Source organism: Microplitis demolitor, chromosome 1 (genome assembly GCF_026212275.2).
Source record: "Microplitis demolitor isolate Queensland-Clemson2020A chromosome 1, iyMicDemo2.1a, whole genome shotgun sequence".
Taxonomy (NCBI): Eukaryota; Metazoa; Arthropoda; class Insecta; order Hymenoptera; family Braconidae; genus Microplitis; species Microplitis demolitor.
The window spans coordinates 15339630-15400577 of NC_068545.1; the positions used below are offsets into that span (position 1 = coordinate 15339630).

The window sequence follows — 60948 nt, forward strand, 5'->3', positions numbered from 1 at the left end:
TTGAACAACAAAAAATATGTTTGTTCGACATTAAATTTTATAAACCGTAAAAATGCATTTTTCTCCGATTAATTCGATAATGTAAGAAGTTAAATTATAAATCTAACAATTAATAATAGAATATAACCTGAGTATTAAGAGCTATTCAAAAAGGTTAAGACTGACGGCAACTTATAACATTGAATATATAAAACCATAGACTATGTTTTTATAGATTGCGGAAAAATAAGCAGGCCAGTAATAGAACAAAGTTACTGTAATAGGCAGATTTAGTTGTTATGGCTCCGCCTGTGAGGACGATTGCAGAATGTTACCAAGCGAACTTACCAACCGCTAGTAGATTCGCCCGGCAATGTTTAAATTTCCATCAATTAAATCATCCGTAATTCCATATTTGACATCTATTCCATCGCTATGCTAAAACAATAAATAGAAATTTTGGCAATGGGTTCAAATCGGCAGGGCCATAGGAAGCTATCCTGACTATTTTCAAGATGTTGCTCGAATGTATGTATCTGTGTATGTACGTATACATTTTCAATCTGGGCTGCACCTAACAAAATCTCGAATTTAAGATTTCTAATTTTTGATTAAATAATTATTATAGCGATTTTTTTAGCTTCCGAAAGAAAGCAGAAGACGAACTTCCTCAGAAAGTTTTCGTCATTCAAGTCCCATGAATATTCAAAACGTAATTAGAAATCTTAAATTCGAGATTTCGTTAGGTAAGGCCCAGCCTTAACGGGAAACTTAAAATAGAGTAGTTGATTTCGATAAGACTTTGTAGTCGTGCCTAAATGATGATAATTTCCTAATATAATAGTAATTTTTGGGTCGGACTGCAAATTTTGTTTTCTGAAAGTATTTTTTCATGATACCAGCATCAAAACTTGATGTTTCAGTGTCTCTACAACCAGTCAAAACAAGGTAATTTCGAGCTGATGCTGCAAACAACTGCTAGCGAAATCGTAATTCACAAATACCTTCATACATCGGGCAGAAACATGTGTATTTCTTCCCTTGAGAAAAGACACAATTGTTTCTGCGGTATTAATTATATCTAATGTTTATTTGCAGTCTTATTACTCTCACTTGTTTGCTTGTGACTAAAAATCATTTATTTGTCTTATTTACTATTTAGTAAGTGACTGTAAATAACAGATGTTTCATTGTTTGACAGTTTTCCCCATCATCGGCTTGAAATTAACTTGTTTCTTACTGGCTGCTAAAACTGAATCTTGAAATTCCGATGCAGGCAATCATAAAAAATATAGTGTGCGACTCAGGATGGAACACGATTTCATACTGCGGGTGATGTCAGCCCTCTCTTACGGCTTGGGCAGTCACTCTCGTCTAAAATTGTCTACTTTGATCCCTTGTCATACAAAATACCATTTTTTTCGTAATTGAAATTATTAATTAATTTTGAGCTGCGTTTTCTTCTATGTGTAACTGTTATTTCAATGTGTTTTATCTAGAATTTTTTTAAAAAGTATTTTGTTCCGTATATCTGTATTGTTACATACTTTTGGTTTATTCATTAATTTATTTTTCGACAAAATCAGGAGACACCCCTGATAGCCACCCTAACCATAAGTTAACTACAAGCTACTGCTGCATATTAAAGGTAACTTACAGGAAAGTGTTGGAGAGCAAGCAGTTACCTTTAAGTTGACAGTAAATTGTCTACAACTTTCTATTCAATTTGACGACAAGTATTAACGTCAGACAATGACGTTAAGTTGATTGAAAGTTTCACTTCAAATTGACGACAAATTTTTCTGGCAAGTTACATTCAAGCTACTGCCGTATTCTGAAGTCAAAGGAAAGTATTATCCAGCCAAGTTTTGCCAGAAACTTTCTCGTTAAGTTAGCCGTAAATGTTGCACTGCAACACTTGCAGAGCAATGTCTGGTTATCAGGGACGGTAGTATCTCGCGCCAAGTACACGTTCAAATCAAAACATGTATAAGTGTGAAGTGTCATGGCGCGAGCCTACCATGTCTCTATACCGTAGATCGAACGGTATTTAGCTCCAATTTTTAAAAACTTTTTTAAAAGAAAAATTTCTAGAAAATTCCTCTTTCAGTCGAAACTTTACCCATTTTAGTTATGAGAACTAATTTAAATAATTAAATAAGGCCAGCATATACTATAGCACCCCTATTTTAATCCTTTTACAAATTTTTTCATGCGCTAGGGGCACTGCCAGAGAATAAAAATTTATAAGAAATGCAACGTTTTCAGTAAATATTGAAATTTTTCTATAGCAATGATTAATTTTTTCGCCACCAGCGGTGCTTCAGTCTATATTTTTTACTATAGTTTCATATGCAAATCTTTTATGAGCATAAATAAATCTGTTTCATAATCCCTGATAGCCAGAGTTGCTCGTCAATAAGTTGGTATTCATTAGTTGCAACCAACTTGACAAACAAGTTGTCGACAACTTTAGCTTTTGTAACTTGTGGCTACAGGTTACCGCCAACTTTCTGAAAAAGTTGGCGCCAGTATGGAGCCGCAACTGGAATGCAGGTTTCTGAGAAAATTGCCCTTTAAGTTGATTTCAGAATACGGCAGTAGCTTGAATGTAACTTGCCAGAAAAACTTGCCGTCAATTTGAAGTGAAACTTTCAATCAATTTAACATCATTGTCTGACGTTAATACTTGTCGTCAAATTGAATAGAAAGTTGCCGACAATTTACTGATAACTTAAATGTAACTGCTTGCTCTCCAACACTTTCCTTTAAGTTACCTTTAAAATACGGCAGTAGCTTGTAGTTAACTTATGGTTAGGGTGGCTATCAGGGTGAAGGCAACTTTCCGTCAACTTATGATTGCCAACTTTTGCCACCAACTTTCTCAGAAAGTGACCGTCAACTTGTTGGATTTACAACTTGTGCGGCTAACTTGGCGTCTAGTTTCGGCTGTAAGTTTGACGCCAGTTTTTCGCCAACTTGGCTATCAGGGATCATAAATAAAACCGTGTTGATATCTAAGATGAATTTTATTTATTTGACGTCAGAGTTCATTATTATAATTTCAATCAATTTTCCGCGATTTTGCATAATTACTACAGAAAAAACCGTAAAACCTACTTTATTTTTACTTGGAATTGCCCTGATTAAAAACTCCGATTGAATCTGATTGAAACTCAATCAGAATTCTATCAGTTTCAATCGGAAACGAATTTTCAATCAGAAATGTTCGGGAGCGTTTGAGGCCTCCGATTGAATTTCAATCAGATTCAATCGGAAAAAAATATTTTTTATTTTCCGATTGAATCTGATTAAATCCGATTGAAATATATCAATCAGATTGAATCGGAAAATAATAATTTTTTTAAAATTATTTTCCGATTGAAACCGATTAAAACTGATTGAGAAAAATTCAATCAGTTTCAATCAGATTCAATCAGAAAATAATATTTTTAATTTTCGATTATTTTCCGATTGAATTTGATTAAATCCGATTGAAATATCTCAATCAGTTTCAATCAGATTCAATCGGAAAATAATAATTTTTTTAAAATTATTTTCCGATTGAAACCGATTAAAACTGATTGAAAAAAATTCAATCGGAAAAAAATAATTTATTTCTAGATTTTATCCCGATTGATCAATTTTTTATTTCTCTGTGTAGAATGTTCTAATTGATTTTAAACTATCTTCCTGATGAGCTAGATATATAGCTAAAGTCCTTAGTAAAAATGAAACGAGGCACTGGCTAGCGTCTCGCTAGCGTCGCTAGAATCAATGCTAACGGTAGATGACAAACAAGGCGGCCCTCGTTTATTTTTAATAGGGGTGTGCGTATTATCTATGAGATTCGAGTAGTTTAACATTAGACAGTATAAAAATTGTAAGCTTAATATAGTATAAATCCTTTTAACTGCAGAATGTTCTACTGATTGTATCTTATAAACAGTGCACTTTAGCAATATCACCCTGTTTACAAAATCTCATAGATTCTCATACATTCCCATAGAGATTTTATGAGAATGAATGAGTTCTATGAAAAGTGATACATGGCTAAGTATAAGACCTTATACATACAGCTATAAAAATCTCTCGGATTTTTTTAGCAGGGAAGTATAATAACCAATTCCGTAGAGGACGAAATTTTCTAAAAGATGGGTGATATGCATCTTTTTCGTACAATGAGCCGTTTTTTTTTTTTCACTATTAACAAAATTATATGAAACAAGTGAAAAATAGACTTTATTAAAAAATAATAATTCATTTATCGAATATTTTCTGATTGAATTCGACAGACAATTTTCAATCAGTTTCAATCGGATTCAATCGGAAAATAATAATTCAGATAGTATTGATAATTATTCAAATTTGGACAGATATGAATTTCATTTATCATTAATTCGGCAATTTTTAAAATATCCGAGTATAGAATTTTATCTGTCTTTCCAATTTAATCAATTTTATAAAAAGTTAAAACAAGCATTTTTCAGGATTATATAAAAACTTTTTTTAAAAAACTGTATTGATTGAGTTTAAAACTGTCACGAAAATGAAAGGAAACATCAATAAAAAATTATATATATATATATATATATATATATATATATATATATATATTAAGTTGGTTAAAAAAAAATTTTTTTTTTTTTTTTTTTGGTATCCAAAAATTGAAAGTCTACGTAAAAATAAAAATTCCGGTACCAATCCAAGCACTCAATAATAATACTACGGTTTGCGTCAATCAATTTTTCTATTTTCTATTTAAATAACACGGGAAAAAAACTTTTTATTTTTTAGAATTTTCGAACTTCCAAGCCAATTAACGAATTACTATGTACGATAGATATTTTTGTAGGATATTGAATGCTCTACAACAAAAGTCTCATCATTTCTCGATAAATCTAACTGTTCAAAAAGTAGTTTAGCTTAAAGTCAAATTTATAGAAAATTTTGAGATTTTCTTACTTTTCCGGCGAAACTATCAGTTTTATCAGAAAATCTCATAGAAAGTTTTTTGTAGGTAATTTCATTCCTCAAAAATTATTATAAATAAAGTTTTTTAAAATTTCGCTTTTTTTTCCAAGTTATTTTCATTTCAATGTCAAGCTCTTAAAAAAATAGTTTTCTGATTGATTTTTTATAAATCCTAAAATATTTTTTTTGTATTTTCACTTATATTTTTTAAATAAATTTTTTTCATGGGGGTGTTTAACGCAAAGATTTTCGTATGCTCCAACTAATAGAAAAAAAAGTTGTTTGAACCAAGAAAAAAATTTCTTAGGAGAAAAGGTATATGTAGAGGAGAGGAAATTCACCAGTCCTGGGCAATAGCAGTGGGAGTAGTTCGGTGCTCGCCACTAGATAGCGCCTACCACTTGTGAAGTGTCCCTGGTAAGAAACGTAGTTCAGACGTATTATATTCCAGCCTTGGAAGCAATTCTGACACGATCACTCCTCTGTTCATTGACAGAGTGACAAGTGCCATTTTCGGTGGTAATATAGTATATCCTATATTACTTTATGACATGAAATCTAATTATTAATATAGATTCAACGTAGATTTTAATATATTTGATTTTTTAATTTTTTACCATTTAATAATATATAAAATTATTTTTTCCCGGGAATCGGTAATTTTTGATTAATTTACAATCGAAACCTTCCGGAACTATCTGATTAAATCCGATTGCAACTGATTGAATGTCAATCAGAAATTTCCGATTAAATCTGATAGGACGTTTTCAATCAGTCTCAATTGGATTTTTTAATCAGGGTGTTGCGAGTTGCATGCAAATTGTCATAAGTAGAACAAAAAACTTGACAACTATTTCAATTAAACTAATTTCAATTTTTTACCAATTAGCTTAAATGAAATTAAGTTAAAGAACCCCTAATAGCTACTTTAGATTAAAATTGACAGTAATTCGACACTGAAATCACTGAAAATTTGCGATACGAAATTCCCGATGAAAAAAGATTTTGTCTAGTCATATATGATCATGCATAATTGTCTATATATGATAAGATCTAAAAATTGGCCAGGTCTGATCATACATAACTCGATCTGTTTATATATGAACAGATATGTTCATAAATGATCATGTATAATCACTCATATATGATCAGATCCAAAAATTGTATATAATTATATAGAACTATCTGAAATTGAATTCTTATACAATGTATTAAATACATTGTAAATTTTTGTTCATATAGTAGAAACTTTATACTTTTTTTTTGTAAGTCCAAGTTTAATTTCTAACAAAAATTAATCATGGAAGCATTGATAATAAATATTTTTATCATTATGTAATATAGAATATACTATATTACCACTAAAAAAGAAACTTATTACTCTGTCAAATATCAGAGAAGTACTCGTGCCAAAATTGCTTCCGACATTTGAATATAACACTTTTGAAATAAGTTTCTTACCAGGGACACTACAACTGGTGGGCGCAATCTCGTGGCGAGCATCAAACTACTTTCGCTGCTGCTTGTAGCACCGGTGACTTCTCTCTCCTACATATGTACATATATAACTTTACTCCCAAGTTATTTTTTTCTTAGTTTAAGCATTTTTTTTTGTTGGAGCATACAAAAATTTTTGCCTTTAAAAAATAGCACTTATTCCGAGAAAATTTGTTGTCTTCAAACAAAAAATATAATATTGCTTTAAAAAACTAACACATCTTTCTTAAAAAAAAATATATTTAGAAAACAAAACTTAAAACAAGTAAAAATTTTGTTGTTTAAGCATAAAAATATGTTGGCTTGCGGATAAAAAAATTTTGATTCAAGATATTTATTTACTAGGTGCAAGAAAATTTCAATTTTCTGAATCGTTAAAAAACATTTCTTGTATCAGGATTAATTTTTTTGGATCAAATGAACTGTATTACTTTGTGAAAAATAAAATGTAGGAAGGGAAATAATTTACATAGAAGACTATCACATTTTAAGATAAGTCTGATAGTTTCGCTGAAAGTCAAATAATCCTAAAATTTACTATGAATCCAACTGTGACCTTGAATAACTTTCAAACAACAATAATAGACGTTTTTTGTAGAGCGTTCAATTTTCAACACAAGTATTAATTGATTTTTCTGATACACTAATTCCCTGGTGAGTGATAAAATTCTAAACTGTAAAAAAAATTTTTCCTATGTTATTTAAATCGGAAATCGAAAAATGCGACGGGCTACCTCTAAAACTTAAATTTAAGAGCTGATCTTCTAACAGAACTTTTATTTCGACATATTTCATCAATTTCTGGTGGTGCAAAATAAAATGTTTTTCTGCACACTCTAATTTTTGTACTATAAAATAATTCCAACTTTTAGTATTGATTATTAATACATTTTACAATTATCTGATGTTCTTGTATATTATAACTACGTAGAAAAAACAGTTAACTCGAATCCGGAAAAATCTGGAAATTCAAAATTATCTCGGACCAAATAATTAATTATCTTGAGTCGGAATTTTTTTTTCAAATCGACATATTTTTATGCTTAAATTATGTATTAAGTCTAGTAATATTACATTGCAAGTGTTGTAATTTTATTAAGCAATGTATATTGGAAATTATTTGTAATTTAATATACTGTATTAATTATATATAGACTCATATATAATCAGATCTGATCAGATCTGATTATGTATGGAGTCATATATAATTATATATAATCATGCTTGATTATATATAACTTCATATATGATTATATACAATCATATATGATCATATATATGAGCATATATAATCACATATAATTAGACAAAACTTTTTTTCATCGGATTGCCGCCAATTCAACAGCAAAAGTTGGAAAGAAAAATTTGCGGTTAATTTTTGCTCAATTTAGAGGTAACTTTTTACTACAAATAAAAATCGGTAACGTTCGTTCTTACCTTTTTAGGGACTAATTAAATTTATACTTTAAAATGTTTACAATTAGACTGTAAAAAAAAGTTTACAATTTTTCAAGTGAAATTAACAATGAATTGAGGTGAAAATTTGCCTTAAAATTGACGAAAATTTTTCTAGTAAACTGTTCAAGTGAATTTGCATTCTAATTCGGGTAGTAAATTTACGTTAAATTGTATAGCAAGTTGTATATAAATTGTCCTCAGAAACGGTATAGTCCGAAGTTGACGGACATTTAATGAAAATTTCAAGGAAACTTTTGCTAAGCAAACTGTGCTATTAGGGTGTCTATTGAAAATATTTAAACTTCTTTATGTTGCAGTTTTACCCGCTAAGACGTAGCAAAATCCCGTCCCACGACTCCCATATGAATGTTTTTAATAGGGTTGTATTTATATTGGGTAAAGATTTGAATAAAATAATCAAAAAATTTTTTAATGTGAAGCCTACAAACCGAAATCATTAATGGTAATAATTAATTATGAAAAATAAAAAAAATTGATAATATTGAAAAAAAATCTTACTGTAATTATCAGTTTTTTAATATTGTGCACATCATGAATTTTAAAACTCAAGAGTCATTTGACTTATAGTTCACTGTTTCAAAAATTTTTCTTATCGTTAATATATAAAAAATAAATCAATGGCCATTGAAGTAACATGATCATTTGTAAGTAATTTCAATTACTTGGTTTTAATTAACTACTTTAAAAAAACGTAAATTGTGATTAAAAGTAAAAAAATAAACGAAATAATAAATTTATTTGTAATAAAAATTGAATTAAAAAACTAGCATGGCTATTATTAGGGTCTTTGATAGAAATAAATTTTGTTTTTATAATAATGATACTGAATTTTTGGATTAAAAATTAAATTAAAAAATAATTATTTGTTTCGATTGATTAAAAACCCGATGTCTAAATTACTGTCAATTAATCTAAGGTATTGACAGGTAGCGCCACAATGTTGTTAGATGTACTAAATAATACCTTTATAATTAGCATCGATTTTTTATAATAAAATTAATCAATTAATATTATTGTATCGATAATTTGAATGAACCGGCAATCACCGACAAACGATTTTCTAACATTTAAAATTAAAAAGTTGAAAAAATATCGAAGTAAAGGCGTTAAATGGAAAAAATACAGAGAGGATTTTATTATTTTTTTTTTTTTTTAAATAAACAATTACCCGAAAAACAACTTCAATAGACCAACATTGACTGACAAACGACCAACAAAAGATTGCAATTAAAATAAATCGGATCGGTTCATAATAAGGGACTAAGTCAGTAGAGCTCAGTTTGCTTTAGCAAAAGTTTACTTTGCAAAAGTTGGATCCGTGACGATTTGCACAAAACTAGATTTAATGTCCCTAGATCGAGGTTGCTATAGTAATGTTTCCAACCTACGAAATAGTAAAATAGTAAGAGAGACTACATTACAAGAAAAATAATGCTGAGTGTTTTCATGAAGTGTCAAAAAGTTAGAAATCTGAAATAATTGTTATCATATGTTGAGATAAAATAGAGTTCTTATAACAATGTTACATTTTTTTTATAGATGGCGAGTAAATCTGTAAAATTGAATAAATAACAAAATACAAATATTTTCGTGGTTAAGTCTGATAATTATATGTATATTCAATATACGTGAATTAAGTATATTGTACATTGATATAGTGGTAAATAAAGAAAAAAAATATTTACTGAATGTTTAATTCAATTGCTATTCATTTATAATATAATTTAAGTGGGTAATTTCAATAATATTAAATAATGAAATAACATAATTATTTTGTAGTTGTTAAAGTGAAAAGTTTTTTATTAAAAAAATGACAAATAACTTCTAAACTAATACAATAAAAAATGTATTATAAATAAATAATGTCAAAGTCAGTTGATGAGAAATTTGTTACGAGTTAATTTTTTGTTGTAGTTGTATTGACGAGTAATTTTAATTGATACATACATTTTGTAGTTATCCTTATAAATAAAACATTATATATATAAATTGTTTATATGCCATAAAAGTGAACATAACTGTTTAAATAACTAATAATAGTATTATTATTTTTTTTTTAAATTTATTCAAAAGAAGTATCAATTGATACTTAATGTAGTAGTATTTATAGTGGAAATTATAATCAAAGTAAATAACTTCAATGTTGGTAAAAAATAACATTATCGATAAATTATGTATTTTAACGTCTTTGGAATAAAAAATGAAATCTTTATTGACATATAAATTTCTTTAAATCGTATAATATGTACATATATATGTATATATAAATTATAACTAAATAATTGTATTATTTATACAGTCGTAAATATATTTTACTTTAATATATACATTAAGTTTGTGACTAATATTATGCATTTCTCAAAAATAAACAATTTGGTGATAGTTATAACGTGATATTTAATGCAACGAGCAAAATATATCAATTTATTAATTGTAGTTTTACCTCTTAGATTACTTTAATGGCATTTGAAAATTTTGTAAACACCAATGGGGCAATTAAAATTTTCATATTTATTAAAAAATGTAAAAAATTATGAAATCCATAAAAAAACGATTGTTTATTAAAATAAAAAAAAATGATACATCATTTATTTTATCAACCATTTTTATTTTAAATTTTAAGTAAATATTTACAAATATTGTAATATTTTAATCGAATTTTCGTACATGTTTCACTCAAATGTTTTGTTAACTTCTTAAATTTGATTGAATTTCAAATTTTTATCTTACGGTAAATAATAATTTAAGCTAATAATATTTTCAATTCTTTTAATTTAAATTTTTGTTTCTTTAATTATTCAAAGATATTTTTTCTTTACTTCTTAAACGAGTTCAACACCAAGTGTACTGTTTAATTTAAAACGGGTATTGAAATTTTTTTTTTTTTTTTTTTTTTTTAATATGTATTCAAAAACATCTTTTCGAGCTCCAAAACCGTATGAAATTTTTAAGTTGGTTTGTACGGTTAACGGTTCATCGATTTTTTTCTTTTTTTTTTTTCAAGATGAATAAGTGTATTTTTATTCAGAAAATTTTGTTCTTTCAAATGTAAATTGAAAATAAACCTACAAAAAAATAGGTCATACAGTTGTGTAATTTTGGTCGGTTTTTGAAAGTTGTCCGAGATTGAAATTTTCTTTAAAATTTCAATTTTTAGTTTAAAATAAATATTGATATGAGTTTTTTTTCTAAGGTACGAAATTGATTTAAAAAAATAAGATTTAATCGTTGTTTTTTAACTTACCGCTATGAAAATTGATAATTAAAAAAAAAAAAAGAATTATTATTGGTTTCGGTCCAATTTTCAAAAATAAAGTTTTCATCAGAGCCACGCGAGAAATGCATGTTTTTGACGGTCTAATAGTTTTTTGAGTTCGAAGAGCCGAAAAATTTTCAAGTAATTATGTTTTCGAGCTCAAGGAGCTCAAAAACAGTGGGAAGTTTTGGGGCTGGTCTGCAGGGTTTACCGGTACACAGATTTTTTTTTCTCTTTTCTTCACATTTACTGAGTAACCGACGTAAAAATATAAGAAAAGTCCAAAACAAATAATTTTTTTATTTTGATGATGATTACTTTTTTTAAGAAACAAAACTCGTTTCTTCAATTCTTTTGCAAAACTTTATTTAATCACCCCGAAAAAAACGGTTCGATACATCAATTGAAAAATTTACAGGGTTATTGGGGGTACATCAAGCTAAAAAAAGAAATTAGAAACATTAGTCTTTTCATTGATATTTACAAAATAACGTTTGATTTACGGAAAAACTCAAAAAAAGGTATTTTTTTTTGTATTTACTTCTAATGAGTGTAAAAAATAAATAAAAAAATTTTTTTTTTAAAAATGATGAAAGGCTCTTGTAAGAAATTTATTCTAGTTTTTAACGCCGATCTTCAATTTACTGTGCGATCATTAGTACCTGAAATATTGACTGTCGAAACAAAAAGGATCATTTTTCGTTTGACGGCTGATATCTTAGCGACAAGTTGTTGTACGAATCTCTAAAAAAATACAGATTGCAGCAAAATAAATTTGCTAACTGGCTCATGAATTGTTTTATCTGGAAATATTTTTCCACGGCCCATAGACTCTTTGCAAAATAAAATTTTAAAAACTTTTGTTTCGCGATATTTCTTATGTTTGCGCAATAGCTATAGCTCTGAAAAATTATTTATAAAAATGCACCAAAATAAGAGATTTTAAGCTACAAAATGTTATTTTTTTCAATTTTAATACGATCATTTTTCACGGAGTTACAGCTTTGCAAAAATGATTAAAAAATTTTAAGAATTTTTTGGTTTCTTTAATTTTTGGCAAGAGTATATTTAAAAGGGAAAATGTATTTTAGGTCCTGGTAAAATAAAGATATTTGTTTACATTTTTCAATATCAATGAATTTCTCGAATTAATTGAAGTATTCATTAGAGTATTGTTTTATTTTGTGGAAATATTTTAGGTCGTGTATGACGGTTACAGGATAAGTTTATCTTATTAAATTCTCATTTTTTTTTTTTTTTTTTTTTTTTTTTCCTCCCAAATTATCAATCACTTAGTGATGATAGATTGTACTTTGGCTGACAGGGGCCAATTTAGTATAAGGAGAATCTATAATAGAAAAAAATTTATAAAATATTTTTATTTTGATATTGAATTGTTATTTTGTCAACTATCAATCAAACTTAAATCCCCATTATTTAAAAAATGTTCAAAAAATTTCATACATGCATATATATCTTGTGATATACATTAGTGTATAGTAATGATATAAAATTAGGCTCGTTTTCGAAGAGTGAGAGTAAAAAAAGAGAACGACTAATTTTTTATAGAGAACTTCAGATAGTTGATTTGACTAAACATTATATAGGTAATGTACCAAACTAACTTTCACATAAGCAAAGTATAGAAAATTTAATTAGTATGAGATTATAATTGTAATTACTATTACGATGACAAGATCAGATATAATTATCAGACGTACAGGTACGTACGAACCATTAAAAGTAATAAAATAAATACTTTTTAAATACATAATAGTTGTGAAATTTACAGGTTATTTTATGCACAATAAAATACAACTGACGAAACTAAATTATAATGGGACATGTATAAGTTATGTGAAATGAAAACCATATTTTCAACATTTTTTGATTTCATTAGAATTTTCAAGGCTATTAAATTATTGAAAGAAATGGTCAAAACATAAAGCTAAAGGTCATAAATTGAAGCATATCAAACAAGCTTTAAGATAATTTTTACTGGAATCGTTTATCAGTTTTAGTTTTAATGTTATATGAACTTAAATAGTGAATAACAATTGATTTTTCCAAACAACCATAATTTCAAAACTAATCAATCGATTCAGCCCATCTTCGAATCTGATCAAGATAATCGCTTATAGAATAATTGTAGAAAATTTCATTAAGCTCCGATAAGAACTGTAGGTGCTATCGTAATGATAAGAGCAGTGATAATCATCGGGATTAGAGGTACGTGACTGTTCATAACGATTGAGGTGTGCAAAAATTAGTTGAAAATAAAAAAACATTAACTATGGTGATAAAGTAACAGTTTATAATGCTCATGAAATATGATAATAAACATATCGCATGGCACCCAAGAAACCAGAGTATAAGCTCATAAATTATAATATTCTTTGCACTAATGCACAGAAAAAAATAATCGGTAGCAGCTACGCATTATTCCGGTAACAGTGACCGAAACAATCCGTAGCCGCTACCAATGCTTTCGATAGCAGTTACCAATTTTTTTAACGTCCCGCGATAGAGATCAATAAATATGAAATTTTTCGCTGGAATGAACAAGAAATCCTGATATTTTGGAAAATGTTCATGTTTGGAATAAATAGTATGCATTTATAGACGATTCCTACCACGGACAAACCGTGCAAATATAAAACTCCAGCAAATTTCATTTTTGACCGCCAAATAAACTAGTAGATTACTGAAGTCAATTTGGTAATTTTTTCTTGGAATCTGTTCGGATTCTATTAAATTGTGAAATTTACGTCAATACGTGTGTTGTTCGTCAATTTGCTGTTGTTATTTGTCGATAGAGATCAATAAACATGAAATTTTTCGCTGGAATGAACAAAAAATCCTGATATTTTGAAAAATGTTCATGTTTGGAATAAAAAGTATGCATTTATAGACGATTCCTACCACGAACAAACTGTGCAAATATAAAACTCCAACAAATTATATTTTTGACCGCCAAAAAAATTGTTAGACTACTGACGTCAATTTGATAGTTTTTTGTTAGAGTATCTGCGGGTTCCATCATTTGTAAATTTCAGTTCAATATATGTGTTGTTTATAAATTTGCCGTTGTTATTTTTTAATATACATTAATAACCACGGAATGGTCAACTTGAATGACTGAGAAATCCTATTATTTTGATACATATTCAAATATAATAAATAAATTATATACACTGATAGAAGGATTTGTTTAGGAGTAATAAATTGATTTATTAAATTTTTCTCAACTGACTTTTTTGGATTTAACAAATATTTAGTAATTATTAACAATATTTATTATAATGAAATAAGTAACTTCTTTATTATTAAGAAATATTTTTAATGCTAACAAAGCCTTATTAACATAAAAGAAATATTTGTTAGCACCAAACAAGGCTTGTTAATATTTAATAAATATTTCTTAGACGAATTTGTCGGTAGAGGGCTACACACGAGCCTGTAGTGGTGTACAAGTATTAAAAAAGCTATATGTGTGTGTCGTTGCGACGTCATATTGTTTACTCCGTTCTAGCTTGCATTGTTGGTTAAACGTAACCTACAACTGAAGCTCTCATATACTTAAATAATATTTATATCAGAAGTATTTTGTAAATTGTCATCCATATTATAACTATGAAAATATGGAAGCCTTGTTAATTTTATTCAGTTCAATTTTAATCAAATATAAAACCATTAAAAACACATGTACTATCGAACGGATTTTATGTTATTTCTCAGCGTAGTTTAATATAAGAAATTTTAATTTGTTTATTCTAGTTATAGTGTTAATTACTATGAAATTGTATTTTGAAATTAAAAGAACAGAAAATTTTATACGATGGTTGTTTTAGTTATTTTTGTTTATAAATACAAATATTAATGAATGTGTGTAGCTGCATGCAAAAACATATATAGATATATATTCTTGAACTGTGTGATTTTATGAATTAAATTTTAATAAATAAGTTAATAGATAATTTCTTAAATATGAAAAAAAAATTTGTTCAAATAATAAAAAATATATTAAATATAAAATATTCATTTATTAATTATTAAAAAGTGATTCATTAAATGTTAAAAAGTGATTTATTAAATACTAATAAATCATTTTTTAAATGGAAAGAAATCGTTTATTAAATATTAACAAATCGTTTATTAGATGCTAAGAAATATTTATTAAATACAAAAAAATGATGTTTAAGAAATGATTTGTTAAATATTAATAAATATTTCTTAAATAAAGCTCCGTTAAAAAATAATTTGTTAAATATTAACAAATCTTTTTTAATACTAAGAAATCCTTCTATCAGTGTAGTTTTACAGGATTTGCATGACGGACAATCTCTGCAAAGCTTTATTTCTGTCGTTGATCATTTTTGAATGCTAAGTGGTGTACGAATTGTTTACAGCTAATTTGAAAGTGTTAGAACGGACTTTGGTTTGTTTTAGCCTGAATGAGGATTTATAGTCTATTGATATTCTATTAACGCATTTACAGTTATTATTTTTCATTAATGTATTTAATTTTCACTGCACAAAAACATTGTAGAATTTTTAAAAATATTGATATTTAATAAGATTATTATATACCTTGAAACTATTTTCATTACGAAGAAACTGTGCTAAGGAGTAAACTTTTAGCAGATAATTTTGAATCAATGGACTACATATGCGGTTTTGTTTTTTTATTTAACTTTAATCAGAATTTCTAGATTTTCCACTAGCTTTTTTAGAATTCGCAGCTATTGCTAATCGATATATATCATTAATCATAAAATTCTCACTTCATAGAACGAAATTCACCGTATCATGGACATTGCATTCCAATACAGATTTATACTTTCAAACAATTTGCGAAAATCTTTAATTTGCGCGGAGAACATTTCTATACCCCAACTCAGAAAATAACTTTTGCCAAGCAATTCTACAGTAACGGGGTAAGCTTGTCTTTTCGTTTCGATTCGAATCAACTCAAGTTTTCCAGCCTACTTTTAGGCTGCTACTGAATTAACAATTTTTATGTTTCGATATAGATTATTATGCAGTAAGTTTATTTGGTCAGAAGAAAAAAAATTTCAATAACTTTTACTCTATCATTTTATCCCAGACAAAATATAATGTATTTTTAAAGTATTCTCTACACCTACACACGATTTTAATTTCAAATGTGGCTAGATGAAAAGTGAAATATATGTAATACAAAACAAGATAAAATTTACGACAAATTTCTCCTTTAAATATTCGCATCCAATTTACCATCTCATATTCCGAACATACATTCCAGTAAAATTGAATTTTTAACTTAACAATAATAATCAGTCAAACTAACCATTGAAATGAGAACTATTTGAAATGAATTTTTCTATTAAAGTATTTTATGTATGGATAAGTGTAACTATTGCAGACTTCCAAAATCTTCTAAATTTCCAACAAATCAATTAATGAAAATAATGGAATTGGAAACAATGATTTTACAAGTCATACATTTATTTAAAGATGCATTTTTTAATATTACTATACTTACATTTTATTCATTCATCTCAAAATAAATAAATTCCGTATCATTAGCTACATCCACATTCACTTGTATTGTCATTTTTTAAATATAAATTTTTGCATAGAAATAGAGGATATATAATTTGCATAATTAATCGCATTAACCTTAAACATGTTTTTGTTAGTTTAAATTAGCCAAGAAAGTCATTTCACTGTTTTTATTATAGCAGCTATATTTTAATTAACAAAATGATATTGTTCATCATCATGGCATCTGAAAAACTTTATTATTTTTCATTTGTCAAGATAACTACAAAATTTATTATTAATTGAAATTATATTCATTGATGTTTCTACCATCAAATACTTAAAAAAAATCATGCAATTCATTTAATTTATCTACTTACCTTCACATTATTTATCAATTTTAAAACTAAATTTTCCACATTAACGCCTACAAAATTGTGAAATCATAATTATCTTACTATTTAAGATTTATTAACTTGACTACTTATATTTAAAAAGGTAACCATTAAGTCATTATGTTAATTACTTAGAGAAAATTTGTTTTTTTATTAACACATCATTAACAATGTCTTCTCAACATATTTATTATTTATTTAATCAAATTTGACCATCAAATCGTTTTGTTTTCAAATGAAAAACAGAAAAGAGTTACAATATACCTTAACACATCAAAATCTAAATAATTTTGTAAATTAGTCAATTTCAAGGATTAGTTGCCATCTCTCAGAAAAACGTGACATTAATATAAACCCTCTACTTTATCTTAACATTATTCGGTAACAAGAATTATAGTTAGTAATATTTTTAATCTATAACATGTAAACACTGGATGGCAGCACTTGTATTATTATATGACGTCTAGGTCTCCCTTCTTAGTCCCTACTTGTACTATATGCCTACGACTACCAGCTACCAACACTAGTCTAGTTTTGTGCAAATCGTCACGGATCCCAAAAGTTTCCTTGAATTTTCTGTCAAATTTCCGTCAATTTCGGACTTTTCCATTTTTTACGACAATTTGTATGCAACTTGCTATTGAAATTGACGTCAATTTACTGCCCGAATTAGAATGCGAATTTACTTTATAAGTTGACTAGAAAAAAAAGTTCAATTTTCAGGCAAATGTTAGGTCAATTTATTGTTTATTTGACTTGGAAAATTGTTAGGTATTTATTTACCGTTGAATTGTTGACAATTTTATGTATAAATTTGCTTACCTTCTGATTTGATAAGAATGAATATTATCGACTTTTTTTTTCGTAAAAAATTACCCTTAAATTGAAGAAAAATTAACCGCAAATTTTTATATTCAACTTTTGCTGTCAAATTGTCAGCAAATTCGGGCAGCAGATTTCAGGTAATTTTAACATTAAATTGCCGTCAATTTCAAGCTAAAGTGGTTATTAGGGTACATCTCCAGTGAAGAATTAAATGTCTTCGCTAAAAACTGTTCACGCTACTTTTGTTGAAAACTTTGTCTTATAATCATTTTATTCATTTTCTAAGTTACACTTCACGTATTAAACTGGACAACCATCTTCAGTCAGGTGTTTTACATTATTATTGTTCAAAGTTGAATTGAATATCTGTGATGAAAACTCACCTTTACGCATGTATGAAAAGTAGAAAGAAAGAACCTCTATAGCTTGACATCTTTTTATTTTTAATTACATTGTTCAACTTTAATTGGACTCCGAAAATCATGTCTGCAAATTAGTTTTTAAGAATTTGCCTCGAACAAGTTGACAAATAATGTCGGCAGAAGTGAGCAAAATGAAAAATACGCATTGTGAAAGAGACAGTTTGCGGTAATATCAAATACAAGACTCTAATATTTCCTCAAGTAGTATCAAACATGCAGGCACCGAATGGTTTGTAATTTATTTACATTTCTTATTATGTTCAATTTTTATTATTAATGTTCACGGGAAATGGTCACGTAGATTCTATAAAAAAAAAGTATTACTAAATGACATTTTAATCCTCGGAGTTCAAAATCAATTGAGCTTCTAAGATTTTAGTGTTACATCATACAGTAACAGGTTAAATGTACGAACCATCACACATTTGAATTATAAAATCTAATTTTTACCTCTGACAATGTATGAAAAATATGAAAACAATTAGCAATTTTGCTAATTACATTAAATGTACTATTAAGATAAGAACACTTTGCTAAAAGAAAATATTAAATTAAATCACAACATCGCTAGGCATTGTAATAACAACAGAACTGATACACTTATAGCGCTAATTGCTCAAATATCAATATATCAGAAATCCTTTCTGATTCTGAGTACGACTTTGTGGAGCTCGTAACCGCCATGGATCACCGTGGATCCGACTCTAGCAACTTTAAAACATTACGTTACAATTACTTATTACATCAGTAACAGAATAAAAATAATATGCCAATAATATAGTTCGTTTCATTGTAATCACTCTGAGGAATTACGTTAAATTTTATTATTTTAAAATCTATAATTTGTTAGTTTAAACTCAATATAAATTACTGTACACTTCCTATTGTATATTTTGTCTTATGGTCGTTAGACGCCTGTTCTCTAATCAAATAAACTTACATTATATTATTATCATTAGATTTTTGTGTTCTCGCCCTGATTAAAAAAATTCATTGAAAAAAATTGAAACTAATTAAATACTTTTGAATTCCTATAGTATTTACTGATTGGAATGGATTGAGGAGAATTCTTCGTTCAGAATTCATTTTAATTTTTTTTAATTATAGACTAGACCAGAAATTTAGTTTCATTTACTGATTTAAATGAATTCAGAAAAATTCAGAATTTTTAATATATTTTAATTTTTTGGAATTTTCTTTAAAACCAGAAATTCAAGAGTTATTTAGTCGTTGAAAAGAATAGAGGTGATATTGGTTACATCGATGCCGAGAAAAAAATCAAGGAATTGAAATTATACACATGAATTCATATACTGTTGGGTGAATTTCTGACTTTAATTCTATTTAATGAATTTTTTTAATCAGGGCTAGTTCAAGCATTAAAGTAATTAGTAAAGCAAAAAAGAATACAAATGCTTGAACAATCATCTTTTAGCTGATATCTTTTAATAATTGGTTATTGTAAATTTCCGTTGTGCATTTATATTACTTGATTTACATTCAATTAGGTTTGAATGTCTGTATGAATTCAGTGTACACTTCTATCCCCGGTATTCCTGAATTGGGAATGGTCTGGATGGGGGATATGATGATACATAATGAACCTGCATCTGAGCTCATAATAGATCCAAGACATGCTGCTGGGAGTCCTTTTATCACGCATAGTGCTCATTCATTTGATGATATACGGAATCATCAAATAGCTCCTACTACAATGGTCAGATATATGCCTCAGCAGTTTGCGAACGAATGTTCGGAGATCGATGAAACAATGGAATCAGTTGATAGTCAAAACATTCAGCAAGTACATAAAAATATAAGCACGTATTACTAAAATATAATTTGTAGGTAAATTATCAAATATTGAATATTTCCATTAATTTATAGGAGTATGATACTCAAGCGGAAAATGAAGGAATGAGTGACTATCTAACCTTGGAAGACTACATTGAAGAGGAAGAAGAGCGTGAAATGGTAGTAAGTAATGTGGCAACTCAGACAACTCAAGATAACAAAAATCGTAAGATTAAACCTATAAAACATCCTGGGTTGGTACTAAAGACGCCAATTGCTTATCAACCTCATACGGATCTAAATTTTATTCCTATTCGTAAAGACGGAATAGCTGTATGTGAAAAATGCGGTGCGATAGGCGTTAAGCATGCTTTTTATACAAAAGAAAGAAGATTTTGTAGCAGAGCATGTGCTAGATCTTCCGAGCACACAACGTCTACGGCCGACTCAACTTATAGTCCATCTCATCAGCTTGACAATCAGACTATTAATCCACCTAAAGAGGAGAGAACTTCTGATCATGAGATGCTCGCTAGTGCTAATGAAATGAATTGTGAAGAATGCTATTCATCAGAAGAAAAAATAGAAGAAAAAGTAATCACAGACTCGGTAATGCCAGAAGATTTACCTGTAAGACGAAAAAGAACAGCCGAAATGGCCGGCTCTTATGACTGGACACCACAACTTACTGAATCAGGATTTTGTGCAGCGCCAGTGTCCTGCTTTAAACATGCACCAATATCCGATATATGGGATAACATTACTGTTGGAATGAAAGTAGAAGTCGAGAATACAGATTGCGACGAAGTTTGCGAAGCTTTTCCAGATTCTTTTTGGGTTGCTACTGTCCTTAGAATTTCTGGTTACAGAGCATTATTGAGATATGAAGGGTTTGGACAGAATGCCGAGAAGGATTTTTGGGTTTCACTTTGTTCTAGTGATATTCATCCGGTTGGTTGGTGTGCGACTATTGGGAAACCTTTAATCCCTCCCAATACAATTGCTAATAAGTATAAAGACTGGAAAGATTTCCTTATGAGAAGACTTACTGGCGCTCGAACTTTACCTACGAATTTTTATAATAAAGTTAATGATAGTTTAAAATCTCGATTTCGTTGTGGTTTGCATTTAGAAGTAGTAGACAAAAATAGAATCTCACAGGTTAAAGTTGCAACGATTCAAAAAATTGTTGGTAAACGATTACATGTCAGATACTACGATTCTCCGCCAGAAGATAATGGTTTTTGGTGTCACGAAGATTCGCCTCTGATCCATCCTGTCGGCTGGGCTAAAAAAGTTGGACAGACTCTTGATGCATACCCAGAATACTTAGAGCGCTTAGAAAAAGGTCTTTTATGTTCAGATGATGCTACAGAAAACTTATTTCACGTGCCAAAAAGCCATCACATACATCTTGGTTATACGTTTCGTGAAGGAATGAAAATTGAAGCAATAGATCCACTTAATCTTTCTGCAATATGTGCTGCAACAGTGATGCAAGTCCTTAAAGAAGATTATATTATGATAAGAATCGATAGCTACGACGAAGATACTAGCGGTGCTGATTGGTTCTGTTACTGTGTTAGCTCATCATGTATTTTTCCAATCGGTTTTTGTGCTCAACACGGTTTACCTCTTACACCTCCTAAAGGCTATGATCCAACAACATTTTCTTGGGATACTTATTTAGTTGAAACAAATACTATTCCAGCACCTATTCAATTATTCAATCGTGAAGTTCCGCAGCATGGTTTTATTGAAGGAATGAGATTAGAAGCAGCAGATTTAATGGATCCAAGATTAGTCTGTGTCGCAACAATTACTCGTGTTATTGGCCGACTATTACGTGTTCATTTTGATGGTTGGGAAGATGAATACGATCAGTGGCTGGACTGTCAGAGTCCTGATATTTATCCGGTAGGTTGGTGTGACCTCGTTGATCATAAACTTGAAGGGCCACGTGTATCTGTTAAGATTATCAGTTCACCTGTAAAAACACCCAAAAGCCTTAAACGTAAAGCAAAAAGAAAAATGAAAAAAAATGGTAAGATAAGCTGTGTTAAAAATGTCCTTTCAAGACACAGCGAACGTATTGAAGGACTTAGAGAGTGTAAAAAAGAAATAGAACTGGTACAGGGTACAAAAATTGAACGTTATAGAGAGTTAGAAAGTTTACTTGAATCAGATGAAAGAGAACCAGAACCAGCATTGGAGCCAGCTGGACCAGATCAGACTTTACCGAGTCCAACCAGTGGACAGGGTCATTCATTAAATGAGACACAGTGTGATGGTGGAAATTCCAAACCACTGAAGAAAAAACCCACTACCTCTAGCATTCACGTTAGTATACATTAATTTCCTATAAATTAATTTAAGAACTATCTTTATTCAACGCACGCCTGATTATCGCGCCTCACCATATCTGAAAGCAAACCCTAAATGGCCGTTTACCGATTGGTGGTTAATAATATGTTAAAAAGCAAGTGGCGTCCTGTGTTCCTCAATAATGTTGGATTATGAAGGTCATAAACGCATTTGAATCCATAATCACATTCCTCTAAAGTCATTATCGACCGCTCTCGAAAGAAAACTACTATTATCACAAGAGCAAATAATTTCGTCACTAAATATATTTGGAATGAGTAGTACAATCAATCTAACAACTTTTATGGCAGTGTCTATATCTAAATACGTTGATTATTTTTTTATTAATTAAAATAAGAAATAAATAAAAACCGATTAGTGGGAGCAGTCAATAACTAATATCATATATAACGCCACCTGATTTAGGGTTTGATTGCTGATATAATAATTTGCAAAAAATTAGACATTTGTTGAATATAGTGCATAGCACGTGGGCTCATTTATTATCCGTCAACCACAATGTTCTTGGCACCTACGACTCGTGTTAAAAACACTGTGCCTCCTGTATAAAGACTCATCTATAGTCCACTCGCTATGCAATGTACTATCTATAATTTAACTAAATTATTTGTGCTGGCGTAAAATAGGCTCAGCGAAAATGTGCCACGGTCGTCTAGGGGAAATGCAGTTTTAAGCGTGGTACATTTTCGCCGAGCCGTAAAATATGCTATGCAATGAACTATTGTGATTGCTTTTAATTTTCAGGTAAATCCAACAACTGGCAAGTATATCCCAAGGATAGCAGATGGATGGCAGAAAAGTTCTGATTGCGGGGAATTAGTGCCTACCGAGTGGAACGCATTTGATGTGGCACAGTTTTTGCGCATCAATGATTGTGCTGCTTATTGTGACAATTTTTGTAAACGTAAAGTCGATGGAAAAACATTCCTCACACTTACGAAAGACCAAATCATAGATTTGACTGGTTTCAAAGTTGGTCCATCTTTAAAAATATTTGACCTTATTCAGCAACTGAAAATCAAAGTTAACCCAGCGCATGAAAGGTTAAAATTAGGACTAAAAAAAATATTGTAACAGAGATAGAATTTTTCAGCTATGTATGTTTGTTAATGAATCTTTGCAAATGAAATATCGATTATTAATAAGGCGTGTGACTATAAATAAGTTGACTGTTTACAAAAAAAATCGTGACATTAGGTGCAAATTACTGAAATATGAAAATCGTTTATTTGAAAAAATATACATTATATAGAAACATAAAATACTGTTCTGAAATTTATTACATAATTAATAATACTTATTTAATAGTAACCAATTTATACTACAAAATTTAGTCTTATTCTAAAGAGTTGAATAATAATTCATTTATTTTATTAATACGTCATTAGTTGAGTCAAGTATGGTAATGTGTTTTTTTTCTTTCTAACTGATTTTCGTCAGATTTTCACGCTTTAAACATAATGATAAGATATTTTATAAAATATATCGTTTTTAGAACACAAATATATACAAATTAAAAAGTAAAAGTTGTTATTATTGTATGAAAGACAAAAAATACGACTGCAAATTTATAAAAAATTCTGGGTACGTGTACTTATGCTCGCGCGCTAGAAGTTATACTTCTTTGACGTGACTAAAAGAAATTTCATTACGTATGCAAATTATATAAAGGTAGATGTTGAAAAATATTCATACTTTTTATTAAAATTAGAAAAAAAAGCTAACTTTAAACAAGCTAAAGGATTTTTTTAGTTTTTTGTCGAATAAAACCGCGAAGATGATAATTTTATAGGAGATGAAAAATTTGTTATTTATACATCCAAAAAATTAAAGGAATAAAAAAATTTATAAATGTTTTAGTAATTTTAGAAAGGTTATATCATCGTAACGTGATTGGACGTGCGGGTGTAAAACGACGCATAGTATGGCGGGTAGAGATGTTCCCATATCAGCTCTATTTTCTGGCGGCATCTGTTTCCACCGTACTTCCGTTCTTCTTGTAGTGCTCTGTAATTAAAGTTCCTAAAGTAATTGCATAGACTTGATTTTTTTATTTACGAGAGATAGAACTAATGTCCCATATTCACTTGTTGGGTCGTTTCCGATTGCAATACTTAACATTACTGCAGCGTATTTAGGATCGGAGGAGACTGCGAGCTTAGCAAATGCTCTCTCTATAAGAAGTCCAGCCCAAGGCCATGAGTATGAGTCAGGATCAGCTGCATACTTTGTTAATAACTCCGAAAGAGCTAAGTTTGTATTAAATTGTCGTCGTATGGCCATATACTCCATAATTTTCTCAATAAGGATTTTAGCTACTCTAGAGGCCTCCTGAGTCTAATGGAATATTCCTAATCCAACGTTTGATAATGATAGAAGACATCCCGCCTTTAAAATGGATCTGACCTCATTTTTTGCATTTAGGATTACATGACCGTAAGCCTAAACTAGAGGGGAAAAACATTTCAATGAAGTGGATCTTAATTTTCTATAGCCCATACTAAATTCCTGAATCATCTTTAAATTAGGAGGATAACAATATTCTATACCTTCTAAATATCCCCACAATGATTTGTAGGCTTTATAAGTTCTGTCCTTGATATGTTTGGCAACATGAGGATATTCCTTAACTGCAGTTCTTAACATATTGAAAAATAAAAATCCAATCAAGTTTATCTCTTCTAGCATTCTTTGCTAGATCAGTTTGACTGTTCTAGCATTCTTTGTATTGTTTAAATCGTTAGGTTCACCTAAGATTTTTATCAGCTTGTCGTGCCATTGTGTCGCACCTAGGAGAGTCATATACCCAGTCGCATCCTGTGTCTTGGTTTAAAACTCGGTCATATTATGTGAATAAGCTAAAGGGTTAACAAAGTTAGCTGTCTCTGCTCCAAGTAACTCAGACTTCCAAGTTTTTTTTTCTCCATTCACTAAATCATCTGGAAATATATACGTCTTCAAGTCAGACGTAGTCATACTATAGAATAAGATCAACATAGCATTTGTATCTTTCGATATCCTATTATTCTACTGTTAAGTTGAGAGAATGCAAAAAAGGATTTTGGTGTAGGTGTGGTTGATTCAATAACTAAAGATTAACACAAAGATTACAGATTATTAATTGGATGTTTTATTAACAATATATACACTGAAAACCTGTGAGAATTAATATTACTGAGCGAATGCGACGTAAAACTCACGTATAAAAATTAACACGTGGTTGATAGCGGTTAGATTCACGGAAATTAATTTGGATAATAATTACACGCGAATAAAAATTTATTTATTCTCAATAAATAGCAGCCTTAATTTACTGACTAAATATTGAGGATAATTAGCAGAGCGGTTTAGACTTATATCACACAAGAATTAAAGTAGCAAGCCGAAGCGCTTAGACGGATAGCTGTATTTGTACTGAACAATCGACGATGTCCGTAATGGCTTGAGCAGGCGTCTTCTTCTTCGTTGCCGCTCGATGGTGACGTGGCAGCTTTGCTGTATGAGACGAATTTTCCCATTGACTTAAAGCGCGCCAAAAGGAAGTGGTTGATAGCGAAGTCTCTCATTGGCTGGCCAATATAAAACGAATTATATGATTGGCCGGCTTTTAGCGGGTTCTCATGGCGTCTTGATACGGCCATGAGTTAGAAATTGTATGTACCGGGCCCAGATAGCGAGTGACCCGGCACTATTCTGACTTGCAGTCAGTAGCGAGTTCGGCAATTCCCGGACGTAGCGAAAGTACACGAAGCTTTTCAAAAATGATCAAGCTCGTGACTGAACATCTACAAATACCATCCTATGAGGAATTTAGCTGCTGCTATACCCCCCGCCGATTCTAGCCTTTTGCTCAGTTTGCTATTTTCTACATTCTCTTCAAATTTTGAATCAGACCTCACTACAGGAGGAAAACTCCGTCGATCAAGGAACGCAGTTCCCTTGGCTAGCCCACGCAATCTTTGGAAATGCTCTTCGAGTGACATGATGCTTTTTAAGGAAGTTCGAGCGAATCTAATACAAAGAGAATTTACCAATACTACACGGAAAGATTAGAACCCGAGTGGTTACTGTTCTGCACCCGACTCAGTACGGTTCTAGAAAAAAATGAAAGAAAATTGAGTTAGCACCCGACTGAGTGATGTGCGCCACACGACTCAGTCAGGTTCTGCACAGTAACCAGTGTAGCGCTGCACCACAGTCGGAGCACAGTAACCAGTCTGGTGTCGTACATGAATGGCTCGGGTGCAGCACACGAATAAGTAATGTCTTGAGAATTCTCAGCCGAAGATTTTCGAGCACACTACTGACTAATGTGTGTCACATGAATAGTTATGGTTCCGCACCGTAACCATTCGGGTGCTGCACGCGAGTCAGTATGGTCTGAGATTTAAGGTAACAAAAATACGGTGCAAGCTTATTAAAGACAAGTTGATTTTTTATTTATGTATGCAGAACACTACTCATTCGTGTGCGCACACGAACCATTCATGTGCGGCACCAGACTGGTTACTGTGCTCCGACTGTGGTGCAGCGCTACACTGGTTACTGTGCAGAACCTGACTGAGTCGTGTGGCGCACATCACTCAGTCGGGTGCTAACTCAATTTTCTTTCATTTTTTTCTAGAACCGTACTGAGTCGGGTGCAGAACAGTAACCACTCGGGTTCTAATCTTTCCGTGTAAAAGTTGAAACTTAGTATATATAAATGAATACTTTATCAATGTATTCTCAAAATTTGAAAACGATCGACCGTCGATTTTCTTAATAAAAAAAATTCTTAAAACGACATTTTCAAAATTCTCATACACAGGCTCTTATGGCTGACATGCTTCCGTTATGACTTATCCTATTTTTAACTTCTCGCTAAGAAAGTCGATGATTTTCAAAAATTTCGAGAAGTTATTGTTTTCACCCCGATTTCCGGAAATCGAGTTTTCATCAGATGTTGACGTCTTGAGGTCCTAGGAAGCTATTCAGACTATTTTTAGAATGATGTCCTAGTGTCTGCATGCATGTGTGTGTGTGTGTGTGTGTGTGTGTGTGTGTGTGTGCGTGCGTGTGTGTGTGTGCGTGTGTGTGTGTAACCGGTCTATAACTTTTTAGCTAATGAACCGATTTGGATGATTAAGGCGGCAATCGAAAGAGCTTGTTGGCCATCAACTTTTCTGAAAATTTCAGATCATTTGATCAAGTAGACTCGAAAACATTGGGAATTACGAAAAAAAAAAAGTTTTTTTTTTAGTTTTTTATTGATTTCTCAAAAATAACTTATACGACCGATTTCAAAATCTAACCAACTCTAGAACTTAATAAGCCGCGTCAAATGCGACCTCAACCATCTCAATCGGTTAATTCGTTCGAGAGATATCGTTGGAAAAAAAAAATGGTAAAAACCATCTTTTTCGAAAACAACGGCATACAAAAGTATTTTCGAGCTCGAGGAGCTCGAAAATAACGGGAAGTTTTGAGGCCTGCCCGCAGGATCAATCGACAGACCGATTTTTTTCATTATTATCCTTCCGAGTTTAAAAAATAAAAAACCATATATTACATATTATCGCCGTCATTAATCATCGCATTTTTTTCAAAATACTGTAAAATAAACTTCTGAAATTTAAACATCTAATTATACACAAGTCATGTTCCTGATTTAGAAAAACGATCCAAATCGATTCGAAAAATAGAAATTTTAATAAGCAATCATTTAAAACGATTCAAAATTAAAAAAAAGGACATTCGGCAGCCGAAATGGAAGGTAGATTTTTCAATTAATCGATATAAAAAATTAGTTTCATACATACATTTCTTGTGATAAGGTAAATGTCCCAATACCAGAACGACGAAGGGTATATGACTGATTTTTATCGTTTTAAAAATATTCAAATAAATTATAAACCAAAATAATTTATTACATCATATAGAATAGACATTTACCAATTCAAAAATAATCAAATTACTTCATTTTTCTTAAATTTAATATAAAAAAAAAAAATTTTTCTATGACACCCAAAAGACCCAATACCGGAACGCTGAAATAGCCTTGTCCCAATACGGAAATTCGGTTGTCCTAATACCGGAACAGTAAATAAAATAAGTTATTTTTTGCATTTATTCATGGTGAAAATATTAATAATTATTAAATAATATTAATGTAAAACGAGTATGAATGTAGCAGACATCAGAGAACTTTAAAATTATAAATAAATAAGATGAATAATTAAAAAAATAATATTTACAAAAAAAGCACTATTAATTTCAAAATTTTTTGAATTTGCATTTTTGTGAATTTTATATTATTAATTATTTACTCGATTTATTAACAATTTTAAATTTGTCTGATATCTGCTATATCACACCCATAATGTAAAATGTATTTAAAATTTTAAAATGATTGAATATTCAATGAAAATAAATCTTTTGAACTAAAAAATAGAAACAAAATAAATCATTTGAGGTTACTAGAAAAATAATGTAAAAAAAAAAAAATCTGGGCGTCGGTTGACCCTGCGGGCCAGCCCCAAAACTTCCCGCTGTTTTCGACCTCAAAGAGCTCGAGAACATTAATGTAGATATATTTTCGAGCTCTTCGAGCTCGAAAATGCTATCACATGCAATTGTTTTTTTACGATCTTTTCTAGCTCTAATAAGTTACCTGTTATGCTGAAGTTTGAAAATTTAAGAATCGAAAATCATCAATGAAGCGGTTTTTAAAATTTAGTTCCTGATTATGTTCAGTAAAATAAGTGTATTGAGGCAGAAATCGATGTCAGGGATCAAAATCAGGATTTAAAGAAGTTTTGACTCATGTAAGAAACAATAAAATATGAAATATCCGATATAAATATTAAAAACTACGTTTTATCGATTTTTTGTTGATAATATGATTTAAACTAAAAACCAAGTTCGATGACATTATATGATCAAAAAAAACCATGAAAAAGATGAGTTGGTATGATATCAGGCACATTTTGTTACGTTATGTTATGATTTATCCGGAAAAAATAACATAAAATGTTATTTTTTTAACTTTTCAACGCCGATATCTTTTGAACTAATCAATCGATTTTGATAGTTGATGTGGCAATCGGCGCGTTTTATTGAATTCTAGAGCTGATTAAAATTTGAAATCGATCGCGTCAGCCGTTTCGAAAATATTAAAAAAAAACCGTTTTTCACCATTTCTTTCTCCCGCGATAACTCTCGAACGAATTATCCGATTTTGATGATTGAGGTGGCAATCGACGCGTTTTATTGAGTACTAGAGCTGATTAGATTTTTAAGTCGATCGTATAAGTCGTTTTTGAGAAATCAATAAAAAACTAAAAAAAAAAATTTTTTTTTTTTTTCGTAATTCGCAAATATTTTCGAGTCTATTCGATCAAATAATCTGAAATTTTCAGGAAAGTTGATGGCCAACAAGCTCTTTCGATTGCCACCTCAACCATCCAAATCGATTAATTAGTTCAAAAGTTACAAAGAGTTTACATACATACATACATACATACATACACACACACACACACACACACACACACACACACATACACACACTCGGACATCATTCTGAAAATAGTCAGAATAGCTTCCTAGGACCTCAAAACGTCGACATCTGATGAAAACTCGATTTTCGAAAATCGGGGTGAACACAATAACTTCCCGAAATTTTTGAAAATCGTCGATTTTTTTAGCGGGAAGTTAAAAAACTAAAAACAAAAATTTATTTTTTATGATTTAAATTAGAGTTTATCTATACTTAATCTATTTTTTATAACAATCATACATACTGCATTAAATATTAGGGCTCCAGTAATAATTAATATTGTACTTGATTTAGCCAGCCAATAAAACTCACCGTTAATGTCTATCGATAACATTAATATGATTAGCTGTTCCGGTACTGGGCACGGGTTTATTTTGGTGTACCAATAGACGAACAGTCAAATTAATATAATAATACTATTTTTTTCACATTTTCAATATGTTTTCTTGAATTTTATGTCATTCAAGATGCATATACAAAAAAAAGATTATTGAAAAGTAATTCTATGCATTTTCTATAAGCTTAAGACCATTGACTGATTTCTTAGCAAAACCATCAAGAGACATGAAAAAGTTATGAATCCGAGACTATTGCTCTAATTAACAATTTTTTTTTGTTCATATTTTAAATATTTTCTAAAATCTATTTTATATCTTATTTTTTAACTGAAAGATTAAGGTTTCAAATAAAGAAAGTTTTATTTAGTTTCATCGCGTACGAGTTGAAATATAATATAATGATTATCAAATCGTTCCGGTATTGGGTCTTGTTCCGGTTGTAACGGGGTAAAATTTAATTTATCATCAAGGAAAATCGTGGTTTCCCACGGCTGGTCAGTTACCCGAGCCGAAACCCCAAATAAGTACCCGTTAGAGTTTTTCGACTTGTCGCCGGGTGCGCTAATTGAAGAAGCTCGGACTTCTGTCCCAAAATTAATTAAGTGGGGAGGCCATTTTCCGGAAGTTTCCGAAAATGGCCGAGCTAAAAATATATAACAACAGGACAGCCGCAAAATCAGGGAGAGAGTCGGTCGAGCCGACAAGCCTAACGGACGTCCATCTGCCGTGAGTCTTATCCAGAAAACCGGAAACTAAGGAAAGATCAAGGGAAGCTAGAGAGACGCCAACAGTATCATCCGGTGAATAAGTGCAAAGTTTGATGTTAATATCGAAGTGCTGTGCGTAAATTAATTCTCGGCAGGTAAGCCAGAATTATTAAATTAACTAACATCGAGAATAAAGTTATCAGAAGTATTAACAACTTTGCGTCTTCAATAGAGTAAATTCTCGGCGGGAGAAGCCAGAATTTATTAATCATTAATTGTAAATTAAGGAGTAGAATTTCTCGGCAGGAGGCCAGAAATTATAATAGTTATTTAGTCTTTGTTATGTAATAAATTAATCGGTAAATTAACAAGATAAAACTTACAAGACTGAAAAACAAGTGCTGTGAAACTCGCGATAAAAGATTGAGAATTTAATTAATTAAAATTGAGAATAATAAGTTGATGTCCGAAAATTGTTAAAAAAAAATCTAAAGTTTAACGCGAAGAGCGAAAGACACGAATTCGAGAGAGATAGCGTCAGTTATTCGAGAAAGAAATCTAATACTTGATGGAATTTTATTACTGGTAAAATATTATAAATTAATTAAATAATTATATAAAAGAGGAAATTGAATTTAACTAAATTAAGAAAATTTAAAATATTAGTGAGAAAATTTTATATAAATTAAATTCGGTGTGTGTGTGTGAATTAGTCCAGTGGACAAGAGAAAGATAAGTTCAACGTGTGTGTGTGTGTGTGTGTGTGTGCGAAATGAAATAATTCCAGGGGAATTTTTTTAATTAAATATTTTGGAAATAATTAGATCCAGGGGATCTGGCAAGTTGCCAATTTTTAATTTAATAGATCCAGGGGATCAGGCCGGTGGCCAGTATTAAAATCCAGGGGACTAAAATTTAATTAGATCCAGGGGATCAGGCCAGGGGCCAATTGAATATTTTGTTTAATATAAAGTCCAGGGGACTAAATTTTATTTAAGATCCAGTGGATCAGGCCTGGGGCCAAGTCATAGTAATAAGTCCAGGGGACTAAATTTTGAATAGATCCAGGGGATCAGGCCAGGGGCCAATTAATTATTTTAATTTTATAAGGTCCAGGAGACCAAATATTTAATGTAATAAAGTCTGGTGAACTCAGGTGTAATAAATTAATTATAAGTGAAGTAAAACCCGGTGGGTATAGTTGTAGTGATAAATAAAATTGTTAATTATATTAATAAAGTATTGTGTGATAAATTTAATTCCTCATCCTTTCTTACTCTCATAAAATTCAACGACCCTGAAATTTTTAAATATAACATCTCCGGTTCTGGAAGGCCGAGTCTTATCTTCCAGTGGCGCCCTTATTAACAACAATTAATAAAGGGGCCAAACTTGGCAAGGTTGAAAATTACCCTGTTACACGGTATTGGGACATTTACCTTATATATTAGTGTATAGTCATGACATGAAATTAAACTCATTTTCTAAAAATGAAGGTAAAAAAAGGCAACGATTATTTTCGATAGAGAACTTCAGATAGTTGATTTGACATATAACATTATTTAGGTAATGTACCAAACTAACCTTCATATAAATAAAGTACTGAAAATTTAATTCGTATAAGATCATAATTGTAATCGCTGTTACAATATCAAGACCAGTTATAATTATAGGACGTACAGGTACGATTGAAACATTCTAAATTTCCGGGTGCCACTTACAATGATACGTGGCACCCAGAAACACACAATTCACAATAGCGCCATCTCAAGATACCACACACAGGTCATTTTGTGCAAAATAAAGTACAACTGACGAAATTGGTTTATAATGGGACGAGCATAAGTTATGCGGAATGAAAACCATATTTTCATTGTTTTTTTATTCCATTAAAATTTTCAAAACTATGAAATTATTGGAAGAAGTGGTCTAAATATAAAGTTTAAGGTCATAAATTAAAGCTTGTTAGTTAAGCTATAAAATACTTTTTATAGAAATTGCCTATGAGTTTTAGTTTTAAAGTTATATGGACTTTGAAAGTGATTAAAAACTGATTTTTTCGAAAATTCGATAAAATTTTAAACAGCCATAACTTCTAAACTAATCGACCGATTCAGCCCATCTTCGAACTTAACCGTGATAATTACACATAAAATAAGTGTAGGAAGTTTTATTAAGATCGGATAACCCTGATTAAAAACTCCGATTGAAACTGATTGAAAACGTCCTATCAGATTTAATCGGAAATTTCTGATTGACATTCAATCAGTTTCAATTGGATTCAATCGGAAACTTCCGAATGATTCCGATTGAAAGTTAATCAGAAATTTCCGAATGACTTTTAATCAGCTTTAATCGGAATCATTCGGAAGTTTTCGATTGAATCTGATTGAAACTGATTGAGATATTTCAATCGGATTTAATCAAATTCAATCGGAAAATAATCGAAAATTAAAAATATTATTTTCTGATTGAATCTGATTGAATTTTTCTCAATCAGTTTTAATCGGTTTCAATCGGAAAATAATTTAAAAAAAATTATTATTTTCCGATTCAATCTGATTGATATATTTCAATCGGATTTAATCAGATTCAATCGGAAAATAAAAAATATTTTTTTCCGATTGAATCTGATTGAAATTTAATCGGAGGCCTCAAACGCTCCCGAACATTTCTGATTGAAAATTCGTTTCCGATTGAAACTGATAGAATTCTGATTGAGTTTTAATCAGATTCAATCGGAGTTTTTAATCAGGGAAGATTGTAGACGCAATCGTGTCCTCAAAAGTCCGTTCTATTACACATATATATATATATATATATATATATATATATATATATATATATATATATATATATATATATATATGCTAAACTTTACTTATCAAAAAAATCAAGAAAAAAAAAAATTTATTTTTTTTTAAACTCAAAAATTCATATTTTTGCAAAAGCAAAAAATACAGTTCTGAAAATTTCAGAATCTTTTAAAATAAGTACGTGGTGTTATGCAAAAAAAAAATTGAGCCAAAAATTTGATGTCGATTGTTATTTCTGACAAATTTAAAGAATTCAAAATTTGACAAATTTGTCATTTTTAAAAATTTTTTTTTGGAATATTGTTTTTTTCATAGCCTTAAGTATCCATTTTAAAAAAAGCTTTGGATCGTTATTGTAACTATCATAGTTTTCGAGATATTGAAAGAATAAAGTTGAAAAACTGGAAAAATCGCGAAATTTTGAATTTTGCATAACTTTTGAAGAAAAATTTTAAAATTTTTTTCATTTGGCAAACATGCGTTATACGGTAATATGAAACTTCTGACCACAATTCGTCTAAATCAAAAGGGGTCGATTCCAACCATTGTTCGATTTGACATGGAATGGCCCACATATATATATATATATATATATACTAGGGTGTTCCAGAAAAAATTGATAATCTTTTTTTGACTCACTCGAAAAATAGGTTGGTCAGCTCTAAAAAAAAATTCAGTCAAAATTTCAGCTCTTAATTTTAATTTTAAGAGGTCCATCATCGATCTCAAAGTTTTCCCATTTAAATAACATGGGAAAACTTTTTTTTTTACATTATTTATGGCTGCAAACTGTGAAGACTTTTTTTTTGGACATTATTGATCAGTGAACCTTCCTAAGCAATAAATTGTCTATAAATAAGTCCAAAGAATCAAATCTGTGTCTTTAATATTTCGTCTATTAATGACGTTAGAATATGCGAATTTTACAAAAATTCGTTATTTTTACTTCTGGAGACTAAACTGTTGGTTGTACATAAAAAAGTTAAATAGTAATATTGTAGTTCATTTGATTTTCTTCAAAATTGTTGCTACGAACTTTTTTATTTAACGAACAGCTCAATAGTTATGAGCTCTTGAAGTTTCATCATTTTAATTATTTACTGATAATAATTAAAATAATGACTATAGAAAAAAAAGTTTAATCGTAATTTTGTAGTAAAAATAATCGTCTACAAGACTGCCACTAAGAATTTGTTTGTATGAGAACAGTTCAATAGTTATGAGCTCTGGAAGTCTAATTATTTAAATTATTTACTTATACAAATTGAAATATTGACTATAAAATAAAGTTGAGTGGTGATTTTGTGGTACATTTGAGTTTTTTCCAAATTTTCTTTATGAAATTTTCTGTATGAAGAACAGTTCAACAGTTATAAGCGCTTGAAGTCTCATTATTTTAATTATTTACTTAACACAATTAAAGTATTGAATACAGAGACAACAATTATTTAAAAATTCGGTTAAGAATCCAATACACTACGTATATACGCGGAAAATTTCATCTTCAACAGCTCAATACATTTGAGCTCCAAAAGTCTCAATTATAGATTCATTTAAATTTTTAGTTGAAACTATTATCTGTTGAAAATAATTTGAATCAAGATTCTTTAGTACTATTTTAAATTTATAAAAAAAACTCGTAGAAAGTCTATCACATCACTAATAATCCATTAATCTACTTTTTCTAAACCTTAATTACGAAAATCTAATAAATAACATTTTTTTTCGTTTTAAATAGCAGCTAGTAGCTGATTCTTCGATAAATTCACATCTAAATTTATAAAGCACACTGAGAAATTTGTTATTTTCGAAATTTAAATCAACTTATCTAGTCCTGATTAAACAACTGAATTCAACAGAATTCCAAATTTTGATTCTATTATATTCTATCGAATTCTGCAAAACAGAATTCAACTGAATTGAAAATCTGGGTAATTGTCTATATTCAGGCTCACCACATTTTTCAATGTTTCAAGTGCTTATACCTTAAGTATCTATAATTAACTTTTTTCCACGTGTTCAGCTACACGGCGGATTAAATGTTCTGTATAAGTTTTTGTCTCTAAGACAAGATATCTATCTGAACCTTGCAATTGAAGTGCACATAATAATAAAAATGACATAAAAATCATGCAAATTTTCACTATCTTCAAAAATAAATTTTTCTAATAATAATAATATAATTTATTTAAAGCCGTAACATGGACGGTGGCGATAAGACGATCTATCTAAGAGTTATTTGTATCTAAAATTATTTGTATCTAAGAGCTACAAATAATTTTTGAACTCTTGTAATAGTGAAAATCAGCATATTTATGTTATTTCTGTATTTTAAATGTGTACAACAGCTCACATAGTATTTTGGTGCAAGCAGTTTGGATGGTATCTGCCCGTGAAAAATGAATCATACATGGCCATGTATGAATGCTCCATGCATGGCCATATATGATCATGTATGGCTATACATGGCTTGATACGGCCATATATGACTATGTATAGAAATTTTAACTAAATTAAAAAAAAAATATTTTTTTTAATTATTTTGGCGACGCAGAGATTATCAAATATGCAAATAATTAAACTTCTAATCGAAATGGAATTTTTTAATTCAGAGAAAAAACGCTAGACTTATTAATAACCGCACCCGCTTTAGTAGGATACGAACCCGGGACCTTCCGTACGAGAGACCGACGCTTTGACGACTAGGCTATGCGACCGACAGTTACAACAAAGTTTAGTTGTGCTACGTAAGGTTCAAAGAATATAATCACTTTCGAAAAAGCAAAATATAATCATCAATATGCTGTTAGTGATATCAAAAAAATTTTCTACTTTTTTAACACTGCAACATCCTGTTCATAAGTAATTGTAATAGTCGAAACATTGATCATACATGGCCATGCACGACCATACATGGAGCATGTATGGCCATACATGGACACATATGAACCATACAAGGCAATCTACGGCCATACATGGACACATATAAAGCATACAAGGCCATGTATAGCCATACATTGTTTTTGTATGATTGTATATGGCCATGCATGACTGTATTGAAAAAATTTGTATGCCCACGTATGACTATGTATGAACCATATACGGCTATGCATGGTCAAGTATGATTAATTTGTCACAGAACAAGCGTTCGAGGCGTGCATTCCGGTGAAAAATGAATCATACATGGCCATGCATGGCCGTATATGACCATACATGGAGCATATATGGCCATACATGAAGCATATATAGTCATACATGGAGCATACATGGACAAACCAACTTTTTGAATACAGTCATACATGGCCATATATGAACCATACAAGACCATGTATGGCCATACATGGTTTTGTATGACTGTATATAGCCATGTACGACTGTATTAAAAAAGTTTGTATGCCCATATATGGTCATGTATGCTCCATGTATGACCATATATGCTCCATGCATGGCCATATATGCTCCATGTATGGCCATATACGGCCATGTATGATTCATTTTTCACAGGGGCCTTCTTTTGCTAGTATAGTGTCTGGCTGAAACCCACAACACTGTTTTTCGCCGGCGCGTACTAGTATGAGATGTAGTTTAAGGCAAGAGTGCGTTAACATAGCCTTACTGATGAGTCTGTTAACGTACTTAGGACGAAACTACAAACATTATGACAAATAGGCATATATCTTGAGTTTTGGTGGTTGACTTAAGAGTCAGTACATTGAAAAATAAGAAAAATATGTCATTTGGTACAGTATACCACGGAGCATTGAAAAATATCAATAATGAAATAATATATCATGTTTATAACCCTATTATAAACACCTGAATATTGACGCTTAATTTATACTCAATTTAAGCAAATACATTCGAGTGCAGCCCTAAGCGAAAATTCACAAGTATGAAAGGAATCCCAACCTACATTTTTACTACTGACATTGAAAAAAAAAATCTGAAAACCGGCTGATCCTGCAATCCAGCCCTGAAACTTCCCGCTGTTTTCGAGCTCAAGAACTCATGTCTCTTGATGATATTTTAGATTAGAAGTGTCGTCTAAGCGGAGGATAGGGACACCTGCACTTCGTGTTTACACGAAATAGGAGAGACATTCAAAAGGAAGTGGACTCAATGAAGATGCAGGTATAAAAACCGGCAGGTCCGTTAAATTTATAACGTAAACCGTCTTTATTTTCCACGACGGAGACGTGAAACAAACCCGGAGTCGTAAGTGGTCACCCAAGTGTATTAAAAAATTATAAATAACGATAATAATTATAACAAAAAATAATAAATAATTATAAATAAATTAAAGGTGTACCTGGACCAGCTCCTCAGGCTGGGTAGTGCACGAAGGCGCCAGCCCGTTTTTACAAAACGGAGAGATCACGGGACAAAATCTTGAGCGAGAATGTATGCACCAAGCGGAATGACAACCAAACAAATATATAATGAATAAAAAAATAATAATAAGGAATAATTACTGCTAAATATATCCAGGAAACAAACAAATAAATATTGGCTATCACTGGGTTCCTTTTACGAAATTATTTAATTCAAAATATATTTAAATAAACTCAACAAATGGTTACAATAATAATCAATTCAATTTAAATAATATTATTAAATTATCCATTGGGGAAACCAAATTACAAATTACAAATTTTTACCCAATATAATTAATATAGATTGTAAACAAATAAAATAATACTAATCTTTTTCTTTATTTTATATTATTTACTCTGGGGAATGAAAGACGCGGGTACTCAATATATATTTGGCAACACTGGGTTGCATACCATTAAATTATAAAATAAATTTTACCCAGAGAAATAATATTTTAAGTACTGTTGTAAGACAAGGAGCTACATACGCTATCCTTGTCTAATCTCCTAAGGAATTTACTCGACGCGTCTTAGTACATATGCACCCAAATGCCGTGACGGACGCCGAATATATTCAACTTATTACAACAATAACTCAGGTTCAATTATTTATGAAACAAATACCGCGATCAACTCTACTGAAGGACCAGCGATAGCCGATGCAACAAATGATGATACAATTAACTTACCGGCGTTGATAATAATTTACTTCTGGAACTATTTAACCATAAACAATACTCAAAGTATACTTTTGACTTAATATAATAAGATTCAAATTAAACAAACTTTAACTCTTTAATTATTCTATTAAGGCTACTGGGCCAGAACAATTTACTCAAAAATAACTACGGACAACAACACGTCCTATCTTTACAAAATCCCGGTCCTCTCTGATTATTTTTCGTTGATTTTTCCGAGGGAGGGGTATCACTCCCGTGTTATACCCTCTCATGACCTCGGACCCGAAATTTTCAATTAAAATAAAATATTGAATATCATTAAACGACCTGAGTTATTTTATAATAATAAATTAAATAATATTTCCTATTTATCAAGATAAACATAATAATTATTGACCCTTTAAACGATAACATAATAATTATTTCAGTGCACCACGTGGCTGGAGAAAAATATTGAATTTTAACCCCACTATATCGACTTACTCTCACTTCGGTCGATATTTTTATGTATGCTCTACACACACGCGTGGTACTGACTGAAATGAAAATATCGATTAAGTACATAAATTCAAAATAAGTATCAAAACATCTATATAAAGATAATAAACAATAACATCAATAAATTCATAATTAAATCATACTAAAATAATCTATCAAAATAATATAAATATTTAAATAATAATAAATTACAATAAATAAATGCGCTTGATTTGAGCTAGGAGGTGTTGTTAAATTCACGGCGAGATGGAAAAGCGCGCGCAGCGATTCACGTTTAAATCGCTATGTGACAAATTAATTAATTAATTAGCTTACCACCAAATCAAAAATTGTTATTATTATTAATGAGTTTAAAGGTCAAAGAATGTACAAGATTTATTTAAGGTGCAGTAAATTTATTAATAAATAACATTGAAAGCATTAATTCATCATTTATTATTCTTGATCAGTCAAATTGTTGAGTTTTGTTGATTAAGTATTAACTTTACTGTACTTCAAGGTTGAACTTTGATTAATTCTACGTCGAAAATTAGAGTTGCATTTGGTGGTATATTGTATCGTTGTCAAGGAATATTTAATTTATAAAAATAATAATATCAGTACGACTAAGCTAAGGAAATACTTAAAATCAGTGTACCAAAGGATATATTCCAGGATGGCCTTGACTGCCATATGCAAAGTCCGGTGAACATGTAAGTCTTGCACGCTCCCCTACTGACATCTGAGCTACTCCTTGATCCCAGCCTTTGATTACTTCACCTTTTCCAATTTTGAATTTGAATGGCATCCCGTGGTCACGACTAGAGTCGAATTTTTGGCCATTTGTGAATGTACCTAACAATATCAATAGTGTTAGTACATCTCAAATAACCTATGGTGGAGCAAGATTCTGGTGCCAGTGTCTTTAGAAAAACCCCTGGTCACTAGTGTCTTTTTCTACATATGGGTCTTGCGCCAAGTTATGTAGCAAGGAATTGTCATCAAGACTTGTGCATGACTTGCTCAAGGCATTGTAGACAAGAATATTGAATATATCTTAGATGCGGTGCAATTGAAAAGTTTCTGGCGCATTTCTTGCACCATTAACTTACGGCAGGTAGTTACGCATGGCTCAAGATCTGCTCAAGGTTCAAGGTCAATTTTGAAAGTGTTTGTTTTTTATTTAATATATGTTATATACCTGTATAATGAACCACAACAACTTGTCCTGTTTTTGGATATGTTTGACCTGTTACGAAAAAATATTGAATCAATTAACTTTTAAAATATTAATTGTCATAAAACAAAATATATTGCTTATTAAAACAGCATTATTTCATTGAGTGTCAATAAATGAAATTACTATTACAATACATTTTTTATGTAATGGATCGTTACGACTCTTTTGATAAGAATATAGTCAAGAGAAGGTAACACAAGATAACAAATATCGTCCACAATGCTGCTAAAATAATGCAAATTCAATTTTTTATAAAATATTATGAAATTTGAAAAAGTTTGAATTTAGGGCGAAAAATGATTACATAAATTTTTCCAAAATTTTTTTAATATATATTTTGTAAATTATTTATCAGTCTGATAGCATATTACTGGTTCTCGTTATAACAGAGGCGGGTAGTTTTTACGTATGACTGAGTACAATTTAACATCGTAACCTTTCCTGTGCTGGGTAAGAACTGTTATTTTCAGTCACATATCTAACTACTGTTGACAAAATTAGTTGACACTGATTAGATAACATGAATCCCTGATTAAAAGAAACGATTTGAAATATTAAATGTTCATAAGGAAGGCGATTCAAAAGTTTTCAAAAGCATTAAAAAATATGTAAAATTTTTTTTTTTCTAATCGTTTCAAATCGTTTCTTCTAATAAGGAATAAGTATCAAAAGTTAAAAATTCTTACACGGAAAATAATGGGGCTGCTGTCCAGTGGTTACAACAAAACTTTTTTGTGACTGTACCAAGAGTTTCTAATCAACTCAAAGCAAAAAGAACTCTAGTATAAAATCAATTTCTATGAAAAAATAATTTTAATTTTTATCGAATGTAAGTCTTGGTAAAAAAAATATTAAAAAACCATTAAAAAAATGTAAAAAACTATCCGTTTAAATTAAATTAAATGTTTTAGTATGTTTATTGGTTACTTGCATTGTCGGTTAAAATAACTTTTTAAAAATATAAGATATTTGATGAAATATCAACAATTATTGTACCTCCTAAAACTATATTTAAAATTAGATGATGAAAATAATTTTTCCACCACTAGAATATCATTTTTTCCGATCTCTATTAATTAATTTCAGCTAAGGTAAATGTCCGAATACCGGAACAAGACCCGATACCGGAACGATTTGATAATCATTATATTATAGTTCAACTCGTACGCGATGAAACTAAATAAAACTTTCTTTATTTGAAACCTTAATCTTTAAGTTAAAAAATAAGATATAAAATAGGTTTTAGAAAATATTTAAAATATGAAAAAAAAAAATGTTAATTAGAGCATTAGTCTCAGATTCATAACTTTTTCATGTCTCTTAATGGTTTTGCTAAGAAATCAGTCAATGGTCTTAAGCTTATAGAAAATGCATAGAATTACTTTTCAATAATCTTTTTTTTGTATATGCATCTTGAATGACATAAAATTCAAGAAAACATATTAAAAATGTGAAAAAAATAGTATTATTATATTAATTTGACTGTTCGTCTATTGGTACACCAAAATGAACCCGTGCCCAGTACCGGAACAGCCAATCATATTAATGTTATTGATAGACATTAACGGTGAGTTTTATTGACTGGCTAAATCAAGTACAATATTAATTATTACTGGAGCCCTAATATTTAATGCAGTATTTAGATTGTTATAAAAAATAGATTAAGTATAGATAAACCCTAATTTAAATCATAAAAAATAAATTTTTGTTTTTATTTTTTTTTTTTTAATCATTTTTCTAGTATAACCTCAAATGATTTATTTTGTTTCTATTCTTTAGCTCAAAATATTTATTTTCATTGAATATTCAATCATTTTAAAATTTTAAATACATTTTACATTATGGGTGTGATATAGCAGATATCAGACAAATTTAAAATTGTTAATAAATCGAGTAAATAATTAATAATATAAAATTCACAAAAATGCAAATTCAAAAAATTTTGAAATTAATAGTGCTTTTTTTGTAAATACTATTTTTTTAATTATTCATCTTATTTATTTATAATTTTAAAGTTTTCTGATGTCTGCTACATTCATACTCGTTTAACATTAATATTATTTAATAATTATTAATATTTTCATCATGAATAAATGCAAAAAATAACTTATTTTATTTACTGTTCCGGTATTAGGACAACCGAATTTCCGTATTGGGACAAGGCTATTTCAGCGTTCCGGTACTGGGTCTTTTGGGTGTCATAGAAAAATTTTTTTTTTTTATATTAAATTTAAGAAAAATGAAATAATTTGATTATTTTTGAATTGGTAAATGTCTATTCTATATGATGTAATAAATTATTTTGGTTTATAATTTATTTGAATATTTTTAAAACGATAAAAATCAGTCATATACCCTTCGTCGTTCCGGTATTGGAACATTTACCTTATTTATGAAAAGATTTCGATTAACAAGAAATATTAAAATTTACTTACACGATAATTTATTGGTGTCAATAAAAATTAAGTTTTCGGCCCTAATAGCCCCCATTCTACTACTTTATTTAATCCGCAATCATATCATAGAGCGCATTCACGGTGGTCTTGTTTTTACAAATTGACAGTCTAGTAGCTATCATAAGACCGCTTCCTATTGCCGCAACATTTTTTTTCCGTGTAATTTAAAACATCCACAGTTGAAAAATTTGTATTAAATTTAACACAAATCGCATGCCCCAAACGGTCCACTCAATTTTTTGTGTTAATTTAAAACATTAGACTTGTGTTAAACAATAATACAAGCTTAGTGTTGAATAGATTAACACAAAAATTTTGTAAATTTAACAATTTTTTTTGTGTAAGCCCAACAAACTTGTTGTGTTAAATTTAACATCAAAAGTATGTTAAATCTACATTTTTTTAAATATACTTTTAACAAACTAGGGTAATTAGTCCAGCCTGTGACCACCTAGCAGTGAATGACCGGTATACAGAAGAATAATTATAATAATTTTAAAATTAAATTAAAGGTTATTATTTACTTGTAAATGTAATCTTACATGTCTTTATTATTATTAAATCACAACAAATTAAAGTGATTTATAAAATTATCATTAAAAATAATTGAAATTATATAGAGGATTAAAGAGTCATTAAAGAAATATTGAATTTGAACATAAACGTTTGAAAAAAATCATTTTTAAGAACTATGTGTTTCAATAGTAGTAAATGATTTTTTTATGAAACAGTAAATTTATAATCATTTATATGAGTAAATTAATTATTAAAACTGACTTTAGGTACGTGAAATCAAAATAAATATTTTGTTTTTATTAATTTTATGTTGGTCATTCACTGATGTACTTTATTACTGTACTAAGCCAGTAAATGACCGTCAAGTCATTTATTGGTAAGTCCGAAATTTGTCAAGCCCAGTGAATGGCCGTGGGTTTGTCTTTATTCGTTATTAGATTTTATTCAATAAAAGCGGCTTTTGAATTTAGGTTAACTTTTTGTTTCATATTTTTTAAAAATAAAAAAAAAAAATTTCAAAATCGGCTCATGTCCACCGAAAATATAATCTTGCACCCTGTTTTCGTGCGCATCGACTAGACTATTCAGGATTAAAAAGTATTTGATATATAATTAAAAATTTCTAATACTGGCCTAATCATTTCATATCATAACCGGCGACAAAAGCTCAAATATTATTTCAGGATTAAAAAGTATTCAGAACGATCAACAACTTTTAATACTTGCCGAATCATTCCATATCATAACCGGTGGCAGAAATTCAAGTATGATTTCAGGGTTAAAAATTGTTCGGAATGAGTACAAATTTTATATTCGGACGCTTTACAACAGTAAGAATGATTTGATATAATTAAACGTGAAATTTTAAAAATGATTTACATCATTTCGAAGGATTAAAAATGATTAAAAAATCAATCCTTCTTAATACTATTAAATGATTTTGTTTAATAAGGGTACTGAGTGTTAAAAAAAAAGGCCATTCGGCAGCCGAAATGGAAGTAGATTTTTCATTATTTATTTAATTATTTAAATCTGTGAGGTAGGCGGTGACGTTTAAAGATTCATCTAAAGCTTATAAGATCAATTATATTTATGCTTGTCAATTTTTAAAAAATACTTTATGTATACTTTAATGTTGAGATTTTAAAAGTGTTACACGGCAGTAATCAGAATTGAAACAGTTACATGAATTTATTAAAAAGTGGAAGAACGAATGCAACAGCGAAATTTCAATAAATAAATAGGTAATTTTCATTGAATATAAAAAAATAGTATTGAAATATGAAGCTCATTAGATAAGCTACATAAAAATATTAACAAGATTCAACACTTACGTATTACTTGAAAGTTATTAAATGAGAAAATAAAAAAAATGTTTTTTCTATTTTTCTAAAAATTTTGAAATTCATCAAAGTATTGAAAAAAAATTATCTAAAGAGTAAGCAACATAGCTTAAATTAAGGCTAATCGAATGAACATAAAGATTCAATCACCAAAAATAGATTATCTCTTTAGGATCAAAAGTTATTTAAAGATAAATCAAGAAAAGTTGAATTTTTTGAAATATTAAAAAATCTTTAAATGACTATAACTTTTCGGCCGATTTAGCTCATCTTCGAACTGAACCGAGCTCTTTAGGTAAAGAGTATGCAAAAAAAATTTCATTAAGATCGGTACAGAATTGTGGACGCTATCGTGGGAAAACCGCGCGTTATATCGTATATATATATATATATATATATATATTGTAACGGGTTTTCACCACCGGGGATCTACCGGAGTGAAGTCCGAGTACACTTATTATTTGGCCACCTCGTCAAAATTTTACAGATGGGCGCCAGGTGATTTCATAATCACCAAATAAATAATTAATAAAAAAAAATGTCGGCTCAGGGTGGCGGATCGGGAAAAGGTCAGGCACTTAAGATTATGATAAATGATTGATCAGAATTAACACGAAATTTAGTCGTATATTAAATAAACAAAATAATTGATCGGTTTACACATATAATCGGTTACAAAAAAATACTAAATGCCGGGTTCGGCTTGACTCGATATAAACAAAATTAAAAAAAAATGTAGTTGATTGAAACCAGTCAGTTCATTGCTCAAAAAAAAATAACAGTCAGTTGTCGAAATAGAAATACACTTATTTGATTTCACAAACACACACACGACGTAGTTCTTAACGAAATACTCGACCGGTGACGTCAGAGTATTCTTACACGGCGAGGCACCAAGACGGCCGATGCGAATGAGAAACAGATAATCCGTAATTCTCAGAATTGTTCGATGAAATAAAATACAATATAAAGAAATATTCTATTTCGGTAACGCGTTGAAATTGCACTATCATATAATTATTATACGTAATTAATTATTAAATTAATTATTAATTACACACAACGCGTTTCACTTGTTCATTAAACACAATCAGTCGGTCGTACACTGTATTTAGTTCTCGTGCCGAGGCTTCGGCTTGTTCACAAAATAGTCGGATTATTACACTCGTAATTATTATTCCTCGCGATATAATTGTTCTCCCGTAAATCAAGATTGTTCTTTTTCGTCGTAAATCGAATTGATCAAAAACGTGGCCGTTCAGTTCGAAGTCTATCCCGGATCTCTCCTCACCATCCATGCGTTGGATCGTTTTCTCGGTCGAAGTCGACATTTTTTATTCTAGGTGTCACTAATAATTACTTATTCGGTAATTATTGATGATTTTGAATAAATTCAAACCACGAGTCAATGCCGAATTTTTCATCATGTTACAATATATATATATATACATATAAACTTTTTCACCAATAGTATTTTTGGAACCTACTTGATTCAAATAGATAGAAAATGTTAAAATTTTTGTAAAGTTGCGTCATGAGGACAAATGTAACAGTTAGATTTTTATAAAATCTACTAAAAATAAGACTGTAGAAGAATAAGATTCAATTTATAAAATCAAAGAGTTTTTCGCTAATTTTATCATTTTATTTATTCAACATTTTTTTGTTCTTTGAATTTCAAAAATTGTATATCTTTAACCAATTCAAAGATTAGTAATACTAATTTAAAAGTGTTAAATAATCAAATTAGTAATTTACGTTAATCAAAATTTGTTAACTATATAAATATATGATAGTTAGACAAGCGTACTTTAATAAGTATTATATTATTTAATACAATTGAAATTGTTAATGTGATATTAATGTAGCTTAAGAGTATTTTTCCGCATTCAAAATGATTATTTTTATAAAAACACATCAGCTATTTTCATCCATTGGTACTATGATTGTAAGGATTCGTTGAATGAAATAACAAAATTTTAACAAAATACTAAAATTGATATTTTTTCCTACTTAAAATAATTAATTTATCGGTCGGATACAATAAAATTTCTAGGAAAATTAACTTCAAGTCAGAACTGAATTCGTCGGTCATTTACTGGATTATGCTCGGGCATTCAATGGGCGAAAGCAATTATTCACTGGGTCTTTACATTCTACGCTGATTATATGTAATTTTATAAAAACTATGATGAGATAAATAAATAATCACGATGAATATCAAAAGATAAATGATGTCGCAATGCAATTATAATAGTTTGACTAAGTTTCAAAGTTAATTATTCTTTTAATTAGTCAAAATATCTGCCATTACAACAAATTAGTCATTCATTGGGCAGTTTACCCTACCACGTGTCAAATGAACTCAAGTATTTGGTTAAAAATTCAACGCAAATAATTAATTATTTTGACTTAAATTGAATGTAACAAACATCTAGCATTGAGTTTAACTCAATGACGATGTTAAAGTTACATTGTAACAGTGTTGAAGAATGAAAAGTTGACTTACAAAATTTAAATATTAATATAACATCAATCAATTCTTAAAATGTTATTATAGAAATTCTATAAATTGTACTTCCTTAAAATAATAATAATAATAATAATAATAATAATAATAATAATAATAATAATAATAATAATAATAATAATAATAATAATAATAATAACAATAGTAGTGGTCATGATGATGAAATAACGATATAACCAATATTTTTAGAAAATCAAGTAATCATTGATTCAAAATTATAAAGTTTTACATAAAATAATCTGTTATTACGACATTGGTTCCTTTAAACTCATATATTTAACTTTGAAATATGGCAGATTATATTGTTTCCGTAAACTTCCTATATTTGAAAAAAATTGAACAATTTCAATAATAATTATCTTACTCATTTTTCACAAAATATTCTTTAAAATATAAATTTAAAAAAGTCACGAACAATAATTCACTAGAATACTAAATGATAAACTTTCAAGCAATATGATGATTCTATAGATTATGTTGGATGATTATAATTAATTCAATCATTATAAGGCTATTATGTGACATAAAAATTGAATAATTTAAATAAATCAATTTATATTTACTTGACACAGTAGAGAAAATCTTTTTTATTCTAGAATTCACAGTCACGTATTGAATAATTCAAAACTATTCGATTTATAAGTAAATTTTTGTTGCACTTCTGGATAAAAGCACGCGAGAAGAGTGAGCGTCCTCTGACAAACAAACAAACTTTGTGTTGATGTTACTCTTTCAGTGTATTATGGAATTTGATTAACACAATGTTTGTATTAGTATCTACACAAATGAGATGTTGTCATTTTTGCGTTAAGCTAACAAAAATAATATGTAATAAATCCTCGCCTCACACCATATAAATTATCGGAATTTAGTTAACGGTTATTTTGAGTTAAATTTGAGTTAACACAAAAAATGTGTTGTATTGATTACTCATAAATTTATTAACACAAAAAACTTGTTAACCTCAGATAACACATTCAACTCTAGTTGAATTCACACTCGACGGTATCAAATAATTAACACAAAATATTCAACCATTGAATTTTTAAACACAAGAACACTACATTTTCAACTGTGTACTTGCAACTTATATTCTATATTTTGTTAAAAATAGAATTACTTCAGGTTGACTTTTGTTCCTCAGTATCAAATTTGGTTTTTAAATCTAAACTAATACAAAATATTTGGCGTATAATTATGATACTAAAGTTAGCCGACTTCTAATAATTTTTTGTTTTTTTTTTTTTTTTATGACGAAAAATTATTAAAAAAAAGAAATGTTTAAAAAAATTGCACCTATAGCTTTTTTGAATTCCTACATAGACATTTTTTTAGATTTGTTTTTTCTTGTAATGAATTTATTGACAAAAATCCAAAAATTGTTAATTGTCTTCTAACTTGAGAATCATGTATAATTTTCATACGTTTTTCAAATTATACGACACAGTACTAAAATTATACATAAACTTCAAGTACGATTGGATTAATCCAAGCAAATAGGTAATGGCGTTTCCAAAAAATGTCGATTTTTCCGACAAAAAGATACAAATACGGATAGGTTAATAGTTCATAGTCGAATATAATCATACATTAGCCTCTTAACTTGAAAATATTAAAAATTTTATAAAATTAATTACCATCTCCAGGGGATATCACTTCAACATTCACACCCATGATTAAAGACTCAGTGATTAACGATTAATAGATGAAATGATTGCAATTGGAATTTTCAAATGCCTTTCTAATGATCAAACAAGAGTGCTCAGACTCGATTCCGTACTTTCCCTTGACTTCAGGTTTGCAAACATCAATTTGTCGGTTACGCATGCAAATACTACTCAAACATAGTTTTGTATACACGTATATGCATGCTCATACCCTGATAACCAGACATTGCTCTGCAAGTGTTGCAGTGCAATATTTACGGCTAACTTAACGAGAAAGTTTCTGGCAAACCTTGGCTGGATAATATTTTCCTTTAACTTGACTTCAGAATACGGCAGTAGCTTGAATGTAACTTGCCAGAAAAATTTGCCGTCAATTTGAAGTAAAACTTTCAATCAACTTAACGTCATTGTCTGACGTTAATACTTTTCGTCAAATTGAATAGAAAGTTGTAGACAATTTACTGTCAACTTAAAGGTAACTGCTTGCTCTCCAACACTTTTCTTTAAGTTACCTTTAATATACGGCAGTAGCTTGTAGTTAACTTATGGTTAAGGTGGCTATCAGGGATAAGTAAGTTAAAAAGTTTCGAGCATCTTGAATGGCGCTGTCGATATGAAGTTAGCCGACGTCTAATAATCCCTGATAGTCAAGTTGGTGAGAAACAGACGAGAAACTTGCAGCCGCAACTAGACACCAAGTTGGCCGCCAACAGGTGGTACCTCAAAAGTTGAAAGACATTTTCTGAGGAAGTTGGCGGTAACTTGTAGCCATAAGTTACAAAAGCTAAAGTTACCGACAACTTGTTCGTCAAGTTGGTTGGAAACTAATGAATACCAACCCTGATAGCCAAGTTGGCGAGAAACTGACGAGAAACTTGCAGCCGCAACTGGAACCAAGTTGATCGCCAACAGTTGGTACCTCCAATAGTTGATGGACATTTTCTGAGAAAGTTGGTGGCAAAAGTTGCTTGCAAAAGTTGGTGATCATAAGTTTACGGTAAGTTTACTTTCAATTTCCTCAGAAACTTGCATTCCAGTTGCGGCTCCATACTGCCGCCAACTTTCTGAGAAAGTTGGCGGTAACTTGTAGCCAAAAGTTGCAAAAGCTGAAGTTGTCGATAACTTGTCGTCAAGTTGGTCGAAAACTAATGAATGACCAACTTTTTCTCGATCAACTTGTGTTATCAGGGAACTTTTTCACGATCAACTCGTGCTATCAGAGAATTTTTGGATTTTTTTCAAAACTATAAATTACAGAAAAATGAAATATTTGAAAAAAAATTTCAACTATGGCTTTTTAAATTTTCTACATGAGCATATTTTCAGTTTTTCTTTTTTTTTTTAAATTGACTTTAAAAAAATTCGAAAATTGTCAATTGTTTGCTAACTTCAAGATTATGCTGTCAATATGCTTACATACGTTTTACATCTACAATTTCCCTGATGGCTAAGTTGGCCGCAAAATTTTGCATTTCCGTAAGTTGACGGCAACTTTCCGAGAAACTTGTCGACAACTTTCAGCTCGTGTAACTGTTGCCGCCAAGTTGCTCAGAAACTTGGTGACAGGTTGCGACAATAGCCCTGATAGCCAGGGTTTCTCGTCCAAAAGTTGGTATTCATTAGTTTGCGACCAACTTGACGACAAGCTGTCGACAACTTTAGCATTTGCAACTTTTGGTTACAAATTCCCGTCAACTTTTTAAGAAAGTTGATGCTAGTATGGAGCCACAACTGGAATGCAGGTTTCTGAGAAAATTGAAGGCAACTTTCCGTCAACTTATGGATTTCAAACTTTTGCCACCAACTTTCTCAGAAAGTGTTTATAAACTTCGGAAGTATCAATTTTTGCGGCCAACTTGATGTTTAGTTGCGGCTGTAAGTTTCACGCCAGTTTCTCGCCAACTTAGCTATCAGAAAGATTGTCACCAAGTTTCTGAGCAACTTGCCGCTCAGCATGAATGTCAAAAAGATATCTATTTGACATCCGAACGACAACCTCATTGATTTAGATAACTTTATGGTATCGATAAGATGACTTTCTGGCATTCATGCCGAGCGGGTTGTAGCCAACTTGTAGTCAACATCCCTACTAGCCACTTTAGCTTGAAATTGCGGGTAATTTGATGTTGAAATGACCTGAAATCTGCTGCCCGAATTTGCTGACAATTTTACAGAAAAAGTTCCCTGATAACACGAGTTGATCGTGAAAAAGTTGGTCATTCATTAGTTTCCGACCAACTTGACGACAAGTTATCGACAACTTCAGCTTTTGCAACTTTTGGCTACAAGTTACCGCCAACTTTCTCAGAAAGTTGGCGGCAGTATGGAGCCGCAACTGGAATGCAAGTTTCTGAGGAAATTGAAAGTAAACTTACCGTCAACTTATGATCACCAACTTTTGCAAGCAACTTTTGCCACCAACTTTCTCAGAAAGTGATAGTCAACTTTTTAGATTTACAACTTTTGCCACCAACTTTCTCAGAAAATGTCCATCAACTATTGGAGGTACCAACTGTTGGCGATCAACTTGGTTCCAGTTGCGGCTGCAAGTTTCTCGTCAGTTTCTCGCCAACTTGGCTATCAGGGTTGAAAATAAAAATTAGCAGTTACCCTGATAGCTACCCTAACCATAAGTTAACTACAAACTACTGCCGTCTATTAAAGGTAACTTAAAGGAAAGTGTTGGAGAGCAAGCAGTTAACTTTAAGTTGACAATAAATTGTCTGTAATTTGAATTTCAACTTGACCACAAGTGTCACTGTCAGACAATGATGTTAAGTTGATTGAATGTTTCACTTCAAATTGGCGGCAAGTTTTTCTGTCGTTACATTCAAGTTACTGCCGTATTCTGAAGCCAACTTAAAGTATTATTAAGCCAAGCTTGCCAGAAATTTTCTCTTTACGTTAGCCGAAAATGTTACACTGCAACACTTGTAGAGCAATGTCTGGTTATCAGGGTAACTTTTTACGATAAAAAAAAAGTCAGTAATGTTCTTTCTTACTATTTTAGAAGGCAAAAAAATTTATACATAAAAATGTCTACAACTTGCTGGTAATAAAATACAATCAGCGCCATGTATTCATACCGTACCTGGTTACAAGCGTACTTTTTACTTTTCTACTTCTAGTATTCTACCAACATACATCTCTCTTAAATATATTTCTATGCGAAAATATCAATATTAAATATATTTATGTTGCAAAATAATTCTATGTAAAATTATCTCTGTGTAAATTTATTCTATTAAATATAAACGTATGCTACAATAATTCGGCAGTATGACAACTTTACTCAGGATTTCTTTACTCGAGAGCCGTCTGTACTCAAAAGCAGTTCTTGAACCACCAGTTTTGTTTTAAAACTGTACTCAATTCTCTCTTTATTCAAGGACGACTTTACTCAATGACAATTGTACTCAATGGCTCAGCCAATAAGAGAGCTGGCGTCGGTAAGAAAGAAGTATGTAGGTCGGTCATTATCATATGGCGCTGAGTGAAGATTCTAAAATTATCTCAGTATTTAATTAAGATAATGAGATATAATTCAAATATTATATAAAAAATAATTTATTAACAACTTTTATACAATAAAAATACTAAATGTACGGATGTTTTAATAGTTCTATAATTATTATAAGTTTATAATTATAAATTGAGGTATATTTATGTCTTTAATTGAAAAAATTTGTTTAAAAAACATAAAATTTCTATACATTAATTTTGAAATTTACAGGTAAGTTGTTTTAACAGCTAATTTAATAAATAAAAATAAAACTGCAAGGAATTAATGGTTGTTAAAATTTATTATTCAATAAAAATAAATATCAAATGGAATACAAAATAACACATAATAGAGAGATTCTTAATGATCCTGCAAAATGAGGTTTAAATGTTCAATATTGCTAATATTTGGTAGCTGTTCACCTGCAAAAAAAGAAAAAAAAAGTAATAATTTCTATTAAAAATCTGGAAAGGTTCAAATATCTATAATTTTCAAACTGTCTACACGGAAGTTTTTGACTCACGTTGATTATCATTTAAAATTAAAAATATTGAATCATGAAGATCCCGATTCACTGCAGCGTGTAGGAATTCTTGTAACGTAGAATAGAGTATATTATGATTTTTAGTTAATATTAATTTTATTTCATCAATTGCTCATTAATTGGCTGAGTTGTTTTACCTTCCAGATCTTAAAGATGCTTGAAGATGCTGAATGCGGATGTCATGATGACGCTGAACTGATCGACGTTGACGATTGATATCAATTCCGGCATCTAACCGTCCCCACTGGATCTCCATATCTCTAATAATATTTTGTAATTGTGCTATAAAAAAATAAAAACAAATGATTTATATATAATTCATGACTAAATTAAAGTTTGAGGAGCTATAATTTAGAGGGGTACTTTTCTTCTTGTACTTATATTAATTTCCCGCTGAAAATATGGTAAATTGTCTAACATTCGAAAAGCTATTCTTTTCTATTACAACTACATTGTTTTTTTTTCTAAATTAATGTTTTTATTTTTTTTTTTTACTCATAATAAAATTTTAATGCGATTATAATAGTTTGAAATCATTGGATAGATTTAAAAAAAATGAAATTCCAGTATAGTTTTGAATCACGGTAGATGTTTTTTATTGTCAATATCTTTCGAACAAATCAATTGATTATAGTGTTTAAAGAGGCAGCTGGGGCAGTTTTCCAACCTCTTACACTAAAAAAATTTTAGAATTAATCAGTGAAACGATTTTGATTGCATTAAAAAAAAACACACGCACACACTTCATTAAAATTTTTCCGACAAGTTTCTTTTGAAAAAACAACCCGATTTCAATCGCTGAGGCCACATTTGACGCGGTTTATAGAGTTTCAGAGCTGATTAGATTTTTGGATCAATTTATAGAATAAATTAAAAGTTATCGAAAAAAAGAAAAAATATTATCAAAATTTTATTTTCAAGGTAGCTCGAAGCGTACTGTACCGTTCAAGCTGCGTTTTTAAAAATAGATTGTGGGAATTAATGTCATATTAAAAAATAATAAAATATTTACATACGATAACATATGCTCAGACATTATTAGTAAAATTAGTTAAAATAGCTTTTTAGGACGTCGAGACTTATTCAAAACTCGAAAATCGAACTGAAACCTTTTTTTTTTCAAAAATTTTCAATTTTCTTAGCGGGAAGTTGAAAAATATTTTGCCAACTAGCTGTTCTATTGTCAATAATATGTAGGTGTGTTAAGTTTATTATAGAAAAACCATAAATTATGGGAGCAGTTCCTTACAGGATAATTATAGGATCCATTCCCATTAACTATAGCAATGGTTTCCATAATAGTATGAGAACAATTCCCATAATATTATAGAAGTGGCTCCTATATCATCATTATGGGAATCGTTCCCATACTATTATGGGAATGATTCCCATAATTTTCTTTCCGTGTAGACAGTTTGAAAATTATAGATATTTGAACCTTTCCAGATTTTTAATAGAAATTATTATTTTTTTTTCTTTTTTTGCAGGTGAACAGCTACCAAATATTAGCAATATTGAACATTTAAACCTCATTTTGCAGGATCATTAAGAATCTCTCTATTATGTGTTATTTTGTATTCCATTTGATATTTATTTTTATTGAATAATAAATTTTAACAACCATTAATTCCTTGCAGTTTTATTTTTATTTATTAAATTAGCTGTTAAAACAACTTACCTGTAAATTTCAAAATTAATGTATAGAAATTTTATGTTTTTTAAACAAATTTTTTCAATTAAAGACATAAATATACCTCAATTTATAATTATAAACTTATAATAATTATAGAACTATTAAAACATCCGTACATTTAGTATTTTTATTGTATAAAAGTTGTTAATAAATTATTTTTTATATAATATTTGAATTATATCTCATTATCTTAATTAAATACTGAGATAATTTTAGAATCTTCACTCAGCGCCATATGATAATGACCGACCTACATACTTCTTTCTTACCGACGCCAGCTCTCTTATTGGCTGAGCCATTGAGTACAATTGTCATTGAGTAAAGTCGTCCTTGAATAAAGAGAGAATTGAGTACAGTTTTAAAACAAAACTGGTGGTTCAAGAACTGCTTTTGAGTACAGATGGCTCTCGAGTAAAGAAATCCTGAGTAAAGTTGTCATACTGCCAATAATTCATTTAATTAATTTTTCTATTTTAAAATTTTTCTATGTTGACCAAAGTCAGTTTCAACATTTCTCTATTGGAAAAAATAAACTAAGTTTTACGAATGATTTTGTATCTTACCACCAGTAATCGCGTGGCGCTACCATTAAATTCCATCAACAATACGATAATAATATTGAAAACAACAATGACTAGAAAATGACGTCAACGAGTACTACAGTGGTTGTACAGGGCCGGCAAAATATCAAAGGTTTTTTTTGCATTTATTTAGGTAATTAATTAAATTTGAATCCTGACTTTGTCAGTCATTTATTATAATTGAATATAATACAAATAAAATATTTATTCATTACGTCATTTTCTAGTCATTGTTGTTTTCAATATTATTATCGTATTGTTGATGGAATTTAATGGTAGCGCCACGCGATTACTGGTGGTAAGATACAAAATCATTCGTAAAACTTGGTTTATTTTTTTCAATAGAGAAATGTTGAAACTGACTTTGGTCAACATAGAAAATTTTTAAAATAGAAAAATTTTTTCATAGAGTTATTTTGTCATAGAGATATGCAGAATAGAGAAATATTAAGGAGAATTGTATAGTTATGGAGAAATTTCATAATATAAATATGTTAACACCTAATTCTATCATATTATAGTAAATTTTCTAGAGACTTAATTTTCATAGAGATATATAGTATCGAGATATTTTGGACATGAATTATTGTAGCATACGTTTATATTTAATAGAATAAATTTACACAGAGATAATTTTACATAGAATTATTTTGCAACATAAATATATTTAATATTGATATTTTCGCATAGAAATATATTTAAGAGACATGTATGTTGGTAGAATACTAAAAGTAGAAAAGTAAAAAGTACGCTTGTAACCAGGTACGGTATCAATACATGGCGCTGATTGTACTTCACAATTTTGCAAGTCAAATTAACAATAAATTGACATCAAATTTGCCTGAAAGTTGACAACTTTTTTCTAGCCAACTTTTGAAGTGAATTTGCATTCTAATCCGGGTAGCAAATTTACGTCAAATTGAATAGCAAGTTAGATACAGATTGTCGTAAAAACGGAAAAGTCCGAAGTTGACGGAAATTTGACGAAATATTCAAGTAAACTTTTGCTAAAACAAACTGTGCTATTTGGGCTGTTTTCAATAATGGATTTAATTTTGTGAGTCCAATCTTCCGTCGGAGAGTACGTTGTTTTTCAGGAAGTACTCGTTTAAATTAGTACGCGGGAACTCGTTTTGATGTTTGAGGTGACCCATCCTTTATCTTTCTCAAACTCAGAGAAATAGATGGAACTATTCTTGTTGCATTTATACAGTAAATAAGATCTTTTTTCGGAGGCAAAAATAATAATTTTTTAAAATACTAAAATTTAATTCCTCCGCTGGAATTTTATACAGCACCAATAACTCCTGATTTAAGATGTTTCAAATCTTGATCGGTCAATAAAATTAGATACAAAATCGTTTGTCATTACTCCATGGGAAGAAAATTACCAAAATTTTTAAGCTATTGCATAACTTCTATCGCGGGCCTTGAGCGCGGGGACCGAATCCTGAAATTCTGTAACGAAAAAACCTCACGCTCCCCACTCCGACGGGCACGGAAGTGTGGCTTGAAGGCCATGCATCGTCTAACGTCATTTCAGTTCGGCAGTCTTCGACACGGCGTTGTGAGCTCCCTTAAGTTGGCGGGGGGAATTCGATTTTTGGCAAATTTATATTTAATTATTTATGAAAAAAATTATAAATACTTAACTGAAAATTTGGAAAACTAAAGGCATTTTTTTTTAACTATTATTTTTTTGATGAAACATCTGGAAATTATTGACGGTCCGAACTCTAATATCATATGATTATTTAATAACGTATTTTATTCATGTTTTTCATTTAATAAATTATTCATTTCACTCACCAATTATTTATGTACATTTAATGGATTTTACTGCTCTTTCAAGAAAACGAGAATGAATATAGAATACATGACGAGGCTAAGCATCATTTCCTAAAGGTCGTCTCAAAAATAAAAGTATTTAATGGTAAGCAATTACCGATTTTGACAAATCATCATAAATAATGAAGACATGTTTGCCGTTGTCACAAAAAAAAAGTTCTGCCATGGCACATGGCAAAAAAGTGTAAGAAAAGAGCAGCATCAGACACGGTATCGAATACGATGATAGAATAGTTAATAGCAGTGCCGTCACTATTTTCACGATCCAAGTTACTGTAGATCTCATTTGACCGATAGCAATGTAGATACAGAACTTTTTCTTCTCCGCACCAGCATAATCGAAACGCTCTTAATTAATAATAGTCTCAATAGCCAAAAAACTCTTTCCGATCGGTCCATCATCAACGATCAACTTATATTATCTACTGTACCAATTATCACCAGTGACTCAGTGAGTCTACATCCCGGATTCCAGTTTGCATAGCCTCTCTAGTCAACTCTGTATAGAAAAAATAATCGATATAATAATATAATCATAAAATATAACTGTTACCCTGATCAACAAAAATAATTTGGAATGATTCAAAACAATTTGAATCGACTAATATATAGATATACACTCAACATCAAGCAAATCATTTTTCTTAATCAGGGTACTGATCAAAAAATTTTCAGAGTTCAAAAACTTATTGATAATAATACTAATAATTAATGGTAATATACTTACATATAAATGAAGGACAAATAATGTTGGAGATTAGATGAAAGAATCACATCCGATTGGTGAAACATTATAGAGTTGAGCTCCATTTTGATAAGTGGTATAAAAATATTGTTTTCAAAACTGAAAAATAAAAAAAATTTTAATATTTGGAAAAAAAAAAAAAAAAAAAAAAAAAAAAAAATTAGAAAAACATCTTTAATTATAAAATGATGTTTAATAATAAATATTAATTAAAATTTTCATCAAATTTCTTAGGCTAAGTTATTTTGAGTCTCAATGTAGACGCAAAATATAAATTTATAAAAATTGCGCAAATGAATAATTAATAACTTCAATTGTATAAGTCTACTCTAATATTAAATAAATAATTAATTATTAGTTTAATTTTACAAACCTGCTCCAATATTATATTTATTTATTATTGACTTCGATGATACTTGTAATTTAGTAATTGGTTTACCAACTATTTATGAGACCAACTGTGTAACACAAAAATACTAGTTGAACGGCAAGTTAAAATACTTGATAATAGGTGACACACCACGTAAGTTACAAAACAGAGCGGTAAATTATAAAAGAGTAAATGAAAATAACATTAAAATGTTTTCAGTATTTTTAATACATAATTAATATTGATAAAACAAAATAATTAGTCGAGTGTATTAAATATTAAATAAATAAAGATAATAATAATAATATTAAAAGTGGTTTTCTAAGATTCTTTGAGGACTCTTTCGTTTCATATTTTATTGTGGCTTATTGACATTTCTCTCCGATAAATACCTGGATACTCTTACGATGTGCTAGATGATCAACAGGATTTGATAATTACTTGATAAGATTACTAATTTAATTAAAACATAAATAATAATGAAAACAATAAAAAATTTTAAACCTAGAGCAGACACTTGCGCATGCGCACAACTACTATTAGATCAACGGGCATAATTAAAATTTTAATAATTAATTATAAATATAAAAACAAACAAACAAACGCTATTTTTGGTGGGGTATTAACAAACAAATCAAGATAAATGGAAAAAAAATTAAAAAAGATAGAAAATGAGTATAGTCACCGCTAACTTCAAATAAATTTTTAAAAATTTATTTAAAAAAAAATAAAGAACGAACAAATAATTATTTATAGCGAACATTGACGAACAATCGACGAACAAACGAATTGCTAAAAAAAATTTGCCAAAAATCGAATTCCCCCCGCCAACTTAAGGGAGCTGGCGTTGTGTGCGTGCGATTAGACGTATTGTACGACTCTACGAAACTCGCACGAATCGAGACGAGCTGCTCCGAAATCGGACGAATACATAAGCAGCTGTTTATGAGAAAGTATATAGGTAAATAGGTATTTATGTACAACAGTGAATAGCTGTGCTTGTAAAATTTGTGTATAAAGTGTTTTGAATATGAATGAACAAAGTGCATTTATTATTAATGAAGGAAATCACGAAAAAATAGTGAAAGAAAATGAGTGAGTACTCTATAAACATACATTTTATTATTATCACAAATGCAGTATTAATTTTGAATTGAAAATATAATGCTGCTATAAAGATAACCTCAATTTTTGATATTAAAATGAGCGATATTAAAAGTAGCCCTCTTTTATACACACAAACACACAGACGCGTATAGTTTAAATTCTCAATTTAGATTCTCAATATGTATATATATATATATATATATATATATATATATATATATACATATATATATATACATATATATATATATATATATAAATTCATTCTTCATTATGTATATAACAAAAACCATCAAACCAAGCACGTGTACTATTCAGTACCTTTGTTTTTGGTATATAGATAATGCACATGAATGCCGCGCAGAGAAAGTATATATGATATTATATCTATATAAATGTACATCGCGCGAAATTTGATAATCACTTCGTAATATTGTTATTTTTTTATAAATGAATAATTTTGTTTTGGTGTGTCATTACACTATTTATACCTAATTATTTATACCTATTATTTATACCTAGATATTTTCGTTTTATAGAGAAGAAAAGCGTAAAGAGCTAAAAAGAACAAAAAACTAATGCACGTCAAAGGGCATACTATCAGCGTCAGAAAGATTTGAAGAAAAATGAAGAAATAATAAAAACAGTACCAAAATCAAATGCTGAACGTCAAAGGAAATTTCGTCAACATAATGCAGAAAAATCTTACATGGATATGTAATTTGATTTAATAATAATATTTATAATGATCCACAAGAGTCCACAACAAAATATGGGACTATTATTGACGCGGTATTTTCTAGGTATTTAGAGGATATTAAGTCGCAAACTTATGTTTCTTATTTCAGTTATCATAAACCTATAGTTTCAATGATAAATATTCCTGAATAACCAACAGCTACTGTAAGATAATAAAACCCACATGTACTGTAAAATAATAAAAATATTTTAAACAATATTAACTTTTTATTTATTTAATAAAAGAAAAATTTGTTTTCTTATTGGTCACCACGCTCAAAAAGTGTAACTTGAATTAATATCAAAGGAAAATAAATACTGCATAAATAAAATAAATAAATAATTATAATTGCATAAGTTGATAAAAAATGCTATGCAATAGCTTTACCGCGGCAGTCCCCGAGTGCCACACTTCTTTTTTTTTTAATTTAAAATTTTTTGGACGATAACTTAAGGTGGAGATAAAAGTGGAAATTTGTACAATCTTCAAAAAAATTGAAGAGACCTTGAAAGACTCAGGGTAAAGCAACTTCGAACGAAAGGGCAATCAGCAAAATGACGTACGAAAAGAAGTAAAAGATACGGAATGTGAAGTAAAAGTGGAAAAA

At 29.7% G+C, this 60948-nt stretch overlaps 3 protein-coding genes and 4 long non-coding RNA genes across 11 annotated transcripts in view; 2 read left to right on the forward strand and 5 right to left on the reverse strand.

The window, feature by feature from the left end:
- Positions 1-235, reverse strand: part of LOC103572031 (UPF0047 protein YjbQ) — a 10279-nt gene extending 10044 nt beyond the window's left edge. The window contains exon 1 of the mRNA XM_014442946.2: positions 1-235. This exon is cut by the window's left edge and continues 378 nt beyond it. The gene's annotated coding sequence lies outside the window, so the exon portion shown is untranslated.
- A 10765-nt stretch (positions 236-11000) lies between these two features.
- Positions 11001-17390, reverse strand: LOC103572030 (uncharacterized). Of its 2 annotated transcripts, XR_008403892.1 has the most exons (5): positions 17235-17390; positions 17089-17135; positions 16710-16963; positions 12306-12533; positions 11001-11624 (listed from the first exon to the last, which is right to left on the reverse strand). It is a non-coding gene; the product is annotated as an uncharacterized LOC103572030 (long non-coding RNA). The 2 variants fall into 2 exon arrangements; XR_008403891.1 differs by lacking the exon at positions 12306-12533.
- Positions 17391-18205: 815 nt separating this feature from the next.
- LOC103572029 (polycomb protein Sfmbt) lies at positions 18206-24309 on the forward strand. 4 transcript variants are annotated; one of them, XM_008550412.3, is made up of 4 exons: positions 18206-18579; positions 19883-20154; positions 20238-22484; positions 23274-24307. In XM_008550412.3, exons 1-4 carry the CDS (start codon positions 18564-18566, stop codon positions 23601-23603), a joined length of 2865 nt encoding a protein of 954 aa, XP_008548634.1. In that variant the 5' UTR covers positions 18206-18563; the 3' UTR covers positions 23604-24307. The 4 variants fall into 4 exon arrangements, with proteins under 4 accessions (XP_008548634.1, XP_008548633.1, XP_053598177.1 ...); XM_008550411.3 differs by having other exon boundaries at positions 18207-18579; positions 19859-20154; positions 23274-24305; XM_053742202.1 differs by lacking the exon at positions 18206-18579 and having other exon boundaries at positions 20065-20150; positions 23274-24309.
- A 15550-nt stretch (positions 24310-39859) lies between these two features.
- On the reverse strand, positions 39860-49445 carry LOC103573703 (peptidyl-prolyl cis-trans isomerase Fkbp12). Its single transcript, XM_053742203.1, has 4 exons — positions 49183-49445; positions 40662-40709; positions 40131-40315; positions 39860-40035 (listed from the first exon to the last, which is right to left on the reverse strand). Exons 1-4 carry the CDS (start codon positions 49217-49219, stop codon positions 39976-39978), a joined length of 330 nt encoding a protein of 109 aa, XP_053598178.1. The 5' UTR covers positions 49220-49445; the 3' UTR covers positions 39860-39975.
- Positions 49446-53073: 3628 nt separating this feature from the next.
- Positions 53074-53693, reverse strand: LOC103571889 (uncharacterized). The gene is made up of 3 exons (XR_001345076.2): positions 53396-53693; positions 53238-53306; positions 53074-53136 (listed from the first exon to the last, which is right to left on the reverse strand). It is a non-coding gene; the product is annotated as an uncharacterized LOC103571889 (long non-coding RNA).
- A 1980-nt stretch (positions 53694-55673) lies between these two features.
- On the reverse strand, positions 55674-58601 carry LOC106693770 (uncharacterized). The gene is made up of 4 exons (XR_008403395.1): positions 58499-58601; positions 58108-58224; positions 57342-57879; positions 55674-57268 (listed from the first exon to the last, which is right to left on the reverse strand). It is a non-coding gene; the product is annotated as an uncharacterized LOC106693770 (long non-coding RNA).
- Positions 58602-59361: 760 nt separating this feature from the next.
- Positions 59362-60560, forward strand: LOC128667856 (uncharacterized). The gene is made up of 2 exons (XR_008403773.1): positions 59362-59590; positions 60142-60560. It is a non-coding gene; the product is annotated as an uncharacterized LOC128667856 (long non-coding RNA).
- Positions 60561-60948: the final 388 nt, after the last annotated feature.

Coding starts and splice junctions, on each gene's coding strand:
- LOC103572029 (XM_008550411.3), top strand. Junction 20,155..20,237: donor ATAGTCAAAACATTCAGCAA/GTACATAAAAAT, acceptor ATTAATTTATAG/GAGTATGATACTCAAGCGGA. Junction 22,485..23,273: donor CCACTACCTCTAGCATTCAC/GTTAGTATACAT, acceptor TTTAATTTTCAG/GTAAATCCAACAACTGGCAA.
- LOC103573703 (XM_053742203.1), bottom strand. CDS start 49,219: ATGGGTGTGAATGTTGAAGTGATATCCCCTGGAGATG. Junction 40,710..49,182: donor AGTGATATCCCCTGGAGATG/GTAATTAATTTT, acceptor TTTTCGTAACAG/GTCAAACATATCCAAAAACA. Junction 40,036..40,130: donor GCAGTCAAGGCCATCCTGGA/ATATATCCTTTG, acceptor TGACAACGATAC/AATATACCACCAAATGCAAC.